This window comes from Castanea sativa, chromosome 4 (genome assembly GCF_040712315.1).
Source record: "Castanea sativa cultivar Marrone di Chiusa Pesio chromosome 4, ASM4071231v1".
Classification (NCBI taxonomy): domain Eukaryota; kingdom Viridiplantae; phylum Streptophyta; class Magnoliopsida; order Fagales; family Fagaceae; genus Castanea; species Castanea sativa.
Window position 1 is genome coordinate 45,385,032 of NC_134016.1, and position 72,089 is coordinate 45,457,120.

At 35.5% G+C, this 72,089-nt stretch overlaps 4 protein-coding genes and 2 pseudogenes across 4 annotated transcripts in view; 4 read left to right on the top strand and 2 right to left on the bottom strand.

Moving 5' to 3' along the window:
- The window catches only part of LOC142632179 (putative galactinol--sucrose galactosyltransferase 2), a 4,558-nt gene extending 2,309 nt beyond the window's left edge, over positions 1–2,249 (top strand). The window contains exons 8-14 of the mRNA XM_075806591.1: positions 1–393; positions 481–622; positions 868–935; positions 1,063–1,197; positions 1,300–1,526; positions 1,616–1,704; positions 1,790–2,249. The exon at positions 1–393 is cut by the window's left edge and continues 18 nt beyond it. Of these exons, the coding sequence (XP_075662706.1) occupies positions 1–393; positions 481–622; positions 868–935; positions 1,063–1,197; positions 1,300–1,526; positions 1,616–1,704; positions 1,790–2,071 (1,336 nt within the window). The 3' untranslated portion in view covers positions 2,072–2,249. The remainder of the gene's footprint in view (positions 394–480; positions 623–867; positions 936–1,062; positions 1,198–1,299; positions 1,527–1,615; positions 1,705–1,789) is intronic.
- Positions 2,250–6,575: 4,326 nt separating this feature from the next.
- On the top strand, positions 6,576–13,755 carry LOC142632044 (putative galactinol--sucrose galactosyltransferase 2; annotated as a pseudogene).
- A 1,784-nt stretch (positions 13,756–15,539) lies between these two features.
- Positions 15,540–19,934, top strand: LOC142631259 (28 kDa ribonucleoprotein, chloroplastic). The gene is made up of 4 exons (XM_075805388.1): positions 15,540–16,171; positions 16,285–16,386; positions 19,142–19,423; positions 19,611–19,934. The coding sequence occupies exons 1-4, from the start codon at positions 15,644–15,646 to the stop codon at positions 19,671–19,673; spliced, it is 975 nt and encodes a 324-aa protein (XP_075661503.1). The 5' UTR covers positions 15,540–15,643; the 3' UTR covers positions 19,674–19,934.
- A 658-nt stretch (positions 19,935–20,592) lies between these two features.
- Positions 20,593–24,386, bottom strand: LOC142631993 (protein-L-isoaspartate O-methyltransferase 1-like). Its single transcript, XM_075806406.1, has 4 exons — positions 24,047–24,386; positions 22,065–22,335; positions 21,339–21,503; positions 20,593–21,026 (listed from the first exon to the last, which is right to left on the bottom strand). Exons 1-4 carry the CDS (start codon positions 24,314–24,316, stop codon positions 20,776–20,778), a joined length of 957 nt encoding a protein of 318 aa, XP_075662521.1. The 5' UTR covers positions 24,317–24,386; the 3' UTR covers positions 20,593–20,775.
- A 25,097-nt stretch (positions 24,387–49,483) lies between these two features.
- On the top strand, positions 49,484–51,330 carry LOC142633002 (uncharacterized). The gene is made up of 3 exons (XM_075807297.1): positions 49,484–49,803; positions 50,028–50,367; positions 50,437–51,330. Exons 1-3 carry the CDS (start codon positions 49,484–49,486, stop codon positions 51,328–51,330), a joined length of 1,554 nt encoding a protein of 517 aa, XP_075663412.1.
- A 13,904-nt stretch (positions 51,331–65,234) lies between these two features.
- LOC142630408 (disease resistance protein RPP13-like) lies at positions 65,235–69,013 on the bottom strand (annotated as a pseudogene).
- Positions 69,014–72,089: the final 3,076 nt, after the last annotated feature.

The following is a 72,089-nucleotide window of genomic DNA, read 5'->3' on the forward strand; positions in this document are numbered from 1 at the left end:
TGCTTTAGCTGGTTATTGGGGTGGTGTGCTTCCATCATCGGAAACAATGAAGAAGTACAATCCAAAGATTGCCTATCCAATTCAGTCACCTGGTAACACAGGGAATCTTAGAGACATTGTCATCGACAGCTTAGAAAAATATGGAGTAGGGATTATAGAGCCCCAAAAAATCTTTGAGTTTTATAACGATCTCCACAGCTATCTTGCAAGCTGCAGTGTGGATGGAGTCAAGGTTGATGTTCAGAATTTGATAGAAACCTTAGGTACTGGGGTTGGTGGACGGGTGTCATTGACTAAATGCTATCAAGAAGCACTTGAGCAATCTATTGCAAGGAACTTCAAGGACAATAACCTGATTTGCTGCATGAGTCACAATTCAGACTCAATCTATAGGTTTGCCTGCTCTCTTGATTTCATACACATATAATCTTATGTTACAAAGTTGGAATGTAGTTTCTCATTGATTTTTTTTGCTTTCAGTTCAAAGAAGAGTGCAGTTGCAAGAGCATCAGAGGATTTCACGCCAAGAGAACCAACATTTCAGACTTTACATATTGCTTCTGTGGCTTTTAATAGTCTTCTTCTAGGGGAGATTGTGGTGCCAGATTGGGACATGTTCCAAGTAAGATTTGCTACACATATATAATTCCCTGCAGACCAAAGAGCTGCAGTAACTTGTTTTGATTGATAAAATTGCTGAATCATTTATTCTATAGTACTCATAACAAGACATTCAAAATTGACTTGACATACTGATAGATACTTGACCCACATAATTATCCAACATCTAGTGCATTTCTACAATGTAGTGGAAGCTTAAAACCATGTGGGTTGCAAAATCTAAAGTGTTTGTCTTTCTTTATTCAGAGCAAACATGATACAGCTGAATTTCATGCTGCAGCAAGAGCAATAGGTGGTTGTGCAGTATATGTAAGGTGAGACACAAAAGCATTGATTTTGATTAAATTTACATGTCTTTGAAAGAGAATGATATTTTATTCTTAGCTTTAATTCTCCAATGGTGATGAAGAAAATTCTTATGAGTATTCAATTTCAATACAGTGACAAGCCTGGCAAACAGGATTTCAAAATTCTCCGAAAGCTAGTATTGCCTGATGGGTCAGTTTTAAGAGCTAGATATGCAGGGCGGCCTAGTCGAGACTGTTTGTTTATAGACCCAGTTATGGACAGGAAGAGGTAAAGTAATTTCCTAAGTTCTTATTTTCTCAATCTGAGACTAAATTATTTTTTCAATTTAAAATCAGTCTCTTAATTACTATGCACATTGACTATTTGCAGCATGTTGAAAATATGGAACTTGAATAAGTTATCTGGGGTCATAGGTGTTTTTAATTGTCAAGGAGCCGGAAGTTGGCCACTTAAAGAAGTAGCTCAAGATATTTGTAATGCCACATCTACTTCTTCATCCATCTCATGTCATGTGAGTCCTCATGATGTTGAATTTCTTGAAGAGGTAGCTGATGAAAGTTGGAATGGAGATTGTGCAATATATGCCTTTAATTCAGGTTAACTTTCTAGTCCATGTTAATTTGACCAAACAAATTGCGTCCAAAATCAATTTCTCTAGAATAACATCAAGTCTATTATATTTCAGGATCTCTTACCAAATTGCCAAGGAAAGGTTCACTTGAAGTGTCCTTGAAAACTCTTACATGTGAACTTTATACCATCTCTCCAATCAGGGTAAGTAGTTTAACCAACATTTATTTCCTATGAATTTTCTTACTATTTAGGTCAATGCAAATCATGTCCTTTATTTTGTGAATAGGTTTTTGGTAATGATCTTCTCTTCGCTCCATTGGGACTGCTTGACATGTATAACTCAGGAGGGGCAGTAGAAGCTCTGAACTGCACCAAGGATCTTTCAAGTTGCACAATAAAAATCAAAGGGCGAGGCTGTGGCCTGTTTGGAGCCTATTCAAGCACCAAACCAAAATGTTGTATGGTAAATATGAAAAAAGAGGAATTCACTTACAATGTTGAAGATGGATTATTGACAGTTAAACTTCAAGGTGAATGCAAATTAAGAGACATTGAGTTTGTCTATTGAGGTGTCTATGTCTGAGGAATTTTGCAATGATTGAAGGACTTTGAAGGGTTGCAAGTGAAGAATATAATGTGCTTATCTGTTGTAAACAGATTTAGATAGAATGTATAATAATGTAAACAACTTGTTTACTTGAATAAAAACAATATTGATGTTAGCCAATTTGTTTTTCCCCAAAACAGGAATTGATCTGGATCTGTTTTTATAATTTGTGGGAGTTATGCTACAATCTCTAATAGATCAAGCATGGTAGGAAAATTTTTCTTCTTTATTGCTGGGCAAATGAGAAATATCATTAGTGCATAAGTAAGCCAAATGGTTAATATTCTTTTGTGTGTGATTGAACAATTTTTGAAAAATAATAATAACAACGATACATGCCGCAGTTTTTCAATTTGGTGAACTAAAAGAAAAGATATAAAAATATTTCTACCTTAAACGCTGACTAGTGACATTAAGATGATACCATTAGGATGTGCATCCAAATCAATTTGTACCTTAGCTACAAGGGAATTTTATTTTATGATACTAGGTTACCACTATAGATAAAAATTTTGCCATAGTCATTACAAATCTCATTTGAGTGTGATTGCACTAAAGCTTGTGGTATTCCATCTATAGATAGTCCAGCATAAGGAATTATTCTACTCTTCCAACTTGGCAGGAAGCCTTTCTTTTTTACCTTATCTTTTTGGACAATAATACCATTTCTATTTATCAATATTTAATTTTTAATTTTGGGATGGTAATAGGTTTTCTAGGTCACCTGAGATTGCGACCTTTTCACAACTTGGTTGGTCACAAGATGATTGTGGCTTTGCTGGTCGCAAGATAGTCGCAACTTACCTAGTCCGCACTTTGATCCCTGCATTTTGCCACGTGTTACTCGCGAGCAAAGCAGGTTGCCTGAGGTCGCGAGATAACTCTGAATACACGTTTCACAAAATGCAAAGAGGCTCAAGTACATTCTACCTCAAATACAATTAAGTCTCAGAAGATACATTAAAAGATCAAATAAAATATATACAAATTTGTCACTAAATAAAGAAAAAATAATAATAAAATTTTCACTCTCTAATCAAAGTTAACCCATGGAAATCATTTACTAGTAACTTCGATTATTTTCTAGCTACGTGTGCTACGATTAAGCAAAACATGAAGACTAAGATTAACATGTGGCTTCACAATTGCCAAAAATATTAGTTTCATCAAATTCTAAAAAATGTAGGTCTCCTATATCATATGTCATTAGGTGTTTAAAACAATAAGAAGCTCAAAACAAAAGCTGGATTATAAAATAAATAACTAAAGAAAAATCGAGATTGTTCCAGAAAATTAAAAAGTTATAAAGCATATGAAAAAGGCTTACATCACAGGCCTGAAAATACAAGACAAACTGAAAACAAATAATAAAGAAAAAATTCTACAAATCAAAGTTAAAGTATCTAGGGCATATCCACTCAAATTGTTGCTTTCAGTGAGAGAAGTAACTTCTTCCTAGAAAGTTGAAATTTTTGCTTAAGATTTGGACAAGGTCTTAAGAGCTTCATCAACACTGTTGCTTTGGAGCAAGAATTGTTGAACATAATCATGAGCCTTAATTGTGTTCTATCTCGCGACCTCAAATTGTTTTTGAAGATCTCTCAATTCTTGCTCTTTATGTTTTTCATTTTTAGATACTTCATCCAATTTAAAGTTAGCAAATTTAAGTCGAGACTTGTACTTATCGTAAGTTGCAAAGTAGCTTTTCTGCCTGCTCCGAGGTTGCCTTGGCCTAAAAGAGTTGGGAAACTATGGTATTAATGCTTTTCAAAAATCTATTGAGCATCATCCATTTGCTTACGTCATTTTATTGAATGTGAGGAAAAATCAAGGAACTTAAAACTTCAAAGTTTCGTTTGGTGTTTGTATTGGGAATGACTTGAGTAATTAGAATATACATGTATTTCTTTAGGCTCCCAAAAGACTTCTTCAATTGGTCAAAAGAGATACTTGAAGAAGCATTGGTTGGAGGAGATTTGACAGCCGCGTCTCGCTTTTTGATATTTGTAGACACATCCTCAACAAGGTGGTCATGATCAACTTGTTGGAGAATAGGAATCTCCTAAGTTTAAAAACAAGAGTAGTGAACCATGAAATGAAATATAGTTGTAAAAAGAAAGAAGAGAAAAGAGAATGGATGTTTATAGATACAAGGCTGGTGGCTGGTGTAAAGGTTGGAACAATTTTTTTTTGCATTTGAAACCTTGATAGCACCTAAGGACATAGAGGATTGCACTGCATCATAAGATCCTTTAGTTGGGGCAATAACAACAAGATCGGCATCAATACCATCTCGAATTATTAATGCCTCGCAAATCCTCATTATACCCATCCACACTTTTGGCCCCAGAACTGGCCAAGTTTGAGACTTCTCTTTCTTGGATTGACTTTTCTCTCTTTTCTTCTTCCTTTCTCTTTTCAAGACTAGGCTCTAATATTTTTGACTTCTCTTCTTTTTTTCTCAACTCTTCTTGTTTCTTTTTCTATTCCTCTTCTCTCTTCTTTTTCTCTGCATCTCTCTTTTTTCTTCAACTTCTCTACTTTTATTGTCATCTTCTCCCTTCTTGGCCTCATCTTCTTTTACTTCATTTCCTTTTCCTTGAGCTTCTTCATCACTTTCATTTCTTTTGGCAGTATTTTCCGTAGATTGATATTTAAATGCATCTCTCTATTCCACTACTTCTGATTATGGAACTTCTTCTTTTATACTCACTTAAGTTGCTATATTTTTATCATCTTCCTTAAATGTCTCTTCTCTATCAAAGATCCTTTATGCTCTCTTTTTCTTTTTTCTATTAGACTTCATTGGTTCAAAGGAAGTCTCAAAACCATCAGTTTGTTTTCTTCTAACTAGTTGAATAGCCTGAGTTAGTGTTTCTTGGGGCATCTAAATCTTCTGAATTACCACTATTCTCAAACTTAGATGGAATATGAGGTGTTGAGGATTTCTTGGCTGCTATCTTCCTTGGCAGATTTCTCTTCTTAGTTGCTGACTTCCTTTGAGGATTTCTTCTCTCTTCAAGTTGCTATGTCGAGCCTTCAATTTTGGATAACATAGGTTCTTGATCAGCTGGTTCTTCAATTACATTAGTTTCTTCTTCTTAATCAATTTATATGCTTTTGTCAAACACACCTTCATTTGCTTCTCTAGACTTTTTCAGCTCATGACTAGTTATCTTATCAAATACTACAATTTGCATGTTTTCTTCTCTTTTCCATTCTTTGCATACTGTCAGTTTTTCTACTCATGGCAGCTTAATGAATCTATTCTACAAGTAGCTTCACAGCTTCTTCCCCTATGTTCTTTTCTTCTTCAATTTCTTTCTTTTTCTAAACAATTTCTTTATTTATAACTTTAGTTCCTCTACACTTTCCTTCTTGTTTTATTAGAGTCTTTCCTCTGCCTTTTTCTTCATTTCTCAACTTGGTCCTTCAAACTAGTACTCTTATTAATTGGAAGAGTAGAGGTAACTGAGATGATTTCAACTTCATCAACATTACTTAATTTAGCAACCATTTTGATTGGTTCAGCCATAGCAAAGGCCATCTCAACTGGTTCTAAGTTTAAGAAATTTTGCCTTTTGGAAAGTTTTTATTTTTTATAGAGCCAAGTATTTGGCTCTGGTTTTCTTTGATGGATGATTCAAAAATAATGGTGGGCTTCTTTCTTTTTCTAAAGTAAGTTTTTTGCTGCAGCCTTTTTTCTTGGACTTGCTCTAACAAGAGTTGAAGAGACCTTAATAGCTTCTTCTTCTTATGATTCATCATAGTTAGACACTTGTAATAAAGATTTCTGCAATAATTTTCAGAGTTGAGGAATTTTAACATTGTTAAGAAAGTAAAAGGGATTAAAGATGCTACAGTTGACTTTATGAGAACAATGAGTTCAGACTATTCCATGAAAAGTTTCTCTGGATCATCATCAGGATCTAGAATAGCAACACCACCTAAACAAAATCAATCTAGAGGTCTAGTTTGATTGAAAGAAAAGAGGATTAATAAAGAAAGTAAGCTTACCAGAAAATTGATAAAGGAAGATTTTTGGACAATAGGAATTACGAGCTTTATTCAATCCCTTAGCATCATTGAATTAAGTGATTTAATTTGTATACCAAGTGGCAAAGTTGTCTGAATCATCATAAATTATTTTGTATGGAACAAATTTGAAATTTCACAACTTAGAATTACTAGACTGCATCATATTAGGCAATTATTTGGCAATAGAGGAGGCACGAGCTTGCCATGAATCATTATTAGTCCAAAAAGGATGGCAATGAATTGCTTGAACAAATCCAAGTTGTCTTAAATAAAAAGCAAAATATAATCTTCAAAATAATATATTAAGCGACAGATCACAAGAAGAACACATAGAACAAGGAAACTAGCTACGATTGAGGCAGAAGGATCTAATTAATTGAACTAATAGAATTCTTTTTGGCCATATATTCCTTTCAGAGAATGGCCTAAAAGATCGAGATTCCATTTTTTTAGAAATACAAGAGAAAGTATTAAGGGTAGGAATGTTACCTTGAAAATAACACCCCTCCATCCACATTTGTTCGTATGTGGCAAGCTCAGATAAGATTCAAGGTAAGGAAGCTAAACTTAGGAAATAAGTAGAGAGCCAAATTTGTATGGACCAAAGAAGGCCTCCTCATTCAAGGCTAGGCTGTTCAAAGAATCTGAACATGGCACAATACAACTCGCCAAGGAAAAAATGTGCTAACGCAACTTTATATCAGAAGCCAAACATTGAGTTATTGGGATAAAAGGTATCAAAAGCCTTTTAGAAATACTCCAAGTCAATAACTTACATATCTAGACAAGGTAAAGCGCAAGTTCTTCTTGAAAGTTGACTGGTCCACTCTCTTCGCTATCTCGGTGAAACAAGTCATCATACTCTATGCTTATTTTTTGTGAAAATTTGGTGTCTACATCTTGTTAGAGCATTTTTGGATGTCAATTTCTTCCATCAGGAGGGAGCCCAAGAAGAGCAAACACGTCCTCAATTGTTGGTGTCAAAATTTGGTGTCTACATCTTGTTAGAACATTTTTGGATGTCAATTTCTTCCATCAGGAGGGAGCCCAAGAAGAGCAAACACGTCCTCAATTGTTGGTGTCAAGAACCCTTCTAGGAAAATACAACCATTAATGGAAGGAGACCAGAATAGTAATACAACTGGAAGGAGTGCTACGGGAAGAGGACCCCAAATATCGAAGTAAGGATTACTTCCTTGATCCGAGCTTTTCCCATTTCTCCGAACATTTCTCCTACATGCAATAAACCCATTTTATCTAAGAAGTCTATACTAATTGCCTTTATTCAGTCACAAATTAGCATGTATTTTATTTTATTTTTAATGTATCTTTTCAGAACTTAATTTTATTTGGGGTAGATGTAATTGAGCCTCATCTGCTGTTTGGAAAGATGCATTCAGAGTCTACTCGTAACCTCAGGTGACCTACTCTGCCTGTGAGTGATACGTTGCAAAAATACTAAATTAGAGTGTTGACTAGGCAAGTTGCGACCAGCCAAGTCGCAACAAGGTCGCGAATTGCACAATCAATGTACTCTGTTTTCTTACCATTTTTTGGCCATTATAATGATGCCAACACACACCCAAACACCCTCAGCCTTATATATAGTTCCTTACAATCGAAAACTTCTTGTATCTGGTATTGACAAAAGAAAGTTAATGCTACTTATAATCTCCTTAATTCTCTCTGCCCATCTTGTGTCTAATCTGTTTACTTTGGGATTCTTCCTACGTTAAATATTAGGTGTAAATAATGGTAAGTTTGCAATTGAAAAAAAGAATGAGTAATGGAATCACCGGAATAATTTAAGGATATTTTTTAATTATAAAAATCAAGTAATTTAAAGATGGAGTAGTGCACATAATGTAGGAAGGTGTACGTCTATATTATTTACTATCTCTATTTTTTTTTTTTTTTTGCTTTTTGCTATTCAATATTCACATGAACATTTGTGTAGAAAGAGGAGATGCTTCGTTGACAATTATGTCACATTCTCTACCTAATGTTGTCAGATTCTTGATAAAATTACATTTTTTTATGTTATTAAATTTTTTTTTTTCCTGGTATAAATGATAGATTTACTTATATATACTTTCTCTTTAGGTCATTCAAGACATATAGAGAATAAATCATTTGTAAAGAATACTAGAAACAAAGGAAAACCACACATTACATTTAAAGAGGATCAAATATGAGACAGACCTTTCTTCATCAATCACGACGGAGCGGTGTTAACATAAGGAGGGTTGACGGGTAAAAGCTACAAGGACGCGTAGTGGACGGTTGTAGTATTTGGTCTCCGTCGGTATTGATTAGGCTTCATAGACTCCTAATCGGAATCAACTTGTGTCTCGCGATAAGTTTGATATGGTTTACTTGACCTCCACACATACGCCATAAGGAGAATTCTTGAGCTACACGTTCAGCCCTAATTGAGAAGATTCCTGTAAGGATAAGAACTCTAAGAGATACGTAAAATCCACGAATTACTCTCTTAGTAGGAAAGTACTTCTTCGCCAAGGTGCATATTTCGGCCCTACACTACTATAAATACCTCGAAACCCTCATAAACTAAGGTATGCATAATTAACTCGACTCTGGCACTCTAGGGTTGTGAAAAAGACTTTGACTTGACATTCGGAGGGTTTTTGGCCGGCATCACACTGGTGCTCTCTGTTAGATCCTCTCTTTTCTTTTTGCAGGTTTTTTTTCGATTTGGGAGTGCTTGCAACTTACTGGTGATTTTTTCGGTACCATCAACATTATTTACAAAATATCTCGCTTTATATAATAATTAAATGTAAAATGCATTATGTTTCCTTTATTTAAAAAAAAAAAACTCACAAAATTTAAAACATTTTCAAATGGCAAATATAAATAGCTTAATTTAGAAAAATGTAATATATTGTATCAACTATATTTTATTAAAAAAATAATCACATAATTTTAAGAAGGGTTTGGTACTAACAACACTTATAAGTCTCATACGCAATTTTCATTTTTCACTTAAAAAAAATTAGTGGTCAAATTTTTCCCACATCTTGCGTTTGAGACTAGCTATTAAGTAACACATAAACAACAAAGAAGTCTATTGCTTCTCAAGTATACACCTACTTACATTGGTCCAGAGGACATTGGCATAAGAATCACTTGACTGCCAAATGAGAGCTTCTTACAATTTTCTACATTCTAGTCTCGTATGTTACACCAGATAACAACTAGTGCACTAGATACCGCTCCAAAATGTCCTGCAAAACTTGATCTTTGAAATCTGAACATCCTGGCATAGGGAGTTGCTATAATTAGAAAGTGCACTAATCCAATGGAGGATTCCTGACAATCCCATGAAAGTTACATAGAGGCACTGCTGATTGACACATGTAACTTATGGGCCTTTAGTCAATGACATTTTTCTTATTAACATGTTATTGTTTCATGTCATTTTAGTGGAATACATTCTTTTCTTAAATGATATCCCCTTCTGGTTAGAGCAATGCTATGTACATTTTTTTTTATTAACACAATTATCACAACTTAGTGGAGAGTGATTGGAGCAGCATCACTTTTTTATAGACTCATTGGAGTCCATATTTAGTATGCAATATGTACTAACCGTGACACTCAATAATTGTGAAAATTTTTGCTGCGCTAGATTTTTTTTTTTTCCTATTCTATAAGAGCATATGTTTCTTTTGTGCCAATTTGTCATCTGATGCAGTGTGAACAACTGCAGGGGATTCAGGTTAAATTGTCTCTTCAGATTCAAAATCTGGTGGATGATCCCAAGTTTTGGAACGGCAGGCTGCGATGTTCCAATAGAAACTCAATTTCTTCTCCTGGAAGCAAGAGATGAGTCTAGCATCCATGATGAAAATTCTAAGACAACATCTGAGAACACCTTCTACATTTTGTTTTTACCTGTGTTGGATGGACTATTTCGGACAACTTTGCAAGGAACAAGTGCGAATGAGCTCGACTTTTGTGTTGAAAGCGGTTGGTTTAGATCTTTAGTAACCTTTTCCCCCCGCTTTAGATAGCACATCATTTTACTGCTTATATTCTTTTCATTTTTTTTTCATTTGCTTAAACTGTTCATTGCCTTATATAGGTGATCCTGATGTCCAAACTTCCCTAGTGACAGAAGCAATTTTTATAAATTCAGCAGACAACCCATTTAAGCTAATCAGGGATTCTATAAAGTATGCTTATATTAATATCCAATTTCTGTTAGTTTCAAGGGGCATGCGGTGATTCCTTATGCTTTTAAGTACTACTTATGGGTACACAGGATATTAGAGAAGCACAAAGGTACAGTCAGTCACATAGAGAACAAGAAGGTAAGGAAACCTGAAATCACCGTCTCCATGGCCAGTATTAACTAAACACTAATAGATTAATTGTTCTTTCAATTGTCAGCTCCCAGCACATTTGGACTGGTTTGGATGGAACACCTGGGATGCATTTTATACTAATGTCAGTGCAGAAGCAATTGAAGATGGGCTTAGAAGGTACTATGGAAACAAATGTGCTTTGTATAAAAAGTATCATCCATGCAGATTCACATACCAAATCTTTTCCCTTTTTTATGTAGCTTCTCAGAAGGAGGATGCCCGCCAAAGTGTCTGTTCATCGATGATGGATGGCAGAACACAGCATATGAAGATGATGAACAATTCACTGAAGACACAAAGTGAGAATTATATTTCATACGACTATTCATCTTTGATATTCTAGTGAGATTTTGCATCTAGTTGCTAATCATGTTATTTTATCCGTGTTTCTAGCTTCGTTTTCAGATTAGTAAATTTAGAGGAAAATGCAAAGTTCAAGGGAGAAAAACCATGTGTTAATCTCCATCATTTTGTCAAATCCGTCAAAGAAAAATATGGGTTAAAGTAAGGATCCTACTTTTAATCATTTGGATAGAGTATATCTGCAGCATGTACTAAAGAGAGTTAGTAAATATGCAGATTAGTGTATATATGGCATGCTTTAACCGGTTATTGGGGGGGGAGGGGGGGGGGGGGGCGATTAAAGCATTGGAAAGATACAGCCCCAAGTATGCTTATCCTGTTCAATCCCTGGGTAACCTAAGCCATATCATTTGTGTTACCATAGACCTGGTGCAGACGGGTGGAGTTGAATTTGTTCTTCCTTCAAAGATTTTCGATTTTTACAATGATGTACATGGCTACCTTTCGAGCTGTGGTATAGATGGAGTCAAGGTGGATGTTCAGAATATAGTGGAAACTGTTGGTGCTGGTTATGGGGGGACGCGTTGCATTGATAAGTCATTATCAAGAGGCTCTTGAAAAATCTGTTATGAGGAACTTCAAAAGCAATAACCTGATTTGCTCCATGAGCATGAGCAATGACTATCTATACAGGTTTGATTAATCTTTATTTCTAAATTAATATAGAAATCAGAACTAATTTTTGAATGAGAAAGTTGGCTATTTTCAGCTCAAAGAAGAGTGCAGCTGCTAGAGTATCTGAAGACTTTATGCCAAATGAGCCCACATTTCAGACCCTTCACATTGCTGCAGTAGCTTTTAACAGTCTGGTTTATGGAGAGATCGTTGTCCCAGATTGGGACATGTTTAATGTAAGATGAATCTTTTAATTTATTTTGAATTTTCTATGTGCTTACAACCAGTAATGAAGCCATTAGAGATCTTGGTTGCATTATTATGTTGAGGACCATCAATATCTTGGGTAGACTATGGCTAAGCTAAAACAACTTTTTTCACAATCTTCTAAGGTAGCAAGTTATGATCAAATCGCTTCACATGGACCAACCATTGACATCACATTTAGTATGCATTAATCACAACAGGCCATGTCAATAGTGAAATATTTGCATCCCTAGAGTTTCTGTTAGTATTTAGCTTGAAACTCTGTTCTCATCTGGACACCCTATAAATTGACTGATAAGAAGGAATAAAATTAGCATTATATTGTAATGTTCATTATCGTTTTAATGCTTCAACAGATAGCTCTAGTCCATAATAATACAAGGATATGTGTCTGTCTTTCTTTCATTTCAGAGTGAACACTACACAGCTGACTTCCACGGCTCAGCAAGAGCACTGGGTGGGTGTGCAGTATATGTAAGGTTAGCCAAGGAATTTACTGATTGAACTCTCCCTCTTTAGATGATATATAATAGTCATTTATTGAAGAAATACTGGTTGGTTTTTGAGGTTGTTTGTTTTTAACATATGCAGTGACAAGCCAGGCAGTCACAATTTCAATATCATCAGAAAGCTTGTATTGCCTGATGACTCTATCCTTAGAGCTAGATGTGCAGGCCGACCTACCCATGACTGTTTATTCAATGATCCGGTCACAGATGGGAAGAGGTGAGATAGTCAGTCACTCTTAAATAAAAGAATTTTGATATGAAATAATAGATAATAAAAATTCTCTTTTTTTTTACTGTTCACATATTGGCTCATTGCAGTCTACTCAAGATTTGGAACTTGAATAAATTATCAGGGATAATTGGTGTTTTCAATTGTCAAACAGCAGGGAAGTGGCCACCTGTACCAGGTTCTCAATATCTACCTCCCCCAGGATCTGCACCTTCACTTGAGTGCCATGTCAGCCCTGTGGAATTTCTAGAAAAGGTTGCAGATAAAAGTTGGAATGGAACCTGAGCAGTATATGCATTCCATTCAGGTCAAGTTCTATATCATGCAAGATGCCACCTTTGTTTCTGTATGTATTACTTTTTTGCTCAAGCCTGACTCATCAAGTTCATCATCATGCAGGATCTCTCTCTACAATGCCAAAGAAAGGAAGTTTTGAAGTTTGCTTGGGACTTCTGAAGAGTGAAATATTCACTATTTCTCCTATTAGGGTCAGCCATAATTCTAGCACTCTCCTTCATGTGTGGTCTAGAATCCGTAATAAATGGGGTCTAATATATAGAATTTTCAACTTTTTAAAAAGGAAGGTAAAGTAGAGAGAAGATTCAAACTCATGATCACATGCTCTAACACCATAATATATCACTGACTGACCCCAAAAACTAAAGCTGATCGAAAACTGTGAACTTAGTAATTTAATCAAAATTCTAACTATATATGTTTTGGGTCTTTTACATTACTTTAAAAGTGTGTTACTGCAACAGGTGTTGGGTCATGATATACAATTTGCTCCAATCAGATTGCTTGATATGTCCAACTCTGGAGGAGCAATTGAAGCTTTGGAATGCAATGAAGGTGAATCTGCATACATGGTGAAGGTCCAAGTACGAGGGTGTGGACGTTTTGGAGCCTATTCCAATACAAAACCTAGGTTTTGTACTGTAGACTCAAAAGAGAAACATTTCATGTACAATGCCCTTGCTAGCGATGGACTATTGATAATCAACCTGCAAGGTGAATGCAGTTTCGGAGATATTGAAATCGTTTATTGAGATTGTTGTGTTGCAATCTCTACTATCAACAAGTCTCAAGGGCGTTTAAGCTTGTGGTCAAAAGTATGCTGCTGAAGCCAGCATGAAATGACAGCTATGAGTTGTAACAAAATATAAATGGTGTGGTGTTAATCATGAATGTAAAAATATGAGTTGCTCTGTTTCTGTACTGCTACTATGTTTAGCCAATGCATAATATGCATTACCTCCTTTTTCCTCATTGTTGGTTGTGCAATGTTGCCATGACTCTTAATCCAAAAACAAAAGGTGCAAAGTAATCCAATTAGCTATGGAAAGTTCACTGGTTGCAAACTCGCAATATCTTCATCATCTTCACATGATCAACTCCAAAACTTTTTTTTTCATCAATGCAAAATGAACATCCGTAGAGATTTTGCTCAGAGAAATTGTTTATATAAGCAAGCTTTGAAGATCTAAATTGTCACCTCTTTCTTCATCATTTGGACTATCCGAGGGTGATTCTTGCTTTTCATCCCTCGACTGAAGATAATTATATCATATGGAGTCATGTTATGATCATGGCAGTAAGCACCAAAACAATCTTGACTCACTAGTTGCACCGTTTTCAATCAAGAAAATTCTTCTCAAATTGAACTCTTAACAATGGATCCACTGTAACAACATGGTCAAATTGAGATATCCAAAAATGTCATCTACTGCATCTTGCTTTTGAGATTTGGACAGATCTCAAATGAGTGTTTTCACAGGTGAACGGTCCACAAATATTTCAATTAGGAAAAACCATTCATAATCTAGTTCAAGATACAGTGTTCATTGCTACATACTTCACCAAATTGAAGTGATTATGGGATGAGGTCTCCGCTCTACAACCCATCCCTACACGTTCTTCTGGAGCATTGAAGGTATCATTAGCACTACTAGGACACCATGAAGCTTCTAATGGGGCTCAACAAATTGTATGCACATGGCCAAATTTTATTCATGGATCCCCTTCCCTCGATCAATCTAGCGTATGCATTGAGAAGAACATCAACGCACTATCCCTTTTTTTCATCCATTTCTTGTTCGTGTAATGTTGGCAGCCTCGGCCCTTGGGGCAAACTTCTTAACAAATCATGAAGCCCCCCATTCACAAGAAGGAACGACCTAAGTGCAATCATTGTGATTATGAATGACACATTATAGAATGGTGTTACAAGATTTTATGGGTGCCCAACTGGCTCCTAGAATGGCAAACCAAACTCCAAACCTATTGCTCACCGCGTCGCCTCTCACAAATTTATAGAAGGTTCCAACATCTTACCCTTTACATCTTGACCAATATCAGCAACTCCTCTCCATCTTGAGCACTATGGCTAATACACCATCCATGACAATTCATTATGGATTCTAGATAGTGAAGCATCAATCTCATGGTTAGATCTCCAATTTAATTCTCTGCCATCCTTTCCCTATACACAATTTTTCTAAAATTTACTGCGATAACAAGGCTTCAATTCACATAGCTTTGAACCCAATCTTCTTTGAACATACAAAAGATAAATTGTCATATAATACATGAAAAACAAAACGAGCTCATCCAAACTGCACTCTGCACTCACTCAATCAAATCCATTGAGGTTAACTGGCCCTTCATCAAGTATTGTGGTTTGGGAGCGTGTGCTCAGTTCAACATTGGAACACTTTTTTTCTTTAAAAGTTAATCTTTAGTTGTTTAAACGACACAACATCTTCTTATGGAAGCATGTCGTTGACATATAATCTCTTTGCCAATGCTGTCGGTTATTCAACTCAACGACAGCTTTTGTTGCTTTTTCTTAGTTTCTTTCTTCAACAACCTTCTAACCTCTTTGTTTGGTCTTGGGATAGTATAAGATACCCAACTACCCATCAAGTCAAGTTAGCCAAACAAGGTTTTGTCAACGACACATCTAAGCCCATAATCGTCAAAGCCCTTTTGGTTGGACTTGGACCCAAGTACAAAAATGAAAAATCTACAAGTTTTGTAGCACACTGAAACCTCTCTCTCACTCTCTCTCCACCACCCCTTATCCTCAACCCTCCTCTAAAACCCTTCTCCCTCTCTAGAAATGGCTTCCTCAGCTACAACAGTCTTCAGACCCATGTCAATGTCAGAGTCATCATCATGCTTAATCACTCTTCCCTCACTCTTCACCACCACCACAAAAAACCCATCTCGAATTCTCTCTGTACCATCCAAACCCATCAAACTCCACCTCTCATACTCCCACACTTCACTCTTGTCCCTCACAAACAAAACCCAGTTTTCCTCCATAGCCACCTTTGTAGCCCAGACCTCAGACTGGGCTCAACAAGAAGAAGACAACAACACCATCACCATTAACCAACAAGGAGAAGAAGAGCCCATCTGGGAAAACCAAGAGACCAATGTTTCAGGTTTTGAAGCTGAGGGAGAGGACTCAATTATTGAGGGTGGTGATAAAGATGGGGTTTTTGAGGAGAGAGATGAAGAGGAAGAGACTTCTGTGGAACCCCCAGAAGAAGCTAAGCTATTTGTTGGAAATTTGCCTTATGATGTTGATAGTCAGAAATTGGCTGAGCTTTTCGAGCAGGTTGGCACTGTGGAGGTAGCTGAGGTAAAGTTTATGGCTTTAAGGTTTTTGTGTTTTTTGGGTATTTTAATGGTTTTGAGAATTATGGAAGGGTACGATATTTGGGCGTGTTTATGGTTTTGTTTATGTGGTTGTAGGTTATTTACAACAGAGATACTGATCAGAGTCGTGGGTTCGGGTTTGTGACGATGAGTACTGTTGAAGAAGCTGAGGAGGCTGTTGAGAAGTTCAGCAGCTATGTAAGTTGCCTGCACTTCTTTTCTTTCTTTTCTGTGTTGAGTAATCCATTAGTATTTCATTTCATTAGTGTCTAAGTTTTTATGAAGCTATGGAATTGAAAAGAGACTAGAGAAATAAAGTAGGAAAATAAACAAATACACAATGATAAAGGGTTCCAAAATTAAGATTGGAAGAGAAAAAATACAAGGTTTGAAACCATAGGAGCAAGCAGTCATAATAGAGCAATGATGATAACTAGGGTGAGAATCTGATCTTTTGAGGGTGAAAGTGCTGAGTATCCTAAACTAGCTGAAAGTTATTTCTCATTGATGGAAACGGCCAGGTTGACAAGTTCAAAGAGAGAGAGAGAGAGAGAGAGAGAGAGAGAGAGAGAGAGAGAGAGAGAGAGAGAGAGAGGCAGTATACCTGATAATTATGTATTTTTTTCTGATTGGAAAGTTAACATTGGCACCCAATGGGTCTTCAATCCATGACCTCACCTTCCATCCCATTATTATTAGAGGGGGAAGGGCCAATTGAGCTGTAGCTCATTGGTATTTGATTTTATGTACCAGGAGAAAACAAAAGTGTTGGTGGCTATGAAAATATGTGCCGATTTCAGCAGCCAACATATGAAGTTTATAAGTGGCATTGTCCAGATGTTCACATGAGGTACAAGTATTATGATGTTAATTGGTGATTTGCAGATAGCAATAAAGTAGAAGCAGGGAGTGGTGTTTGTTGGTGATTAGTAGCATTTTGAAACCAATGCCTATAGCTGAACGACTCTTTTGTGATGCTCCTTCTAGTTTTAGGCTTTAGGTGGACATCGGTAACATCCTGTCAAATCATTATAAAAGGGATTGGTTATTTAGTCATTTCATTTGTTTGGAGTAACAGAACCTAAGATGATCTACATTGAGGTTAGTAGGCACAGCAATGCTGTCTGCCAGAATAGTGTGGAGTGTGGACAACCAAACAGAGGTTGGATCATTGTATAGATGTATGGAATACTAAGGTTGATTGATATGCCATTCCCCGCGTGGAAAACTCTTGATTCGGGCCTCTCCAAAAAAAAAAAAAAGAACAAATTTTTTTTACTCAAAAAAAGCAAAAGCACAGTTTAACTCTTATATAATCACTTTCTCATAAATTCATTTTAAACAAAAGAATTCAATAATCACGCAATTGTGTCAAAATTAGAACTTAAATTGTTAGCTCAAAATGATTTTCATCTATGACTTTTCTCCTTGTGGACTGAACCTTGTTATTGATCAAGTGCCCATTGAGAAATGGGCCTCAAGAGTCAAGACTAATATAGGTGGCTTTTGTACCTGTGATAGCATTTGTAACATCATTGTAATCTTGTCTGTAAGGCTGCAGCTTGAGACAAGCTTCAAGAAGAGATCTGATCTTTCCATTTATACATGCATCAGCATTTGAACTAAATTTGAGTCTTTCAGCCAACAAGCCCATTGAGCCCATCAATAGTTTTCTCCCTTTTACAACCTTCCCCCTTGCTCATCTGACCTATTTTTGATTATGTACTTCTACGGAAGTAATATCTATTCACTCTTATTGAGATGTTTAAATTGACATTTATCTAAAGATTGGCATAATGTTACTGAGTGTTCAAGTTGAAGGTGCACTTTTTGTCCTTAACAATGTGAATGAAATGTACACAGACTCTATTCTAGTATTTATATCATAAAGCTCTATCTTTGTAATCTAGTATGCGGTTATAAGAAGTAATATGCTAGAAGGGCATTCACCCATCCATTGTAGCAGTGGAATGGATTTGTATTAAGTTTTCTCCTTTTATTGGAGTGTGGTGTGTTTATTTGTTGGCTTGCAATCACTCAAATTTTACTAGCATGCATACAGATCAAGTATTTGTTAACATCCCAAAACCCTTCTTTGGTGCTCCTAATGTTTGTCTCATTTATTCTTGATTGCGACAATGGCTAGTGTTTTACCTTTTGGTTCTTGATGGCTACATTTTCTGTGGGAGAAAGTATGGTCATTTAAGAGTTGTGGAAGCTATTTCCCTGGAAAAAATATTATCAATCATATGGTGCACATGGATTTTACTTAGCTGAAATTTTTCCCTTCAGAATTGCTCTAATAAATTTATGACATAAATACCAGGTTATGCCTGCTTTTTAATATATTCATCTTTCTTTTGCTTTTGTTTTTTAAATTTGATCTTTGAGTAGCCATATGCTCTCATGGAATAAGAACTTTCAGTAGTCACATCAACTATGGTGTTCAAGAAGGAATCTGCATATTATTTACCAGAATTTCTTTCCTTTGTTTATATGATAAAATGGAACAACTTACCAACAAAAAAAAAAAAGATAATATGGAACCCTCAAAACGCATCTCTGTATATTTGAAGTCTACATCCCTAGGAAAGGGGGAATTCCTTCAGCACCGCTTTAGAAGAGGAAAGACAATCTTTCATTTTGTAGGAAAATGATACAGACACAGAAGCGTACAAAACCTTAAGCCAGCACCCACCACTTGACAGCTGTTGGATTGTGGGTTGTGCTTTTTTATATTGTAGTTACATTTTTTTACCAAAATTTGCTTATACTTTTTTATAAAGGACTTACCCTGAATTATGTGCTCTATCTAATCACATTGCTCTTCCCCAATTTTTTACTGTTCTTCCTTCACATATACACACGAAAACACATACTTCCTCCAATTAACATGTCTTAAGGAATGAGTTGAGTCATCTGAGGGTTTGTCTATTTCTCTCTCTTTGAATAGGATTTAGGTGGAAGGCCGTTGACTGTTAACAAGGCTGCTCCAAGAGGAGCTCGGCCTGAGCGCCCTCCTCGTGCATTTGAACCTGGCTTCAGAATTTATGTTGGTAACTTGCCATGGGATGTGGATAATGGTCGCCTGGAGCAGATTTTCAGTGAACATGGCAAGGTGGAACAAGCTCGGGTACTTTTCGACAGAGAGACTGGCCGTTCACGTGGTTTTGGCTTTGTAACAATGTCAAGTGAGACTGAAATGAATGATGCCATTGCTGCTCTTGATGGACAGGTATATGCCTTTTTCCTTTCTTAGAACAATTAATTCTGTTTCATCCAATATGGACTCCAAAACAAGAAGTTTTATTTCATCAAATTAGCATACACCATATGGTTCTTCAAGTTCTTCAAGAACTTGTTGTAAAGACTTGTGTCTGCCATCTAATGTATTATCTCATTTGGGTGTGTGGCTGATGCAGAGTTTGGATGGGAGGGCGATAAGAGTGAATGTTGCTGAAGAAAGACCAAGGCGTACCTTCTAACTTCAGCTAATATGAAGCCAAAGATCTGCATCTGCTGGTTCTGGTTCTGGACTCTTTTTCGATAGTGCAATTTTAATATGAAATTTTTGTCAGCTAGTTTTAATTAAGAATTTGGTGTTAATTTTGTTTTATATATTTTTTTGTTCAATTCGAAATGATATTAAAATCACTATTGACCCCATAATATTTTTGGGTAATTATCGTTTTTATCACCGTTTATTGTATTTTCCTAGAATGATATCATATTTTTCTTTTCTTTTCTTTTCTTTTCTTTTTTGGGCTCTTCACCTAGATGCAAAATGGTACTAGACTACCTAAGCTATTGGTAACCCACAAATGATAAAAGCTTGGAGATTGGCTACTAGATCTAGTGTTTATGCTGCCTGCCTCTGGACATGCTGAATTTTCTTTCAGGAAAGAATGGGTTCCCTTGACATTGACAAACTTTCTTATTCTAGACCATCAATGTGGCATACTCTCCACAACGAAATCATTTAGGCCTTTTCAGTTACACCCATGTAATTAGTGATCACTCTGAGATTTAACAGTAAACCCTCGCCAAGCAAATGGCCAGTTGATAAAGACTTAAGGTACATTCACATCATGGCATAAAAGAGAAATTACGGGTTTCAGAGACACTTAAGCATCTTATGTCACAAATTAAAGGAATGAGTATCAGATTGCAATTCAAATTAACCTCCTCTTCACTGAAAATTACGAACGATTTTAAGAGATTCACCTCGTCATTGGTGTTTGAGACAAATTGCTTACTATTCTGCACAAGATTGAATATTGCAATACTATTATTAATTGTCCAAGTATGAAAATGGCAATGGCAGCTGTGCTAAATGACAACTTCATCGCACAGATGAAAGAGATTTTGACGTGTACAAAAGAGTAAAGATCAAAGATATTATGATTGAATGAATTAACCAACAGGCTTAAGACTATTATTATATAATCACATATGAGTATTCATAAAAGATCTAAAAGCATAATTTATATACAAAAACCCTATAGAGCTTGTAGCACAACCCAACTTCGACTATAACTACAGACCTCCAAAGTCTAGATAATTCCAGGTATGAAATTTACACTGCCCTCAGGCATTGCGCAACTGAGCATCTCGACTAGTAAGAGGTACATAACGAACAGAAGTCTCAGTTCGGACACTCACAGAACCATCCAGGCTCTTTTCAACCACCTTCAAATCTTGGAATATGCTTCCAACAGGAATAACCATTCTTCCTCCAGGCTTCAACTGGTCAATAAGTGCCTGTGGGATTTCTGGTGCTGCTGCCCCAACATGAATAGCATCATAAGGTGCATGCTCTGGCCAACCTTGCCTTCCATCTGTCATTTGGATATCAAATCAACATTCAACAGGAATACATACCAAGCTGATTAATATTTCATGTTTTCACCACTAACACATTTTAAGTAAATCAGGAACCATGCAAAATAGAAGCATTTTGGCAAGCATCTTTCATTCAATGTCTCAAAATAAACAAATAGACCTAAGTCATTTAAAACATGGTCCATGCATGGGCATATTCTAATTGTATTATCACTTTATGGCATTCTTATGCCAACTAGATTCTTAGTATATTCTCTTCTTACATACATTATCTAAATCTCAAACTATGTGGGTTCTCCAATACATACCGCCAACATGCACTGCAAGGGAACCTTCTTTCAATAATGGAGCAGCTGCACTTTTCTGAATATTCTGGATTGACGAAGAAACCAACTCAGGAATATGTTCCACGCCAACTACACAACCCTGTGGTCCAACCATCAGTGCAAAACAAGCTGTCAAATACCCAGTTCCTGCACACACAAAATGATGGTAAAGGTTAAAAAAGGACAATATGAAATCTCCAAACTGCAGTTAATTTAAGAGGGCAAATGCATAAGATTACACAGTTGCCTCAGATAATGGCATAAAAAAATCACTTAAGAGATTTTTTTTAGATTATTAATAGGTTATCTAGATAATATATGATTATGGGAAACCATGATTATATAACAACTGAAATTATGAAGATATAAATTGGCACTTTGCTTTTCTTTACCTTTTTGTTCTGTAATTAAGGGAAAAGCAGGGGTGAGGGAGAAATGCAATCAGCTGCAGCTTCTACTTCTTATTCTTGAAGAAGAAGATGGAGTTAAAAGTAAAGACAGTAAAACTAACTTAACCACAAACTGTCTACATGTCACATCATGCAGGTAAACCAAGCATATTTTCACCTGTCCATTTTATTTCAGAGAATCCCAAAGTTCTCAAATGGTTGTGTGATATTACAACGAGAAAATTCCTCATGAGATGTAAGGAAAGGATAGCAAATCAATATTAGTACGAAAACACAAAAGATGGTGTAAGAAGAGCACCTGAACCAACATCCAAAGCATGCATGCCAGGCTGCAAATTCTCCTCCAACAATTGAAGGCAAGTGGCGTGCATATGAGGGGCAGAAATTGTAGCATTATATCCTATAGGCATGGGACTGTCATAATAAGGAGCATTCCCATCAGGTACAAACAAAGCCCTATCAACTTTCTCCATTACTTCAGCTACCTTCTTCGATCTGACCACACCATAAGTCTGCAAGTTCTCCACCATTGCTTTGTTCTTATTAATGCCACTTCCACTCCAGAATCGCTGAACATTAGCCCCAACCACAAAAAATAAAATAAAAAGTTCAGTTGAATAATTCCTTTCGAATCAAACTAAAAGAGAAAATTGAAGCCCATTTCTTAGAATGCACACAGAAACCAGACAGCAAAATAAATTATACCAAATGGAGCAAACTTTAAAAGCCTACTACATACAATAGCTGTAAATACCACTTCTATTAATACACAACTATTCAAGAGCAACTTTACCAATGCGGCACACACACACACATATTTGCATCAACCCCGGATGGCAAACTTGAACTCAATCTCATTGACATATATACCTTGTCAAGTTGCATAGCCTCCACAGCAGTGGCAGCTATGGGAAGAGTTTGTGTGTCCAAGGCTTTGGGACATGTATACAGTTGGATATCATCATTATAGAGGGTGCAATGAACCCCAATAAAAATGGTCAGTACAACATAATATGTCCACACTACTCGGTAGAAATGTCCCTGTAAATACACAAATCAGACAGTCCCAACAGAACCATATACACCAATCACCTCAAGGAACACTTCTTGTGCACCAATAAATGGAAAATACGAACCCCATATAAATAATAACCAGAAATACAGTTGAGAACCTGATGTATTCAGAAGGCACTAATTTTTGCAGAATACCCAAATGAATCAAATGCTAGCATGAATATGAAAAAAAAAAAAAAAAAGATGCACTTATTTAGTTTATTATACTCTTGGAATAATTTTTGCAGAAAAGAGCACCCAAAAAACAAGGCTTGAATGCGTTTTTGCCTCCAAAATTTGGTCCCAAGCTTGATTTTCATTCTCCAATTTAAAACATCGTTGTTTCCCAAAAGAATTCTTAAATATATCAATGGAATTGACAATATTAAATAATTTTGCGAAAAAATTGCAATTTTTTTTCAATTAGAAGATGAAGATTGTATTTCAAACAAGGGAAAACAACACCACAACAATGTGATAAATAAATTTCTTAATAACTTTTTCTGTTGCATTTTCAAAAATTGCCACATTAGTTTCCAAGGTCTATGTAGTAAAATTTGCATATCTCTAGCATCACTCAATCCGAAATGAAAATGATCAAACCACAGCCAATTTTACAATAAAAATCTTTAAAAATTTTAGGAAGCACAGACACTTCATTTAACGCGCCGTACCAGCATTGTACCATTTCATACTGTGCAGTTTCATATTATAATTTTTCAGAAATTTCTTGCGTCACTGTGCGTTGACCATATCGTACCCATATCATGTATCCCTGTCAGTGTCGGTACTTCTTAGAAAAACTTATATATCAATGAATGTGATTGATGTCATATCAACAACATAATAAATAATTTTTTCTTGTAATGCTTTGACCAATTGACCCTATATAGTAAAATTTGTAGAATCCCTAGCATCACTAAAATCCAAAAGAAAACTGCTAAAAAACTAAAACCTTTACCAATTTCACTACAAAAATCTTACACAAACTCAAAGTGTCAATGAATGCAATCAACACCATCCACAACACAATAAATTAACCTTCAATGTAAAATTTGCTACATTTCTGGCATTATTCAATCGCAAACGCTAAAACAACCACCAATTCTAATAAATTTCAATCAAAATGTTCGCGCAGGTTAAAAATTTTCTGATGCCTTTCTCAGAAACCAAACAATCCAATCAAACAAGAAAACTGTTCATAGAGAGAGAGAGAGAGGGGGGTACCTCCATGGGGAAGAAGCAAGAGTTGCCCGTGAGGAAATTAGGGTTTGGGGAGTGAGGAGAGAGAGAGCGATGAAGAGTTATGGTAGCGCGCGATAAGAACAGAGAAGGAGAGAGAGAGCGATAACTGTAACAGCGATTTTGGGATTGGGGAAGAAGGAGAAGAAGAGTGGTGAAGGTTAAGCGCTTTAGAGGAGAAGATGGGTGCGCACGATAGCGGCAACCATACGCTAACGATGCTTTTGCCTTTGGAGATTGAACAAATACGTTCATATTTTCTCTCTCCTCTTTCTCTCTCTCTCTCTCTCTCTTTCTAGCAATTTCCTAAATTCTAAATTCTCCCACATGGTTGCCACCTATGCCCACTCAAATACTCTCGACACGACATGTGTCATGCACTCTCTTTTTCGCAGTGAAATGTACTTATTATTTTACAACATTTTTTTTTTTTACAAACTATTGATGTGACAAATTTTTACTAGTTCTAATTTAGACTCATCAATAATTTTACTTTTTTTATTTACTAATAAATAATCACCCAACATATTAATAGTTTATTAGTATTTTCACGATGGATTTGGAGTTATTTTCTTATGTATAGTTTTAGTCACATAACTTTTTTAATGTTAATATATACTATTTTAAGAGGATTTTATTCTTTGAACTAGACTTTTATATAATTTAAAAATATCTTCAGTAACTTCTCTTAAAAATAGACACATAAATGTCGAATAAATAATCAATTTATCTATACTTTCTACAACACCTACAATTATTATGTTTTAAATTCAAAAAGATAACTTCTAAAGCTTTTGTTTCCTTCATGATCATCTTTTTATTTCCTAAAAATTAGCCCTTCCTCCAGTTTTTTTTTTTTAACTAAGATAACTCTTAAAATTCAGTTTTCTTTCCCTTCATGTTTATCTTATTTTTCCTACACAATATTTTCTCTATATCACTACACCACTTTCAAACATACATTCAAAAAAGAAATTACAATTATTGCTTAAATTTTTTTATTAAAAAAATAGTAGAGCTACTAAACACGCGCAATGTGTGTGCATAAAGGCTAGTACATATGTAGTCTTATAAATATATTTGTAACCAAACTTTGTGTCCATGATATTATAGATACCACAAAATTTAATATGTAGATTTTACAAAATAATGTGCCATGGTCACGGATTACCAAAAAACAAAAGGAAGTTGAAGTCTACCTACTAATCACATTAATTGTTACATCAATTTATAAGTTTTACCTTATAAAAAAAAATTATAAGTTTTACGTAGTAAAATTTGTAATACTTCTCTCCTTCTCTTCATAACAATGTTAGAAATACTATTTTTTTTTATAATTTAATAATTATAATGGGAGATTTTAACCCTAGACTATGAGGTGTTGATTGAGTTACTATCTCCTAGCCTTTTTATTACTTCTCTACTACTTGAATAGATGATAAGTTGTTATTAAAACAACACCACTTTTATGTTGGCCCATCTATTTTTATTATACGCCAATTACTAGTTCATTGCAACCACCCATCTTAAAGATTATCTTAAAGATTATCAAAAATATTTGCTTATCTATAGACTTTTTTCTTTTTAAGAATTGTTTATCTTTAGACTGATTGTGTGCTTCATGTTTCTACTTTTTTTTTGGGGGGGCCTCATGGGCTTTTGTTATTGTTGTGTTTGAATGGACTTTCCCTACCTAATAGTTTTTTAATACGTTGGAGGCCCATTAGGATTTGGGCTACATGTAGAGGTAGCATTTGGGACATTGGGTCTTAGGCTGCCCTTATGGATGGTAAGATTGATTCTAGTTCTTTCAACTTCATCAATTGAGCTGGTTTTAGTAGTCACATGTATAAAATAGATAAATAAATTTAATAAAAATGCCAATTAATTCTAGTATTCTATGGAGAAACAGGTGTACAACTAACACCATTCTAAAAGCAAAATGTGCGAGTCGAAATTAGACAAAGCACTTAATTAGGGTCATAATTAGTTTGTATTATGGGTTGATAATAATTCACAGTGAGATATTTGAATAAGAACCAGTGAATTCTACGTAAAAACCACGTAAAAATGTGTACTCTAAAAATTTAAGAATAGTGTTACAAGCTTTCTCTCAAGAACAAACCTTCTAAGGTGTTCTAACAGTTCTCCCTCTCTTTCTCAGTGATTTTTTTTTTCATCTTTGTCCTTTTGCCCTTATCCTCTCTTATATTTGCTCTATCTTCTTCTCTAGGGTGTGTTGTGCCTACACAGTTGGATAACTTTATGTCTCATCAGGCTCTTCCTTTCTCACATTCATGATAAATGGAGACTTTTGGGGCTTATTTCACTGTTCGTGTCAATCATTTAGCATTAAATGCAACTGTGCTAGGCAGGTTACTCTTATTAATCCGGAGATTACTGTAGAATCATCAGGAAGCTTTTCTCAGACAATCTCATACCTTCTAGAATTCTTCCTCAGGAGCTCAACAGGTGTTTTTCCTCTATTAATTCGACATGGATCTTGACCTCAAATGGAGTATTCGGTTAAAAATAATCATCAAATCTAAGGTGACGCCCACCATCTGGTCCGTGGTCCGAGGTTTGATTCTTTTAGGAAGGTTTACTCTTAAAGTGGGTCAGTCAGTATTGGGCTTATTTTTGCCCATGGCCTGATGTTATTTGGACCATATAAACCACGTTCCTGCACTAATCATTACCTTAAACTTTAAGAGACAATTCTACCTTAACGTGCAAGCCACTTAGACAAGGAAACTAACAAAGTGATTTTAACTTTAAGAGATGCAATATTGACAAGATAATGAAAATAACAAATCAATTGGCTCAACAAATAGTGAAGAAGAAAACAAAGTATTTTCATAATAAATTCCATCCAAACAAGACCTTAAAATGTTTGCCTAATCTAGGTGATATATTTGTAAATAATGTAAGGTATTGACTTCCTTCAACAGAAACCAAATTCAAAGAAAGACATAATAACCTTAACCTATTTGATCTCTTCTGCTGTGACATCTGCGATAAGATGCTCGCTTTGATTACATGAGATTTGAGAATTCAACAAAATAGAAATTCAAGAAAAAAGGATTGAGGACCTAGGAGTTGTTTATAGAAATTCACATCAAGTTTTTTCAGTTGTATTGGGCCGATATCAATGCTCTTTCCTTGTTCATTCTATAGGTACTTGACTAAAATTTTCAAAGTTCTAGTAATTACAACTTTGTGGGAAAAAAAGAGTTCTGGTCCTTAAGATTTAGCAACTAATTTTAGGCTTTTGGCTTCAAGAATGCTTCCTTAGCAGGGGCGGCTCTACACGAGGCTTGAAGAAAATTACTATTATAATATATAAAGTTTATAAAAATTATACTTTTTTGTCCTTAAAAAATTTGTGACCACCCTAAAATTTTCACAAATTTTTTTTAGGCCCAAGGCCCAACATAATTAAACTTTAGACAAAGTTTGACAGCAAACTTTATTGTAGATTAATGATACAACTCCACTCAATATTTTTTATTATATGTGAATTTTGACAAATGCACTATTGCATTACATTTTCTTCTTATATCCTCCATACTTGCAAAATTTCAAGAATATCAAAAATCAATGGCTATGTCATCAACCAAATGTTTAAATTTCGAGTTTTTGTAATATAAAATTATACATGAAACATAAGTTTATGGATCAAATAGTAAATAACATCCAATTGATATGAAATTTGACATGTATTTTAAGAATATAAAGAACATGAAATTTAATTGTTAGATTTCAAAATATGTGATCATGTTGATTTATTTAGTGAGAGTTATAACCTTAGACTACAACTAAGTTTGTAGCCAAAATTTGTCCTTAAACTTTGGTCCCCTTATCAATATATATATTAGGTCATTGCACAAAAAAAAAAAAAAAAAGAAGGCCCAAGACAAATTTTATTTAACTAAAATTTTAAAAGAGATATAACTTACAACATTGATAATGACACTATCATGCAACAATTTCAAAATAAGAAAATTCGCAAAAGAAAATTGTAAGACTTTATGTATTTGCATTTTTTTCAATCTGGTTTTTTTTTTATTATATATTTTTTAATTTAAATTTATTAAAGATCACTCTGAAAAAATTACCGGAGATGCCACTATTCCTTAGCATTACTAATGGGCACATGGTTTGTACAATAAATCTTTTTCCTTTGCAATAAGATTGAAGTTCCTTAGAAAGGATAGCAATTGGATTTTTATTGGTCCTAGCTCCAACTGCTACAACAAAAGTGGACTATGGTGACGAAACCGCATTTGTCACCTAAGCCCCGCCACATAATGTCCCGGTGACAAAAATTTTTTGTCACCAATAAAAATATGATAGGTGACGAAATATTTTAGACACCAATAAAAAATAATAGGTGACGAAACTTTTTTGTCACCTAATATTTTGCGTCACTAAACCTTACTTTTAGTGACGAAATAAATTCATCACCAATGATTTTTCATTTGTAATTTTTTTTATTTGACCATATAAGGTGACAAAATATTTCGTCACCAATTATATTGTATTTGTTTATTTTTTTCAATTTCAATAGATTAGGTGACGAAATAGTTCGTCATCAATTTTTGCGTATAGTCAGATATTGGTGATGAAAATTTTCATCACCAATTTATTTTTATTTATTAATGTTCTTTAGTGTTACTTGCCATTACATTAACTTATTACATTAACTTGTTCATTTCCAATTGCTTCCATAAACAAATCATCCATACAATTCCAACCACATCCATAAACAAATCATCCATTCATTTCCAACCACATACATAAAAAATCATACATACAATCTACAAAGGAAATAAAGAACCATTATACTTTTAAAACCATTGAACCGAGTTGTTCACAAAGTAATTACAACCATTTATATATAAATGATGTCTTCTTATACTTTACAAAAAGTGATTTGAGTTCAAGTAGCGCCACAAAAACTGTCTCTTTGCCACCAATCTCATATCTGCACAAGTATAAAGAAAAATACATCAATACCGTATCTACTGAAAGAAGCAACTACTTGTACAACTAATCACAAGATTGCCCAAAGTTCAGCTAAATTTGATACATTGATATTACTATCATGGATCCAATTTAAAAATAAAGTTTGATACAAGGAATATGTTTTCCAACATGTTAAAAGCTTCATTATCACCAGTGTGTCAAACACTAAGCTTATACTGAAACTCTACTAACTAAGTAATCTATTTATAGAGAAGAATTCAAATACGCCTTTAATGGCTACAGAGTTCATTCTTCCTTTAAGTTGCTCCAAAACAACAAAAGATTAGAGGAACTACCAATAACAACAAAAGATTTATAGTCTAGTCCATTTAGATTGCAAACCTATATCCCTGATAAGATGTACAACAACAAAAAAAAGAGCCATAACTATTAGTAAGACAATGCCTAAAATGTCCACAGAAAACCCAATTACATAATGTAACTAGTTATGCTATCTAAATCACATAAACGAATAAAACAAGAACTAACCGTACTGCACAAACCTGACCCAAACAACTAGAATCAAATAGAGATAGAAACAAGGAAATTAGTACCTCAATAGTCCAAATAAAGAAAACCTAGATAATATCCAAAAGTACCTAAATCATTTGCAACCAAAAAATATTTGTAAGATCTCAAAATCCCACAAATATCCAAGACAGTGAGAGGTTAATAAACATTGCTTATTAGGCAAGAAAATAAAACAAGGTGTGTTCTAGTTAGTAGATGAGCTCCCCCCTACTGCCATAAATGTCATTGAAACCCTTGCTCCTCAAAAATGGTATGATGCTAACTATCTGAGTATTTTGCAAGTCTATCTTCTCCTCCTGCCTTATGTTTGCATCCATGAGCTCACCTATCTTCTCCCCTTGCCTTAAGTTTACATCCTCAACCTCAAGCTCATCTATCTTCTCTCCATGCCTTAACTTTGCATCCTAGAGCTCATCTATCTTCTCCTCCTGCCTTGAGTTTACATCCTTGAGCTCATCTATTTGACTCTCGAGTTGTTGAATATACTGAGTTGAGGAAGATGAGGCAGAAGTCCTAAGAGATGAGGAAGGCCTCATGCCAAGTCCCTTTACATAGCCAAATCTTGGCTTAAGAACCATCATAGATATCTCCTCTTCGGTCAAAGGCTTTGCATCAGGAGTGCCTAACATTCCCAAACTTCTCTTTATTAACTCTTTTCAAGACAGCTTTGGTTGCATTTAATTTTGAGTAAAGTTGAAACATATGGGAGAACCAGCATATCGCAATAACAAATTAAAATTATGCACTCTAATTTTTGAAAACATAAATTTGAAAAAAAAAAACAATAACTATCAATAACAATAACAAAAACAATAACAATATCAATAACAATAACAATATTAGAGCTTCATGCTCAAGAAGAATTCAAAATTAAGAATGATTATTTCTAAATAATAAATACATCAATAATTCTTTCTCAATTGAAGCAAATATATTACAATAGACTAACTAATTATAACCCATCATATGGTGGTTTCAATACTTTGTTTACTAGTATAACAACTTGTGCTAACATAGAGTAGGTGCACTAAACAATTACTTAGTCTCTTATTTATAGAAATTAAATTAGCTTACCCAAGGATGTTTTCCCATAATAACCCACTCCTCCAATTTTATTGTCACTTCCATAGTATTGTCTCTCACATCTATGCACTTTTTTGCAAGATTAGTAAGTTTATTTTGTTGCTCTATATAATCTCATTAACAATAATCCTAAAAAATGCTTTCTAAAACACATTTATATTTTCAACTCTATAAAATCTTGTGGTTTTCAAACCTTTCAGTGATTCTAGATTCTAACTAAAAGCCTTTTCATCTTAAACTTGTCAATATTGCGGTTTTCAAACCTTTCAGTCATTCCATCTCTAGACAAATCTATTAGTATAGCCTTTTCTATCAGTGTTATGTTACTTGTCAGTACTGCGGTTTTCAAACCTTTCAGTGATTCTAGTTTCTAGATAAACCTATCAATATTGCATTTTCTATAGGAGTTATGTTCTTTATTTTATTTTTTTATATCTTTATCATGCAATTAAACTTTCAAGTTTAATTTTTCCCTTACAAGAAAATTGTAACATATTAAATCATGAGCAGTTCTAATTTTCAAAAACCAACAACCCTCATCAAGATCATATTGCATTTTCTACAATTTTATTTTCTTCTTCTTCTTCCCCTCTTATTATTCAACTTCAATTTTTTTCCCCTTTTAAGAAAACTATGACATGTGAAATTATGTGTAGCTCTAATTTTTTAAAACCTTCATTTGGAAATAATAATAATAATAATAATAATAATAATAATAATAATAATAATAATAATAATAATAATAACAAAAAGAAAAAAATAATAAATATTATTAAAAACAAAAACAACAATATAAAAATAATAAATAATAACAAGGATCACAATAACAATAACAATAATAAAAATAGAATCTAATGCTCAAGAACATTTGAAACATTTTTCAAATGATTTGGAAATGATTCAATAATAAGTAGGGAAAATAGCACTTTTTCATGAAATATTTAGTAAAATAGTACTGTTCGTGAAATATGTAGCAGACTACCACTCTTTTGGAACTCGATTTTTTGAAAATCGAGTTCTACATATAACTTGAATTTAAAGAGATTGAGTTCCATGAGTTTTTGCCACAATGGCACCCGGTGATGTGGCTTTTCACAATAAAAAAAATGCCACATTGAACTTGATTTTGTGAAAATTGATTTGTGTAAGGTGGAACTCAATTTTCAAAAAATCGAGTTTTGTGTAAATTTGTTTTAAAAAAATATAATGGAACTCGATTTTCAAACAATCAAGTTATGTGTAAATTTAAAATATATATATGGTGAAAAACGCCTATAAGGCATTTTATCAAACACCTTACGTGCACACATACCATCTGTATATGAAATAATGCATGAACATGTGAAAAATCTACCTTTTCTACATGTTGAACTATTTGACAATGACCAACATTCAAAGAACTTCATCAAAGATATAAAAAAATGGATAAAAAAATTGACAAGAAATTATGTTCCTATAGAGTAAACTCCAACCAAGAACTCAAATTTCCAATAACGAACACTAAAGTTGTGGGTGCCCGAGGACCAAGGATGAAGTTGAAGAGTTGCAGTATTGGTGTGGGGATGCCACGGGCTCGAGGAGAGGAAGGGATGAGTCAAAGGACTCTGAGGCGCTCCTAGTGGGAAGAAGGATTTGAAGAAAGAGAATCAGTGATCATAGGGAAAGTTTCCAGTTTGGAGTAACTTGTTGCCTTTGCATTAAATGGTGGGTAACAGCTTTATCAGCTACACTGATGAGGAAGTGACCTGAACAGTGTAAGTCACAGCTAAGCAGACTCCTTCTATCACATTCTTCAAATGCAAAAAGAGACAAGTGTCATGAGGGGAGATTTGTTAGGTAAAGATGAAAGGTTGATATGTGAGAGAGGAAGGAGCATATAAGAAAAAGAGGGTTTACAGAGAAAAGGGGGCAGACACAAGTATCAAGATATAAAAAAGAAACAAGAAAAACACTGAGGGAAGAGAGTGAACAGTAACATTTCTTGTATAACAGTGGCCTCCTCGAGCCAACTTGTATAGAGAAATGAGCTCATCCATTTAATTACATCTTCTTTTTCTTCCTTATTTTCATCCTTGAGCAGAACCTCCCTCTTGTTGTTTGTTTCCCTCTCTTTTACAAATTCATTGTTTTGAATCATGATTGAACTGATCTAACCACTATTCTAAGTGGGCCTGGCCACCAGTTTTTCTGGTTCTTACAAAAGTGTTAACACCCTATTTTGCAACCTACATTTAACCTCACGTAGAGGGTAAAAGGGTAATTTCACCTTGGAGATAAGCATCTTAATTGTGGCCATTAGATCCTTAATTTCATTTCATCAAAATAATCTTGATATTGTAACGATCAAATCGTCTGGTCATAAGCCTTAATCGGACCATCAAATTGAAAGTTATCATCAAATTAAATTTTAATGGCCGAGATGCACTATCACAAATTGAGTCCGACTATATGTGATTATGAACAATTGATTCCAATTGGTTATAATTATAATCAACTTGAGATTAATGATGTGTCATAATTTGATTGGCTAGGACTACATCTTATGGTAAGCTTGCACACACTTAATAAATTAGATAGTCAAACATTAATTATTCAATGAGTAATTTGTGTAATTATATTTTTAATTATGGTAAATTTGGAACTAAGTAAGTCTGAAAAGGAAATAATTGGAGCCTATTAATGTTAATTGGGAAACTAATTTGGGACCTATGAATGTTAATTATGTTGAAATTATTTTTTAACAAATGACATTTGCTCACCATTTCATTGATATCTCTCAAACTGTATTGAATCTGTAAGTGAGGTTAATTTTTCCAGAAACTAGACATCTAGGGCTTCAATTTGAGCACAAGAAAGAGATAAATAAAATCAAAATTGAATAAGATATGATTTTTTGAATTTGGCTCTACAGGCTTTTACAATAGCTACGGGAAAAACCGAATTTTGCTTGCTCATCACTCCCACCAATCTCTACATTTGATGCACCAGCTTTCCCCAAAGTTTGAAATAGGGTCTAGGTTCATGATTTTTTTTTATCATTTTTCAACCCTCATTAAATGACCTTCCATTCATATTTTTTCCACTACAACTATATAAACCCTTCCCCCCACCCCCCCTCTCATCCATTCCAAGACACAAAAAAAAACTCCTCTCTTCTCCTCTCTTGATTTCTAGTAAAAAAGAGTAGTCATGTCTTGGTCTTCCTGAGACTTAAGGTATTAAGTGAGACTCACTCTCCATTTCCTAGTTCTTCTTTTCTACTCTATCCTTAGGACCTCTATCAAGAGTCCCCTCCTCCACCGTATGGATCTTGCATGCAGATATAATTCATTTCCCTAACTTGTTTTTTATTTTTTATTTTTTATTTTATTATGATGAGATTATGATTAGAGCATACTAGTGTTTATTTAAATTCCTTGAATATGTTTGAATGTTCTTAAATGTTCATATGTGTTCATCACATGTTCTTGGTTGTTCATCACATTTTCATGCATAACACTAGCTTTGATCTTAAATCCTCATAAAAAAAATATGAAAAACATATTTGTTTCATAATTCTCTCAAATCCTTGAATCTAGGATAACACCATCCACACACATTCACTAGAATTTATTTTTCAATTCAAATGCAATGCTTAATAAATTAAATTAGGATTTATCACATGCACACACATTAAATCCAACATGCAAATTGATTGATAACATATTGGAATGATATTATATGATATGAATTTTGGCCACCATAGTCTAAAAGACCTTTTTCTCCGGGCAAAATGAGTGTCTAACATCTTCTCATCTTATAACATAGCCTCCAAATTTAGATCAAAGGTTGATAAATCAATGTTTATCCATGTAATTTTCAATTTCTAGATTGTAACTAGGAAACAAAGCCATGTATTTTATCTTAGATTGTATCTAGGAGCAAAGCAACGTATTTTCTTATGATCAATGTAAATTCATTTGCAAATCAATAAAACGAGAAATTTTTCAATTTTGATTTTCTTATTTATTCCAATAATTAAGTAAATGGTGACTCCATTGTAAAACTATTAATCTAAAGGGAAATTATAATCAGTCAAACCTCCATTTTGAGAAGCAATAACATGACTCCACCCATTCACGTGAGTTTGGCCCAACACCAAAAAATGGGTCAAGGGCACAGTCTCTCATATAAAGATTGTGTTGATTTTAGACCCCTAGAAAATACGGTTTGTTTAACCTTATTTGAAGCCAAGTTATTACTTAGTTCAATTAAACAAATCTGTATTAAACAAATATCAATCATATCACAAATAGTGGAAAAGTAAAGAACACACGCGATATGATAACTTAGGAAAACCAATGAAGCAAACCAGTTTCAAGGTAAAAAACCTAGGGAGGATTTAACCTAAACAATCCACAAGGCATCAATTCACTAATAGAATGGAAGTTTTTACAATAGACTTAACCTTAAATCTACTATTACCTCATGTAGTACTTACTCACGTGACCACATGCAACTCCGAATCCACGGACTCTTCTATTATGAATCTGTTGCACACAAACACGCCAATTTGTGACTTTAAGAGCTCCACTCAAAGATTTAGTTCATCAACTGTGATTGATTTGTGATGGCAACAACTTCTACAACATCGGATCTTGAGTTTCTTCAAAAAATATTGCTAGTTGAAAATTTGAGAGAGCTTTGGGTATAGAAACCCTAGATCTACAATAGGAGGCACAAGAAGCCCTTATCTCTCTTTAAAAAAAAGTGCTTTAAGGTTTCCTTTAAATACTAGGAGAATTAGATCTGAAACCCTAATCACTTAATGGGCTGATAGGCTTTAATTAAATTCTGCAGATCCGCATCTCAATTGGTCGAACCTTCTTCTTGATCGATCAAGCCTAGCAACTTTCGAATTCCCTAAACCTGCAGCTTCCTTGTTCTTGTATTCTGACTTGCAACACCTTGAGCATTGTCTAATATATTCTATATACTCTAAGATCTAGACCTAGATAATTTTGTGTTCACGGTTTGCTAATTGTTCTAAACTTTTAGAACCTAACAGATTGTAATCAATGTAAATTTTTAGAAAGTACCTTGGATAAAGTTGAGTAATGAAATGCGAATGATTGTGGTTGAGCATTGCTGAACTATGAAAATAGAGGGTTTGGGAGAATGGTAGTCAAGAGAATGAGAATGATGGTTTAAAAAAACAAAATTTGTCAACTACTCTTTAAAACCAACTTAAATGGTTATGGCGGGTAGTCTAGTAGCAAGACACTCGCCACACACCCGTTATACCATCTGATCAAAGACATTACTCAACCAACTTAAGTGGTTCTGGCAAGTAGTCCAATTGTGAGACACCTACCATATCATCTGATCGATGACATTACTTAACCAACTTAAGAAAGCATTCAATATTCTTAAAATTGAGTTCTACATTACACAGGACTCGATTTTCCTAAAATTAAGTTCTAAGTGGAATTTTTATTTGAGAAAAGCCAGGAACCGAGTGCCATGGCTATAAAATCGAGTTTTATGTAGTACTTGATTTTTCAAAAATCGAGTTCCAAAAGAGTGGTATTCTACTACATATTTCATGAACAATGCATTTAGCGAAAAAGTGCTATTTTGCCACTTTGCCCATAATAAATATGCCATATGTTATTCAGTGGCTTCTCAAGTAATCTCTCAATTAGAAAAAAGAATCACAACCAATCTCTCCCCCACCAATTCACATTTGCAAGATCCATCCTTAGATTCAAATTAAATGTAATTCTAATTTAATGATATAAAATTGACAAAGAATCTTTATATATATATATATATATATATAAAGGTTTATATTCATAAGAAAATCAAGATAAAAGAGAAAAACTTTTGGAAAATTTTTCCAATTTTTTTTTTAAATTTAATGAAAATAATATGATTTTTGTAAATTCTCAAATGAATGTGTAATTTTATTGAAAATGCTTTAAAAATTACAATGACTAATTAGTATATTTACTTTTTTCTTGTGATTTTAATAATCATAGACTGTATGGTGTGAAAACCTGCATGAATATGAGCATATGAGATTGTTAATACCTTTTTGTTTAGTGAAGAGATGGTTAATACCATTACTGTGTAAACCAAAGTTAAGACTTGCCAATGAAATCATTAGCAACTTCGTAACATGCCTTTCACATTTTAGCACCTGGTAGCGGCACGTGTCAACCATATCAATTGGTATAGGTGGAAGTAAGAATTCTCTTGGTAAATAATACTATAAATCATTCCCTTTTTTGTCTTTTGGATTTGTTGGTAGACTTTGCCATTCTAAAGGAGTAAGATGATTCTTGAGCTGATGTGCAAACACCCTTTCCTCTCCAAAAACTTCAAAGTTGAAATCTAAAGAGTGATTCCTCTTGTCACTGCAGAAACTATAAGTTCAAATTTTGTCTAACGTTAGGGATACAACTATTTTCTTTTTTATTTTTTTCTATAATTCAATAATTACTATGGGTGGATTTGAACCCAAGACTACAAGGTGTTGATTGAGCTACTAGGAGTCCGTTTGGGATCTATTTATTTTGCTAAAAGTACTATAGATAAAAGTAAAAGTTAGTTGAAATAGTGCAGTGAGTCCCATGAATAGTATCAAAAAATGTAGTAAGACTCATAAATAGTAGCAAAAAAAGTTAAATAGTAAAATAAATTGACAAAAATAATTTTTGCCAAAGGCACACTAGCTCCTAACCTTTTCAAAACTTTTCTATTACTTTGTATAGGTGATAAGTTGTTATTAGAAAGACATTACTTTTATGTTGGGCCATCGATTTTTATCATACACCAACGACATCATTGCAACCAGCTATCTTAAATATTATCAAAAACATTTGTTCATCAACAGACTCTTTTTTTCCCTAATGAGATTGCTGTGCTTGTGTAAATCTGGTCGTTGCCTCACATGCTTATGTTATTGTTGTGTTCGAATAGACTTTCTTTGCCTAATACTTTTTTAATAAATTGGAGGCCCATAAGGATTTTAGCTACATGTAGAGGAGCTAGGGTAACATTTCGGCCGTAGGGTCTTGGGCAGCTCTTGTTATTGTATAGAAAAAAATATTGATTCTAGTTCTTTCAGCTTCATCAATTGAGCTAGTTAGTAGTTACACTAATAATTTTTTTTATAGTAAAAGTGCCAATTAATTCTAGTATTCTATGGAGAAACAGGTGTACAATTACCAACATTCTAAAAGCTAATCATTACCTTAAAGAAACAATTTTGCCTTAACGTGTGAGCCAAATGAGACACGGAAACTAACAAAGTGACTTTTAAGAGATGCAATATTGACAAGATACTAAAAATAACAATCAATTGGCTCAACAAATCGTGAAGAAGAAAACCAGGCATTTTCATAATAATTCCATTCAAACAAGGCCTCAATTTGTTAGCTAGGATCTAGGAGATAAATATAAGGGTAACAAATAGACTAAGGGAATTAGTTTTTAAAAAATTTTAGAATTTTTTTATGAAAAAATAAAGTAATTGATTTTTTTTACAATAATTTTATATATCTAATAAAAGTAGTATCAAAACTTTTCTAAAATAATTCATTAACAAATACCCTAAGGGTACCCGGGAGCAAGGGATTGACTTCTTCAAGAACCAAATTTAAAGGAAGACATAATAGCCTTGACCACATCTCCTAAAACAGTGACCAAGAGACTTAAAGAATTTAGTTGTAAACTCAATACCCATTAGGCCCTAGATATGTATCCTTTTAACTCATAAAAGCACCTTGTTTGTTTGGTTGATGGTTGAGGCCGTTGGTCATGTTTGTTTTTATTTTTAGTGACTCTAGGATAGTGAGTCACTTGCATTTTGCTAGCAATTGGCAAACCAGGTTCTTGGATAGTGAACCTGTTGTTACTCGTTTCCTGAATAATACCTATGGGACTTTGGACATACGAATCCCACGCAACTCTGCGGAGTTGCATCCCTCCCCATATATGTGTGCGTGGGTTAGGCTCGAGCTGTATGTCGAAACAAAATGTTGTTCCTCTTATTCTTTTGATTCCGTTAGCGAAGCTCACAAATCAAAAGAGGGGTATCTGTAGAAATCACATTTTGTACCATTTACGACTTAGGCTCCTGTTGCCCAATGATGGTAGTACTCTAAAGCCCTAGGGCCAAATCAAATTAAAATTGACTTAAGGTAAGTGTTTGTGGAAAATATAACTTATTTTTAGAAGAATAAAACTATTTTGGGAAAAGAAAGGCTGCTGGAAACCCTAAAGTGTGCACACACATACGTACTTATGTGTACGCACACTGAAGCTATGCGTACGCATGCTTATGGCATGCGCACGCATACACGAGCATGTGTAGGCATGCTAGGGTTCCAAAAACTAAGTAAAGAAAGCTTTTTGCACTTAATTCTAGTTTAGAATGAATCCCACATTGTCTAGGAAGCCGCCCCAAATCTTTATTTTTTTTTTACTATATAAAGCCATAAAAGGCACTTTCAAAGGAGGACAAAAACAGTGACAATACACACAAGATCCATTAGAAAATAGTGAATCAAAGAAGGAGTTTTCACAAAACATCCTTGAATCAAATTTTACTTGATTGAGACATTTTCTGGTCTTGATCTTTGAGTTCTGAAGTTTACTAACCCATTTTTGATTAGGTTGTGAATAAATTGACTAGAGAGAACCGTCAAAATCAAGCTCTAAAGAGTTCTAGTGTTGAGGTAAAGGTTCTAACTTTGGCTCTTCATTTTTCTTTGTCTTTGTTGTTGGTATATATGTTTTAATGTTTTAACATGTTTGTGTAGTCTAGGTTTACTTCGTATTTATGTTAGAAGCACGCTAGGTTGTTAGTTTTCTTGTTTTCTTTGTGTTTTCTATTCTATGTTTCTAGGTTAGGGTTTCAGGTGTGCATGCGCGCACGTGCTTCATGCACGCGTACACATACTCGAAGTGTGCGTACGCATACAGTTGCGATGTGCACGTATACCCTATGTATGCACACACATACTCTTGTCTAGAAACCCTAATTCGTTCATGTTTGTTCTTTCTTTGTTTTATTTACATGCTTGGCCTCAGTTTAACCTAGTTTTCATATCCTTAAGCCTTTGTCTCTCTTTTTTGTTTTTTTTTTTTTTTGATTTATCTCTTTTGATGTTTATTGGGTTTTAGTTTGTTTGAATACCATGAACATGCATATGAATATGAACATACATTGATGCATAGGTGCTGGGATGTAGTGAGGTAAGTCATGCATAATCACATGGGCATGCATTTGATTTGGATGATAGGCATGATATGGTTGATGAACATGAATATGCTTGGTTGAATACCATGTGTTCGATGCTTAGATGTTTGGTCCAAATATGTTTTATGATGTTTTCGCCTTTGATAATATATGCTTAATGCCATGATAAATGAATGCTAGGCTTAGGGATGATTATACCATGTTGTTTGCTTTAGATGCATGTTAGGATGTGTGTGAGTTAGAATAACATGTTAACTATGTCTTTAATGAGATTAAAACTTGGAACACAATGAGTGGAGGCCAGCCCACGAGTCGGGTGGGGTTGAGTGCCTAACATCTACCTATCCTAATACCTAAACTCTGGACGTGTACTTTGGTAAAGATCATTCCTTCTACACACAAAAAAAAAAAAAAATGATATATTTATGGTTCCTAAACCTAAATTAGGTGGAGACTCCATTTACACCCTCCGCCATGGTCCACCCTAGGGTAAGGCATGCTTCCCATGAAGAGGAAAATTGTCGCGGGCGCTTGCGCCCACACCACCCTTTTCCTAACATAGCCAAACTTCTCTTTATTAGTTCTTTTCAACATTGCTTTAATAGCCTTTAACTTTGAGTAGAGTTGAAACATATGGGAGAACCTACACATCACAATGATAACTTAAATTATGCACTTAAATTTATGAAATCCTAATTTTGGGAGAAAAAAAAAACCAACAATAACAGTAACATTAACAATATCAATATCAATATCAATATCAATAACAATAATAGATCTTCATGCTCAGGAATGATTAAACATTAATTATGATTATATCTAAATACAAAAAACATAAATAATTTGGTGTCAATTGATGCAAGTATATTACAATGGACTAACTAATTATCACCCATCATCTGGTGTTTTCAATACTTTGTTCCTCATGTTATGTATCCAACACTTGTACTAGTGTAAGAGCATCCGCAGTGGAAATGCCAAATGGGAAATGTAAGAATTATTTAGCATTAGAGCCAATAAAGCACCCAGCATTAGAACTTGTTAACATTTGGAATTGTAAAAAATTTTACAATTGTGCTACAGTAGTATCTTATTAATAAGATGCTACTGTAGCACAATCGTATTTCCAAAAATTGTTTTTTAATTGTCTCTCTCAATATTTTTATAAAAAAACTCCATCCAACTTTCTCTCTCCTCTCTCTCTCATTATTTCTTTTCTTTTCTCTATCTTCCTTCTCTCTCTCATTCTACTCTCCTCTCTTTAGACTTAACCCCATAGCCACCATACCATGGCCTGACCCAATGTCACCGGCCATGGCAAGCCACCACCCACTCATTATTTCTCTTCTCTCTCTTGTTGTATATTAGTGTGGTAGCGTGGAGATCAGCGTTTGGGGTTTGGAGTTTGGCGCAAAGATTGATGTTTATGTGTGGTGTGGAGATCAGCGTTGGGTGTGGTGATCAGCGTTGGGCGTAGAGATCGGCGTTGGACGTGGGATGTGGAGATCGCCGTTAGGCATGGAGATCGTGGGATGTGGAGATTGGCGTTGGGCCTTAGGTGTGGAGATAGGCGCAGAGATCGGTTTATGGGTTTTGTTCATTTATGGTGCGAGTTGTTCATTTATGGGTCTGATTTTGCTAGGTTTTTGTTGGTCATTTGTGGGTTTTGTTTTGGCAGTGGTGGGTGATGGGCAGTGAAGTAAGAGTGGTTTGTTTGAGTTTTGTAGCCTTTTTGGACGGTGGAGGTGGTGGTGGTTTCAGTGGAAGAGAGACAAAGGAAGAGAGTTAAAAATTAGAGAGAGGAGAGAGATGGGAGAGAATAGATATGGTTTTGGGATATATTATTTTATTGGGTAGATATATTATTTTAAAGAGTAGAATAAGAAAATAAAAGTTGGAATGTTGGGTATGTTGTAAAATGATATGGTATAAATAATAAAATAGTTTTTTGAGATGGTAAAATAGAATAAGATGACATTAACCAATGCTAATGCTCTAACAACTAGTGCTAACATAGAGTAGGTGCACTAAACAATTTCTTAGTCTCTTCTTTATAGGAATTAGCTTAGCCAAAGATGTTTTTCCATGATAACCCATATCATCCAGTTTTACTGTCACTTATGTCATTGCCTCTCGCATTTTAGCACTTTTTTGCAAGATTAGTATGTTTCTTTAGTTACTGTATATTATCTCATAGCCAGTTGGCTTCCAAGTCTTTCAAATAAAACATTCTCATGAATCTTTGCATTTCCAGATTCTCTAAAAGAAAGTGATATACATCCTACCGGTCAATATTGTATATTTTACAGGTGTTACATATGTCCTTTATCTTTATATTTATCTTGCAACTAAAATTTCAAGTTCAATTTTTCTTTTTAAGAAAATTGTAACATATAAAATTACGTGCAACTCTAATTTTCAAAACCTAACAAGCCTCATCAAGATCATTATTGCATTTCTACAGGTTTTTTGTTCTTTCTCTTCTTTTTTCTCTCTTATGACTCAACTTCAATTTTTTTTCCTTTAAGAAAATTGTGCCATATGAAATTATGTGCAACTCTAATTTTTTTGAAATCTACATTTGGAAATAATAATAATCATAGTAATTAATATTATTATTAAAATTATTAAAAAATTATTATTATTATTATTATTACTAACAAAAACAACAATATTGAAATAATAAAAATAACAATAAAAATAATAATAAAAATAAAAATAATAGATCTTTATGCAAAAGGAAAATTAATAATTTGGAATTGTTCCGAGAAAAAAATTTGACATGCTATTCAGTGGCTTCTCAAGTAGTCTCTCAATTAGAAAAGGAATCAGAATCAATACCTCCCCCACAAATTCACAATTGCAAGATCCAACCCTAGATTTGAAATTAAATGTAATACTAATTTAACATTTTGAAATTGACAAAGAATCTTAATAAAAATCAAGATAAAAGAGAAAAACTTCTTGAAAATTTTCTCAAAAAAAAATTGATTTAATTTAATGAAAATAGTATGGTTTTTGTAAATTATCAAGGGAATGCATAATTTTTTTAAAAATAATTTAAAAATTAAAATCACTAATTAGGAGATTTTATTTCTCCTTGTGGTTATTACTTATTATAATCGTAGACTCTGTGAAAATCTACATAAATATGAGCAGATGAGATTGTTAATACCTTTTTGTTTAATGAAGAGATGGTTACTACCACAGCTGTGTAAACCCAAGTTGTGACTTGCCGGTGGGATCATTAGATACTTTGTGACATGCCTTTCTCATTTTAGCACCTAGAAATGGCACATGTACCAACCTTGTCAGTTGGTATAGGTAGAAGTAAGAATTCCTTTGGTAAGTAATACTATAAATCATTCACTTTTTTGCCTTTTTGATATGTTGGTAGAATTTGCCATTCTAAAGGAGTAAGATAATTCTTGAGCTGGTTTGCAAACACTCTTTCCTCTCTTAAAATTTCAAAGTTGAAATCTAAAGAGTGATTCCGGTAACTTAAAATTCTAGGTTCGTCACTGCCAGTCAGTGTAGAAACTGTAAGTACAAATTTTTTCTACTAAGCAATTTTCAAGACACTGCGATGCTGTATTGTGGTATTTGTTATGCTAAAGTCGATGTTGGATAAGTATTTTAAAAAAGGGAGAGGAAAAAAATTTGAGAGAGAGATTTGCAATAATTCTGCATGAAACATATGGGAACAAAGAATATTGCAGTAGCTCATAGATGTTATATGATTATGGGAAACCATGATTATATAACAATTGAAATTATTAACATAAACATTGGCACTTAGCTTTTCTTTCTCCTTTTGTGCCGTAATTATGGAAAAAGGAAGGGCGAGGGAGAAATGTAACCAGCTGCTTCTTCTTCTTCTTAATCGACTCAAATACTTTACACGTGTCATGTACTCTCTTTTCCTTGATAAGAGATTTAGAGTTATTTTTTTTCTAATTCACTATGTGGGAATTGAAAAAATCATCCATATGTAGTTTTAGTCACATAACTTTTTTAATACTCCTACATATGTGTAGTCTTATAAATTGACACGTAATAAGTTGAAGAAATAGCTTCAAACCGTTTTGTAGCCAAACTTTGTTTGTGATGTTACTGATTACCAAATTTTTAATATGTAGATTTTACAAAATGATGTGTCACAATCATGATTACCTAAAAAACAAGTCAAACATTCATTTATTAGGTAGTTTAAACATGCATACCAATCACATTAGTTGTCAATTTGTAAGTTTTATGTCTCTTCTCTTCAAAGTAATGTTAGGAATATGAATATTTTCATTTTTTTTTTTTATAATTTAATAATTACTATGGGAACACCATGTATCCTTAATACGATGGTCACTCTATAAGTATAAAAGCCTGTGGGGTGTGGGAGGATAAGGACCGGGATTCAAGTCTCCAAGAGAGATTAGGCTAGAGTAAAATTTTTATCTTAAATAATAATAATTTACCATGGATGAATTTAAACTCTAGACTACAAGGTGTTGATTGAGCTACTAGCTCCTAACCTTTTCACAACTTTTCCACTACATTGTATAGGTGATAATTTGTAATTAGAAAGACATCACTTTTTACACCAACGACATCATTGCAACTGGCTTTCTTAAAGATTATCAAAAACATTTGTTCATCAATAGAATCTTTTTTTCCCTAATGAGATTGCTGGGCTTGTGTAAATCTGGTCATTGCCTCACGGGTTATTGTTATTGTTGTGTTTGAATGGACTTTCTCTGCCTAATACTTTTTTAATACATTGGAGGCCCATGAGGATTTGGGCTACATGTAGAGGACCTAGAGGTAACATTTTGGCCATTGGGTCTTGGGCTGCTCTTGTGTAGATAATAAGTTGATTCTAGTTCTTTCAACTTCATCAATTGAGCTGGTTAGTGGTTACACTTATAAATAAATAAAAATTAATAAAAGTGCCAATTAATTCTAGTATTCTATGGAGAAACAGATGTACAATTACCCACATTCTAAAAGCTAATCATTACCTTAAAGAGACAATTCTACCTTAACGTATGAGCCAAATGAGACATGGAAACTAACAAAGTAACTTTTATAAGAGATGCAATATTGACAAGAGACTGAAAATAACAAATCAATTGGCTTAACAAATCGTGAAGAAAGAAAACCCAGCATTTTCATAATAATTCCATCTAAACAAGGCTTCAATCTCTTAGCCAGGATCTAGGTGATATATATTAGGGGAATGTTAACAAATGGCTTGAGGGTTTTAAAAAAAAAAAAATTAGAAATTTTTTATGAAAAAAGAAAAAATTAATTGATTTTTCTGACAATTTTTTATATTTCTAATAAAAACAATATCAAAATTTTCTTAAAATAGTTCATTAACAAATGCTTAAGGGCATCTGTTAACTGAAACAAAAAATTGGCTTCCTTCAACAGGATCCAAATTTAAAGAAAAACATAATAGCATTGACCATATCTCCTTGAAAAATGGATCAAGAGATTTAAAGAATTTAGTTATAAACCCAATACCCATTAGGAAATAGAGATTTATCCCCTTCATAGAAATAGAACCTATTTGACCTCTCCTACCGTGACTTTTGAGATAAGGTGTTCTCTTTGCTTACATGAGATTTGAGAATTCAACAAAATAGAAACTCTTAATAGCATAAGGATCAAGAAACAAAGATTGAGGACCTAGGAGTTGCTTATGGAAATTGACAACAAATTTTTTCAATTGCGTTGGGCCAATATCAACGCTCTTCCCTTGTTCATTCATCAGGTACTTGACTAAAATGTTCAAAGTTCTAGTAGTTACTAGTTACAACTTTGTGGGAAACAAAGAGTTCTAGTACTTAAGATTTAGTCAACTAATTTTAGACTTTTGCTTCAAAAATGCTTCCTTGGCATTATTAACGGACGTATGGTTGTGCAAGAACTTTTTTTCCTTTACAATAAGGTTGAAGTTCCATAGAAAAGATAGCAATTGGCTTTTTACCGTTTCTAGCTCCATCCTAGTCCTCTCCACCATTTGCCTAACATTGCTAAACTTCTCTCTATTCATTTCAACACTATTTTGATAGCCTTTAACTTTGAGTAGAGTTGAAACATATGGGAGAACCTGCACATCACAATGACAACTTAAATTATGAACCATAATTTATGAAAACCTAAATTTTGTTGGGGGGAGGGGGGGGGGGGGACAATAACCAACAATAACAATAACAATAACAATAACAATAACAATAATAGAGCTTCACGCTCAAGAATAATTAAACATTAATAATGATTATATCTAAATAATAAATATTGAAATAATTCAGTCTCAATTAGTGCAACTATATTACAATGAACTAACAAATTATCACCCATCATCCAGTGGTTTCAATACTTTGTTTATCATGATATGTGTCCAACACTTGTATTAGTATGACAACTGGTGCTATCAGAGTAGGTGTACTAAACAATTGCTTACTCTCTTCTTTATAGAAAATAGTTTAGCCAATGATGTTTTTCCATGATAATCCATCCATCCAATTATATTGCCACTTATGTCATATTGCCTTTCACATTTAAGCACTTTTTTGCAAAATTAGCAAGTTTCTTTAGTTGCTCTATATTATCTCGTTGACTGTAATCTATTGACAGTAATTCAACAAGGCATTTATCGCCGATTCTTTCAAAAAAAATATTAATGAAAGCCCATGCCTTTTGTAACTTTAACCCATAACATTTTTAGGTTTTCTAAAAGAAAATAATATATATCCTATCAGTCAATATTGCAATTTTTTCTTTTAAGAAAATTGTAACATATTTAAACAAGATTTAAGAATTGAACAAAATAGAAATTCAAGAAATAAGGATTGAGGACCTCGGAGTTACTTATAGACATTCACATTAAGTTTTTTCAATTGTATGGGACGATATCAATGCTCTTCCCTTCCTCATTCTTTAGGTACTAGAATTTTTTTTTTTTTTTTTAAAGTTCTAGTAGTTACAACTTTGTGGGTAAAAAAGAGTTATGGTTCTTAAGATTTAGCCAACTAATTTTAGACTTTTGCAATTTTACTTAAAAAATGCTTTCTTAGCATTACTAATGGACACATAGTAGTACAAAAACCCTTTTTTTCCTTTGCAATAAGATTGAAGTTCTCTAGAAATGATAACAATTGGTTTGGCCCTCTCCACCTTTGCCTAACACTGTCAAACTTCTCTTCATTAATCCTGTAGAGGTGAAACATGGGATAACCTGCACATTACAATAACAAATTAATATCATGTAGCTCTAATTAATAAAAACTTATATTTGGAAGAAAAAAAAAACAACTAACAACAACAATAACAATAATAATAATAATAGTAACAATAACAATAACAATAAAAATAATAGAACTTTATGCTCAGAATTTTTTTTTTTTAAAACAATATTCAATAAGAATTAAACATTAATAATGATTATATCTAAATAATAGATACATCAACAATTTGGTCTCAATTGATGAAAGCATATTACAATGGACTACATATTATCACCTATCATCCAATGATTTCAATACTTTTGTTTCTCATGCTTGTGTATGCAGCACTTGTACTAGTATAATAACTAGAGCCAACAGAGAGTAGGTGCACTAAAAAAAGTATTTAGTGTCTTTTTTATAGAAAATTAGAAATTAGTTTACCCAGTTATATCTTCTTTATAGAAATTAAAAGGTCTATCCTTACCTCTCACACTTCTGCACTTTTGTGAAAGATTAATAACTGTCTTTAATTGCTTTATTTCATCTTAATAACAATTAATCTCAAGAAGGTAGGGGTATGCAATCCTCTCTGAATACACAAAGAGTACTCTTGAATATCTATCATCTTCAAACCTATTAAAAGAAAGTGTTATCCTGCCAGTCAATATTGCGTTTTCAACAGGTGTTACGTAATTTTTTTTTTTTAACCTTTATCTTGCAACTAAACTTTCAAGTTCAATTTTTTATTCTTTCTATAAAAAAAAAGTTCAATTTTTTATTTTAAAAAAAATTATGACATAATAAATTACGTGCAGCTCTAATTTTCAAAAAATGACAAGCCTCATCAAGATCATTATTGCATTTTCTACGAGTTTTAAGTTTTCCTTCTTCTTCTTTTGTCTTTCTTATGACTTAGCTTCAACCTTTTCTTTTAAAAAATTTGTGACATATGAAATTATGTGTAGCTCTAATTTTTAAAAACCTACATTTAAAAATAATAATAATAACTAGCCCCATCACATGTGCTTTGCGTGTGCGATGAAGCTTTTTTTTAAAAAAATTTTGAGTGTAGTGTCATAATTTTTCATTCATAACCAAATTTTCTATAACATCTTTCATATAGTTCATGTATCATAGAAGATTATAGAGTTACCGATTCACAATATACGTAGTTGAGAAAGCACAATACACAATATAATTAAATTTATAAAGTAGGATATAAATTTTGGTAAAAGGCTTACCAATTTTGAAAGGAAAACGCTTAACCATTGAGCAGAATTTAGTATATGAAATAGTAAATATGGAAGCAGATAATGTTGGTTAGAAATAGAATGAAATAATATAAAAAAAAAAATTGAAGGAATATTTTGAGTTTGGATTTTTTTGAATTCTAATGTTATTAGAATTTTTTCTCATACATTCCACAACATTGGAAAAGGGAGAGAGGAACAAATGAAAGGAAAAGTTTTTTTTTTTTTTTTTTTAGGAAGTTGTAATTGGTTTCTGCTTGGTTGGTTGGTTTGTTTTGTTTTTTGTTTTTGTTTTTTTTTTTTTTAATTTTATGGAAGTATTATTTTTTTAATATAACGTAAGAAAGGGAATAGGATAGTGTTTTTTTTTTTTAATCGTAACTGTGAGGACCCGAAGACCTGAGGACTTAAGATGAACGACCGAGGATCAGTTGTGAAGTATAAGAAATAAAAGAGGATGGAAGTCAAGGGCCCGAGGATCTGAGAAGGCAGAAGTAGGATTACCTGGGGAAGTATAAAGGGTAAATCAGTGATGCATTAGAGAAATATTGAAAATATCTGGATTGCAAGTAGTTGACTGTGAATACCACGTTGAATGCTCTGCACCAAGCTTTCTAGCCGCATTGAATAGAGAACACCAACTTTATCTGTTACATTAATGTGGAGGTGACCTGAACAATATAAGGCACAGCACCAGAACTTCTTTCCATTACCGACTATAGGTAAATGGACACATGTCAGCAAATGAGGTTAGTAAGGTGAGAGATGAAGGGTTGAGATAGCAAGGGTAAGGAGTATATATAGGAGAGGTAGAAACGAAGAAGGGAGGGCCAATGCTAGAGAAAAAGAGTCTTAAAGAGTGTATTGTGAATTTTGGTAATTGGATCAGAGTGCCAATATCTTTATTATTTTGTTCCCTCTTTATAAATTTATTGCTTTGGGCCTTGAATTATTAAGTCTTCCTTTGGCTCTTGAGCTTGTGTTTGATTTTTGGTCCTTACAATTGGCGCCGTCTGTGAGAACAATAAAGCGTGACGTTCTGGTTTGAAGATAAATGGCGGAGGCAAGTCAGGGAAGGGAAGAATCAGTGGGTTCACAAAGGGAGAACCAGACTAGAAGCATGCAACACAAAAACGGTAGGCAACACACCCCAAGTGTGGTGGTGGAATTGTATCATAGTGATCGAGCAAGTGGGCGACGATTAGATACTGAGGGTCAGGTCTCTCGTGATGATGAGTTGCAACAAATGCAATTAGAGATAGACTATCTGCACAAAAGGCTGAAGTGGAGGAAACGTGATAGTCGGAGCCCATCTTACTCGTCCAGTGATAGCTCCGAGGAAAGACGAGGGGGGGATGATCATCAGGCATCTAAGTCCCTTCCTAGTGAGTCCCGTTTCATTACTTCTTCTGGGGGCAAGGCAAAGAAAGGGGGGGGGGGGGAGAACGAGTTGGGGAATGGTCATATCAAGGTACGGGAAATGATGCTATGAGTAAGGCTTTGAGGCAAATCTCTAAATCCCCATTCGTGACACGAATAAACAAGGCAAAGCTCCCCCATAGATTTTCTCAACCTGTATTTACCATTTATAATGGCAGGACTGATCCCGTGAAACACGTTAGCCATTTTAATCAGAAGATGACAGTTCACTCGAATAATGAAGCGTTGATGTGTAAAGTCTTTCCTTCTAGTCTTGGGCTAGTGGCTATGCGATGGTTTGATACTTTGGAGGAAGGATCCTTAAGGTCCTTTGAAGAGCTGACAAGGGCATTTGGGGCTTGGTTCATAACATGTAGTAGGGTCCCTAAGCCTTTGAATGCATTACTATCTATGGCAATAAGGGAAGGAGAAACGCTCAAAACTTATTCAGATCGGTACTGGGAAACCTATAATGAAATTGATGGAGATGTTGAAGATGTGGCTATAAGGACTTTTAAGGTAGGTCTCCCTACTGAGCACGGCCTGAGAAAGTCCTTGATAATGTAAGCGATTGTAAATATGCATCAGCTTATGGACTGTATAGACAAGTATAAACGGGTTGAGGATGATCAAATTCAAACCAAAGGGAAAGCCAAACTAATTCCGGAGAAGAGGGATCTTCGGGGGATGGGGTATCAAGGCAATCATCCCAGGCGAGATTTTCCAAGTCATCCATTGCCAGTCGGGACCCCTTTGGTTAATTCACTATTCAAGGAACCCATACACCAAATATTGGAGAAAATACGGCATGAAACTTATTTTAGATTACCTAATAAAATAAGTGGAGATGCCTCCTTAAGAAACCAAAGTCTTCATTGTCATTATCACCAGGACAAGGGACATACCACGGAAGAATGTAGGACGTTGCATGATCATTTGAACCAATTGGCCAGGGCGAGAAAGCTCAATCATTTCTTATCTCGACCGGAAGGACAATTTGGGCACCAAGGGACGAAAATGTATTACGGAAATACTCCCCGACCAGCTTTAGGCACCATTAATGTCATTTTGGCACAACCAAGAAGAGGAGCCGAAGAGCCTTCTCGGGTCATGTCCGTGCATGGTGGTTTTGGGAATGAGGCCGTGAAAGGGGGTAATCAACTAGCTAAAAGGATGAGGTTCTCGGCAACTCCCGTATTGGGTTTTTCTGAGGAAGATAAGGAAGGAACATGCCAACCACATGATGATGCTTTGGTAGTAACTATTAGGATTGGTGGATATGACGTGAAACGAGTCTTGGTAGATGACGGAAGTGGAGCGAAAATTATGTATGATTCACCGTTGGTAGGCTTTGATGGGAAGCCGATGATTTCGCAGGGGATGATTAGGTTGCCCATGCAGGTTGAGGACGAGGAGGTCTATGTTAACTTCATAGTAGTCAGGGCATATTCACCGTACATGGCTATATTGGCTAGGCCATAGCTTCATGCAATGGGGGCAGTTTCATCAACTTTGCACGTAAAGGTGAAGTATCCCATCCGAGGAAGGGTGGGAATGTTACACGGTAGTCAGTAAGTAGTCAGGCAATGTGTGATGTCCGCAATTGTTAGAACAGGTGAAAACTCAGAAATGGGGGCAACTCAGAAAACTTTATAGCAATTAAAGAAATTTGCCTGGGGGGTAGGTATTGATTTGAATGAAGATTCCGCTGAGGAGCTTGATAGGGTATTTATAAGGGAGGATAATGAGAGATATTTCCAAGTGGGATCCCTGTTGCCTGCGTTGGAAAAGGTGGAATTAGTTAAGTTCTTGAAGGCTAATATTGATGTTTTTGCCTGGACGACATATGATGTTCCGGGGATTAACCCAAAGTTCATTTTCCATCATCTGAATGTTAGTCCCGAGGCAGTGCCCCATAAACAGCCTCCTCGGCATGCGTCTCAGGAGCATGCCAAGGCTGTGAAAGAAGAGGTCAATAAGTTAAAGCAAGCTAGGGAAATTAAGGAGATTTTTTTATCTTGAATGGCTTGCTAACACTGTTGTGGTTAAAAAGAAGAACGGGAAGTGGAGAGTTTGTGTCGATTTCACTAATTTGAACAGGGTATGCCTAAAAGACCCTTTCCGCATTCCGAGAATTGATCAACTGGTGGATGCAACTGTTGGGCATCCTCAGATGAGTTTTCTATATGCTTTTCAGGGTTATCATCAAATACCTTTGTCATTGGTTGATCAGGAGAAAACGGCTTTTCGTGCTCCTAATGGCAATTATTATTATCGAGTAATACCTTTTGATCTCAAGAATGCAGGATCCACTTACCAAAGAATGGTAACAAGAATGTTTGAATTGCAGTTGAGGCGTAACATGGAAGCGTATATTGATGATATGGTAGTTAAAAGCAAGAAGGTAGGAGACCATTTGATGGACTTGAAAGAAACCTTCTTAGTCCTTAGGAGGTATAAATTGCGCTTGAATGCTTCCAAGTGCTCTTTTGGAGTAAGTTCAGGAAAGTTTTTTAGGTATATGATAACGCATCGGGGAATTAAAGTTAATCCCGACCAGATTAGGGCTATCATGGTTTGCATCCTCCTTGGAATCCTAAGGAGGTGCAGAGGCTGACTGGTATGGCAGCGGCGTTAAATCGGTTTATTTCACGATCTGCAGATAGGTGTCGACCTTTTTATCATCTTCTGCATAAATGGAGAAACTTTCAGTGGACTGATGAATGTGACTTGGCTTTTGAGGATTTAAAGCAATATTTGGCGAATCCGCCAATATTATCAAGACCGGAGAAGGAAGAGGTGTTGTATGCCTATTTGGTAGTCCCGGATTATGCTGTAAGTCTTGTCCTGGTACGGAATGACGATGGAATTCAAAAGCTGGTGTATTATATTAGTAAATCTTTGCAAGAGGCAGAAAAATAGTATTTACCCTTGGAAAAGGCTATACTAGCCATTGTGCATGCAACAAGAAAACTTCCCCATTACTTTCAAGCCCACACGGTGGTTATACTTACCCAATTGCCTTTATAGGCTCTCATGAGGAAGTCAGATTACACTGGTCAGGTGGCAAAGTGGGGAACGAGGCTTGGAGCCTATGATGTTAAGTATATGCCCCGGACAGCTATCAAAGGACAGGTTCTCGCCGATTTCGTGGCAGAATTTACAGAGGGAGGCGTTAAGCAAGAAGATGTCGTGCTTACCGTGATGTCTATTGGGCCCGATAACGTTCTCCTTTGGGAAGTTTATATGGATGGAGCATCTAACCGAAAGGGGGCAGGGATTGGGTGTTGATCACCCCTGAGAATTTAATCATGGAAAAGTCATTACGGCTGGAATTTGTAGCCACTAACAATGAGGCCGAGTATGAAGCTCTTTTGGCAGGTGCTCAAATGGTTAGGCACTTGGGAGGAGAAATGGTAGAATTCTATTGTGATTCTAGGTTAATTGTTGGACAAGTTAATGGAGAATTTGAGGCTAGAGATGAGAGAATGAAGAAATATCTCAACAGAGTCAAAGGGGTGTTAGGCATGTTTAAAAATTTTAAAGTGAGACAAATTCCAAGAGGGCAGAATGCCCATGCTGATTAATTGGTCATGCTAGCCACATCCTTGGGATCGAAGCTTCTGCGGACGGTGATGGTGGAGGATTTGATGAGTTCCAGTCTCGCTGGCGTCCCGGCAGTTGGGATTCATAGCATTCATGTGGGGCCGAGTTGGATGGATCCGATTATGGCCTTTTTAAAACATGGTTTATTACCCGAGGACAGAGTGGAAGTAGAAAAGGTACGAAGAAGTGCTCCCCGTTATTGGCTTTCCGAGGAACAGAAGTTGTACAAACGTTCTTACTCGGGACCATACCTGCTCTGCGTACATCCTGAAGCTGTTGAGCCCATATTGGAAGAATTGCATAAGGGAATATGTGAAAGTCACGCCGGGGGGAGGTCGTTAGCTCACAGGGCCATAACTCAGGATTATTAGTAGCCAAATATGTAGAAAGCTTCCCAAGAGTACGTAAAGAAGTGTGATCAGTGTCAAAAGTTTGCACCAAATATTCATCAACTAAGGGGAGTCTTAAATCCATTATCTAGTCCATGGCCGTTTGCTAAATGGGGCTTGGATATCGTCGGACCTTTTCCTCGGGCGATTGGTAATAGAAGGTGGCTCCTCGTCTGCACAGACTACTTTACTAAGTGGGTAGAAGCCGAACCACTAGCTAACATCAGGGACGCAGATGCTAAGAGGTTCATTTGGAAGAATATTGTTACTCGCTTTGGAGTCCCGCATACTCTAATCTCCAATAATGGACTTCAATTTGACAGCAAGGCTTTTCGAAGGTATTGTGGGGATTTGGGAATAAGGAATGGGTACTCAATACCGGCTTACCCTCAGGGAAATGGTCAAGCTGAAGCCACAAACAAGGTCATCTTGGCTGGGTTAAAGAAGAGGTTAGATGATGCTAAAGGAAGATGGGTAGAGGAGTTGCCTCATGTATTGTGGACTTATCGCACTACTCCCTGAAGATCAACTGGCGAGACACCCTTTTCAATGACATACAGAATGGAGGCAGTAATCCCTCTAGAGTCAGGCTTCCCCACCTTGAGATCTGAGCAGTATAATGTTGAGGGCAATCAGTGTATGCTACGCGATAGTTTAGATACTATTGAGGAAAAAAGAGAAGTAGCTAGCGTGAAGATGGGCAGTTATCAACAGAAGCTCAAACAAACATATGATAAATGAGTGAAGCCGAGGCCCTTAGTGCCAAGGGGTTTGGTTTTGAGAAAAGTGGTAGGAACAGCAAAGAATCCTGCTTAGGGTAAGCTAGGACCCAACTGGGAAGGACCATATAGAATCACGTCTGTAGCAGGTGTTGGGGCTTATCGTTTGGAGGATTTAGATGGGAAAACGGTCCTTTGCCCCTGGAATGTAAACAATTTACGACGTTATTATTATTAAATAAAGGGCCTTCTTTTGTATAAGTTGCAGGCTTATTTTGTTTTATTAGTCTATGTTTCTTTATTGGCATAATTATTATGGCTATAGATACTTTTTAAGTGTTAAGCTAACCTTAGCCTTGTTCGGCTCCTCGGGCCACAAGTCTAAGAGAAATTAACCCGATGATAAGGCGTTTTAAGTGTTAAGCTGACCTTAACCTTGTTCGGCTCCTTGGGCCACAAGTCTAAGAGAAATTAACACGACAACAAAATACTTTAAGTGTTAAACTAAACCTAAGTCTTATTCGGCTCCTCGGGCCACAAATGTAGGGAAGTTAACACATTGAAGCTTCGTGCTAAATGTTAAACTAAGCCTAAGTCTTCTTTGGCTCCTCGGGCCACAAGCATAGGAAAACTAATTCATTGATTCTTCTTTAAGCTAAGCTTAGTTTAAACGTTGAGTTTAACTGCGTAAAATGAGCTTAATGTGAGTGTTTTAGCTTAACAGTTAGATCCTTTAAGTGTGAAAAGTGCACGTGAATCGGAAACATCATCGATTTGTTTTCTCACTGATAAAATTAAAAACTAAAAGCAACATACATGAAAAAAAAAAAAAAAAAAAAAGCATAAAATGCAAAAGAGTAATAACAAAAGTCTCGTTGGCCAAGCCTTTAACGGCAAGTGACAAAATGTTGATAAAATCCTAAGGCTAACATTTTAAGCTATGGATTGTTTTTCCTTAGGATCCTTTTTTTCTATGTCTTTATCCTTTCTCTTCTTTTTAGATTGCACAATTTCGATCACATCTTTTTCTTCTGCAGCAGTTCCCGTTTCGGTGGTTGGCAGTGCATCTCCCTCTTTTTCTTTTCCTTTAGCTGCAGTGGAGGAAGGTTGATGGTCTGGAGAAACATTGGATGTAGGGGGAACAGAGCTAAGATCAGCTGGAGGCTTGGGATGCGGGGGTGCTACGTGCAAGGCCGAGGGATAATATACTTGTTCCAGGGATCGAAGTTCAGAATCAGTGGATACCCCTGCGGCATCCAAAGCCTGACCCCACACTTCCAAGCAAAAAGCCTATGCAACGTCCCTGAGCTAGGCAGTCAGACTTTCTGCGGTCTTCTTCATCCCAACATCATAAGTTGTCTGTTCCACATCAGCTTTCTCTTGGTCTTTGGCCTCAAGTTGCTTTTTTGTTTGCTTTAATTCAACTATAGTCAAAGCTAATCTATTTTGAGCTTTCTTTTGGACTTCTAGGGCATCATTAGCCTGTTTCTCATAACTTTGAAGTGCAGACTCGGCATTCTTGTAGGCTTTTTCCACTTCGAATAGTTGAGCAAGAGTATCTTTCAATTTCTACTTGGCATCCGTTTGAGCCTTTATAGCTGCTTCCATATTGCTTTCAGCTTTTCTGGCCAAGTCCAGGGAATGATCTACCCATTCTTTAGCCATAAAAGAGGCTTGGACGGCCTATCACGTAAACATAGAAAAAGGGTGATGAAATGTAGGTTTGGTAGTAATCATAAAAATATGAAGCCAATGAAATTATGTTTGGACAGAGTAGTACTGTAATACCTTAGCTAAATCTTACTTTAATGATAAAAAGATTTCTCTTTTTCGGAACGACCTCAGTTTAGCCATATCCTCGGGTAAGCAAAGTGCTTTTTCCAGGCATTCAGCCACTAAGCTTGAGCTGCCTTTCTTCGGGTCCCTCAAGTTGGCATCATCAAGCACTGGATTGCCCGAGCTCAAGGTGAAGGTGGGACGCCATACTAAAACTTTTCTTGGTGGGTCTCCACTTTTCTCTTTAGAGGTCCCAGTGTGTGGGGGCTTCTTTGATTGACCTTTGCTCACCCGAGGTTCTTTGGTAGGAGGGTCGGTTTCTTCTTCCTCAATTTCAATGGGGTTTTTACTCCCCTGACCTCTTTTTCTTTTTCTTTCCACGCCTTCAACAGGCACGGTGTGGCTGGTCACAAGAGTAGCTGGCTAGGTGGGTACGGATATGGCTAATGAAGAGTCTCCAGCGTGGGTTTTCAGCAGAGCGAGAAGATCGGGTTCTTTCTCTTGATAGCCCATGTTGTTTGAAGGTTGGAGGGTGGAAGTACTAGGAGCGTCCTCGCGGTAAAAGACTTCAAAGTCTTTTTCAGTTACTTCGAGATGATGGGGTTCGGAGTTTGCTTCCTTTTCTTCGTCCTCGGGAGCAATAGGGGGTACTTGGGAGTAAAGGAGTTGGGCTGCCAAGTGTGCCAGAAGCTGCGCATCTTGGATCCCTTCTAGAGGAGGTGAAGGCAACAGAAAGCCGGGCACTGCTACGTCAATACGAGCTAAGCGAAGATCTTTAGCTCTGATAATGTTTTTTGGACTCTGAAACCATTTGGTAGAAGGTTTGTAGCCATGGATAATGTGGGCTGCTCTAAGCTGCCCATCCCTATGCAGGAATATTTCTGATCGGAGGATTCTGTTCAGATCCTGAAAGTTGACCGAAGGCTTGTTGGGAGCAGTGTGGTAGTCGTCTTCCATAAGGAAAAAATGCTATTAGGAAGATTAAAAATATGGAAGTACAAGGTAAAGAAAGATAATTAATGATCCCGAGTATAATTTTGGTCATCGGGAACCCTACCTGGCACCCCATCTTGGGTAGGGTAGTGTAATCCATCGTACCAATTCCCCAAGACGATGAAGTAATCCTCGTCCATGTCTTTGCTTGAGTCAGGCAAGCAGGAGATTAGCCTAACAGCTGGAACCCTACACTTCATGTAATATTTGGTTTTCTCTCCTTTTTAGCAGTTATACACCCAATTTACATCATGCCAGGTTAGGTTAGTCCCCATTTTACGATTAATGGCATCTATGCATCCTAAAATCCTAAGGACATTGGGGGAGCATTGGGCCGGGGTTAATCTGTAGTTTAAAAGGAAATCCCGAGTTACCCTACCCATGGGGATTTCCATCCCACCTTCAATAAAGGCGATCATGGGAATTACAACTAACTCGGGAGGCCGGGGTAAGACTAGCCACTCTCCTTCCTCACAATGTTGAATGTCAACATCGTCGGGAATTTTGTATTGGGCCTTAAAATTTGCCTTTGCCTCATCAGTTTTTACTAACTTAGCGTATCTACCCATTAATTTTTTTTATAAAAAGTAAAAAATGAAAATAAAATGAACAATGAAAAAGAATCAATAAGAAAGCTGACACACCTCTGAATGAATGCTTAAAACCGCTCCTCGGGAGGTTCCTTTCCTTCAAAATGCCAAAAATGAGCCATCACCAGCCTCAAGTCTTGTTTATATAGGAGTAAAAGAGCGCAGTAATTTTCCCGCTCATAAATAAAAGAAAAATCAGGGTCGTACAATGTTGATTGAGCCGTAGAACGTGTGAAGACAGGGAGCCGCCTGACACCATAAATGACTGATCGTGGACTCCGAGGCGTCAGGAGTGTGTCACAAGAAGTGAAAAGACGTTTGTACGTGTGAAAGCAAAGGGCACGTGGGGGAGTTATTTGTGGAATTAAAACTTGGCTATTAATTCAGGATCAACAGCCTAAGTATTAGGAGGCTATTGTGAGGACCCGAAGACCCGAGGACTTAAGATGAACGACCGAGGATCAGTTGTGAAGTATAAGAAATAAAAGAGGATGGAAGTCAAGGGCCCGAGGTAGGGATGGCAATGGGGCGGGCGGGGCCAAAGGATGGGATCTTCACCCCCGCCCCGTATAGATTTTTCTTGCCCCATCCCCACCTCGCCCCGCATGACGGGGAAAATTTCTTACCCCATCCCTGCCCTTTAAGGCCCCACGAAGACCCGCGAAGCCCTGCCCTACACCGTAAAACTTTATATCTTGTTAATTTTCCCTATAATTATTACCATTTTTTCAAATAAAATGACATGTTTCAATATTAAAAATATACTTAAAATTATAAATAAATTTATCCTATCAAATCAAACTAATTTTTAGCAAAAACTAAATAATATTATCTAAATGTTTAACAAGACAATGTCACAACAAAAATCTCAGAGTATGACACAAAAATCTCATATTATGCTAATGATAAAAAGTAAGTTGAGAAAGACATATGAATCATGAATGAAAAGACAAAAAAAAGAGTTAAAATTGGTACCTTATTTCCAATTTTGCTTGAGAGAAAAGAGAGGTAGAACCACGTTAGGTAGAATAAAATAAGCTGATGATATTTTTGTTTAAATATTAGGATTTTAGAGTATGAAAAAATTACAACTTAATCCTTATTAAAGCAGGGTGGGGCGGGGGGGGGCAGGATGGGTCTAAAAAGTGTAAACCCATCCTCGCCCGCCCCGTGGTGTGGGTCTAAAATCTCGCCCCATCCCCACCTCATCACCTTTGCGGGGCGGGGAAAACCCGCAAGGGACGAAGCGGGGAGGGGCGGGGAAAAATTGCCATCCCTAGCCCGAGGATCCGAGAAGGCAGAAGTAGGATTACCTGGGGAAGTATAAAGGGTAAATCGGTGATGCATTAGAGAGATATTGAAAATATCTGGATTGCGGGTAGGTAACTGTGAACGCCACATTGAATGCTCTGCACCAAGCGTTCTGGCTGCATTGAATATAGAACACCAGCTTTATCTGTTGCATTAATGTGGAGGTGACTTAAACAGTACAAGGCACAGCACTAGAACTCCTTTCCATTACCGACTATAGGTAAATGGACAAATGTCAGCAAATGAGACTAATAAGGTGAGAGATGAAGGGTTGAGATAGCAAGGGTAAGGAGTATATATAGGAGAGGTAGAAATGAAGAAGGGAAGGCCAATGCTGGAGAAAAAGAGTCTTAAAGAGTGTATTGTGAATTTTGGTAATTGGATCAGAGCGCCAATATCTTTATTGCTTCATTCTCTCTCTATAAATTTATTGTTTTGGGCCTTGAATTATTAGCTCTTCCTTTGGCTGTTAGGCTTGTGTTTGATTTTTGGTCCTTACAGTAACCATGGGCAGTTTTATTTTTATAAGAACCGTGTGGGTAGCCTTTCTTTTCTTTTTCTTTTTTTGGTTAGAAATGTGGGATAGTAGGGCTGGGAAGTGGGAAGTATGAGGGTAGCGGGAAGATTTTTTTTTTTAATTTACCATTTTAACCTTCTTTTTTTTTTAACGAATAAGAATAAGTTAATTAAATTAAGGGTATTTTTAGAAGTCAAAAAGACAATAACTAACTTTCAGATTCCTCTTAATATATAGAGGATTAGAGATAATAATTATATTATCATCATCATCATCATTATTATTATTATTATTAACAAAAAAAAATATAAAAATAAGAAAATAAAACAACAATCACAACAAAAATAATAATAACAATTTATTGTTGTAGCGAAATGTCTTAGTCACAATCCAAAGGGGTTGGTCTAGTACTTCACTTTAGTGACACCCAAAATTTCATAAAATTCATAAGCTCTAGGTTCTTAGTTCAAAATATTGGAACCACTCATAAAGGATTCTTTTTTTTTTTTGTAATTATCAAGCATATGGGATGGAGACAAAGACTACACACCCGAGAATAATATGAATTTGATTCTCAAGGAACTATGAGGGAAACAAAGAGAGATATTCTAGTTGCCAAATAATTTGGGTTCACTTAATATTTTGAGGACATCCTTGGGTCTATGAAAATTCGTATTCCAAAAAAATATATAAAGCCCAAAGTAAATTGTTTTAGCCCTTAAAACTGACAAAAGTCTGCCCAAAGTTTGTTAATTATGCCCGTGAATAACTTTCACTCTTGTAATTTGTCTCATGTTAAACGTTCAGGCAATTCAAGTGCCCATTTTTTTGGCTAGACAATGAAACGTACCAGAAGATATAGCTCCTCTTGTAACGCGTGATGCTGTGTAATTTTTTTCAGTTCTATTCAATAAAGTAGGCCTACCGATCCTGGATTCTCAAACAAAAAAACAAAAAAAGTTGTTGTTCCGGAGTTCAACCCAAAGAGTCTGCAATTCGTGAGGGTAGATCAGTAGACCAATGCTATCAGCCCCAAGGCCCACTGCAGTGAACTAGAAGGTCACAAGACCACTTGATAAAATTGTCCGACTTGGGCCAACAAAAATAGCACTAGCCAACCAAGGCCCAATGCTGGGTTTTTTTTTGGTCAATGACCCAAAATAAATTAAAAAAAAAAAAAGGTAAATTACAAATTACACCTTAAAGTTTGGAGTACTTGACTTTTACACCCTGAAATTTTAGAATTTAGATTTTACCTCCTTAAAGTTTGGGGGCGTTTAAATTTTACACCCTAACATTTCAAAATTTGAATTTTACCCAATAAATTTTAGGGGTGTTTGAATTTTACACCCTAAAGTTTTAAAATTTGAGAATGCAAAATCCAAACACCCACAAACTTTAGAGGTAAAATTCAAATTTTAAAACGTTAATACGTAAAATCTAAATACTCTCAAATTTTAGGGAGTAAATTCTAAATTCTAAAACTTTAAAGTGTATAATCTAAACACCCTCTTTAGGGGTATAATTTGCTGCTTAACCAAAAATGAAAATCCTTCATAAAGTTGGGTTAGGACCTGTCATTTTGGGATTAATTTGGGTTTAAGGATCAAGCCTAATCTTGATACATTAAGTTTAGGTTTTACTACCATCACAGCTACAGGAAAAAATAAAATCCTATCAAAATTAGGCCTAGACAGCTTCATTTAAGTTGTATTGAGTACTAGCATCAGACTAGTCAAACCCAAGTTTAGCCAAAAATATTACTAAAATCATTCAAAAACCACTTGCATTAGGCTCTTCAATGGTTTGTCAAAAAAAGTAAACAATGAACAGTGTCTCAAATGGGTGCGTAGCATCTAGGGCCCAGCCCACGTCATCTGTTGGGGTCTAGTTAAATTACTATTGGGCCGGTGCAATCCTCGAACTGTTATCCATTCGGGGTCCAGACGTCCAGTTCTTTACTTTTCTACATTCCTTGATCATGAAAAAAAAAAAATGCCTTCTTTAAATTTCTTTTTTTCTTTTTCAAAAAAAAAAAATGAAAGGGGATTATAAAACTATTAGACCAAAAAAAAAAAATTATTTCAGTTCCATTTTGTTACAAATGGAAATCAAAGTAAATATCCACATGGCTTCATATGAGAGCCAAAATTTCAAAATTGCCCTTGTTAACTTAATTTCTACAAAGTTTGATCTACTGCAAAACGAATTCAAAAAAAATAATAATAATAATAATAATTCACTTGATCACTAATTTCCATCATGTCAAACCCAAACTCATCTTCCGAAACCCTTTGACTAAGTTTGACAAAAAATCTTACCGTCCGTTTGTGCCAAAATCAATTCCAATTGAAAGACCATAAAACTTCCTTTAAAATGACTGCTTATAGGCTTAAATTAGACTTAAGATGAGCAAGATGTCGCAGAAGCATTGAGAAACTAGCTAAAACACCTAGCCATTTTCGAAAAAGTGACATAAAGCTTGTTATGGCTTAATCATGAATGAATCATAAACCAAAGAGATTTAATTGGTACGAATGAAGTGTCGTTGGAAAGTTCTAGCAATAGACTTTGTTTTGGCATGCTTAGAGCACTAAAATTTCCCATGGGTGAAGAGGAATAACAACAAACAGCAAAATGAGATTTTTGAACAAAAAATTGTGTTTTGTATGATTTTTCAACTAACTAAACATGTTTTTCACTTTGAAAACACAATAAATCGTTTTTTTTTTTTCAAACATTACCTTAATTTCATTCCTTTTTTTCATTACTTAAATACATTTCATTCGTCTATAATTTATTTTATCCCTTCCAAAACATTCCTTTTATTATGAAAATTTCACCAAAACTTCTATAATGCCCGTAATATTTTAGTAAGAACAAAGTTTAGTTACAAAATTTGTTGTAAGCTTAAACTACAACTTTACTCAATATTTTCTTGTTGGAGGTGAATTTTGAGAATGTCACCATTTTATTACATCTTCTTCTTATATCCTCCATACTTGCAAAATTTCTAAAAAATTAAAGATCAATAATTATGTCATCAATATATTGTTTAAATTGCTAATTTTTTAGTTTAAAATTATATATAAAATATAAGCTTATAAATTATATGGTATATAATATCCAATTGACACAAAATTTGACATGTGTATTAAGAGTATAAAGAACATATAATTCAATAGTTAGATTTTCAAAATATATAGTAATGTTTATTTTATTGAGTAAGATTGTAGTTTTAGGTTACAATCAATTTTCTAGCTAAATTTTATTCTTTTAGTAAAATACCATATAGACATTCAATGTTTTTCCCCCCTAATCAGCTATACAAATAGCATTCTTATTGTTTTATCTTGTGTTGTGTCTTTCTCATGCTATTTAGAGCTTTAGAGCATTAGTATCTAAGCGTGTAAAACTCCCAAATTGCTATTTTAGTCACCAAAACAACAAAAAAAGACAAGCTACATCTAGGTTGTTATACTTAAAAAAAATATTGACACTTGCTACAATAAACTCTTACGAGCATTCACATCAAAGGTGTTAAAAAATTTAGCTTTAGCATCTCAAAAAATTACTTTATTTATATTATCACCCCACTTTACAATACACCCTACACCAAATCTTCTATTTTTATGTACAACTCATTAAAATAATATAAACAACCCATTAAGTAATATAAACAATCTAACAAATTAATAAAAATCATTAAAAAAAAAGAGTTACTACAGTGAACTCTTATTTATATAAGTCCACTATAGCTTAATATTATTATTTTTTTTTTGATATAACACTTTTGATGTAGCATAACTTTTATGGTTTGAGGTGTTAAAATGGCTTTTGAGTAGTTTTACCATCTCTATTGTAAATGCTCTTATAAAACTGACTGTAACGACTTCTACTTTTATATTCTCTCTCTCCTTGCTAAATCTGTTGGGATTTAAGGGTTTTGTTTGCAGTTTTTTGGGTTTGAATCGATGTTATTTTTAGGATTGGATTGATGGGTTTTATGCTAGCTGTGTTCGTGATGGGTGTTGCTAGGTTGTTTCGGACGAAGAGAGAGAAAGAGTTAGAGAGGAAGAGAGAGAAAAGAATAAATAAATTAGTAGCGTTGGCTAAGATGTGAAAAACTAAGAAATGAGACGTTTGAGCATTAGCATTAGGGGTTTTAAAACCCCCAAAATGCTATTTTATACCATCAACCAACAAAAATTGAACATTATTCGGAGTGGTAGTTTTAAAATATTTTATTACTCTACTACATTACCATCTTCTTTTTAACACCGTAGCAAGATGGTATTTTTTTTAAAAAAAATATTTTTTATTGGGTTTTAGGTTTTATTTGGGTATTGGATTATATTATTTTATTATGTAGATAAATTATTTTAATATGTTGTATGATAAAATAAAAGTTTGTTGTTAGATGTATTATAAAATGGTATGGTATTAATAGATAAAATAACTTTTGAGATGGTAAAATGAGATATTTTTTAGAAACAGGATGCTAATGCAAGTGAATTGTAAAATAGTATGCTAAATAGATAATAAAATAGTTTTTTAGAGGGAAAAAGAAGGATTTTTTAGAACCTAGATGTAAATGTTGGCTGTATTGTTTTTTTTAATTGATAATTACACTTCAGCATCAACTAGTAGTCAAAGCACACAAATGTACTACATAATTACAGTTACATTGCCTTGGAGACCAAATTTAGCTTACAGGTCCGCCACACCTAGAATTAGCACGCACAGGCAATGGCAGTCGTGAAAATTTTATCAGTGTTAATGAAGATTTTATCTTTGTTAAGTTACTTGGAATTCTTTTTAAGGTTATCAACATAGCTCAATTATCACAATGTATCTATATACTCGTTAGACAAATTATTTATCCAAGAGCAGATAGAGAGAAGTCTTCTGAGTTAGAATTGTACATTTTCACGCTTGGTTCCCACATCCAAAATGATTTGTTAGACATTGAACATAACAACAAACGAAAACAGATTGTTAAGCATAGGAAAAAAAAGACTTAAGAAAATAGTGCAATAATAAGTAATAAATATCCATAAAAATGGCATTGTGGCATCGACACTTTTGACTGATTACAACCACAAGCAGAGTACGCCGTAAAACAGATGACAAATTCACGGATACCCTGAATTGCCTTTCCATGATATGTTTGAAGAATTATAATCATCTTTAAAGATAGAACTAATGCCTAGATATTATGTTCAATGTTTTTTTTTTTTTTTTCCAGAACCAAAGGTTGTCACGAAAAGCGTACTAAGTTTGGAATAACAATTTAAAAATTTGCACTTGAGGGGCAGATTGTTGATTATGCAAATGTAAATGCCAGCAAGAGTATTGTGGCTTAGTAATACTGTTAAGTCTTTAGGGAGAATCTGAATTCAAATCCCCCTCCACCAATTATTGTTCAAAAAAAAAAAGGTAGTACAAATCTTATATGGAGGGAAAGTTTTCTGAGAAACTAATATAATATAATTGGAGGCATATATATAAGACTTTAAGTTTTCAATTATGTGGTGTCCAATATCTTAACTGATTGGTTCCTCCTAACCAAATGGATTTATCACTAGAAGCATAACAAATTATTGAAAAGGTACTAGAATAAGGGAATTAGGAAAAAAAAAGTACATATCATACCAGCAAAACCTGAACCAATGGACAAAACAGAGGAGCACTGGCCCTTGGGCATCAGCCTGCCACCAAAACATAGCAGAGCAGATGAAACCATCAACTTTTTCTCACATAGTTGGGTCCAGAGGTGGATAGAAGCTTACATCCATCCCTCGTCTGCAACTGTTGAAGCACATCTGCCAATGTCGAACATGGACGTGAAACTTTCACATCCTGCAAGCCAGTTAAGAACCATACTGGGGGCCGACAAACAAACAGGCAACGATCAATGACCAAACGTTGAAGGCTTGGCATTGCACCTTTCGCCATAGTCCATTGTAAAACATGGATACGCGCCATTTTAAGGACTTCAAGTTTACTAAAACTGCTTTCATTCAAATTGAGTCTGATGTCCCTGTAGTAGACAGGATCGTCCCTTGCTGTTACTGCTTTGAGTATTCGAAGGTTGGTAAGGCAACCCAACACTCTCATGATGGCTTCTGATAAGTCTGCGTCTACCAAGGTTATCTTTGTGAGTGACAATTGAAATGAGGATGGACTTGAAAGCTTGAAATGTTTATAAATCTTCAAAGTTTGCAGCTCATGCAAGGGATGTAGGCATGACAAAAGCTCTGAATCCACTGCTTTTAACGAAAACAACCCTAATTTTCTTACATTAGGAAATCTAGCCTTAGCAAAGAGACTCTCACTATCTTGATCTATAGCTATACCAGTAAGGACTTGAAGATTGGGTAAAGCAGCTTGATTTCCAGTTCTAGGAAGAGATGTTGGCCCATCCATGTACAAATGTCTTAATTTTTGTAACTTCCATATCCCCTTTGGCAAGCATTGTATTGTAGATTTTCCCCCTTCTTTTGCTGAGTCAAAATTTCTCATGTCCAGTGTCTCTAGATTCCAAAGGTTGCATATTGATTCTGGAATAACATGAAGCTTATCAGATCGAATGCTCAAGTACCTTAAAAGGGTCATATTTTCAATACTTTTTGGGATTAAGCAACAGCCCATATTTCTAAGGTCTACCACCCGAACCAACTTGTTACTTTCCCATAGTTTATCAATAGAACTCTTGTGCTCAGCAACCCCCCCAAAGCCTATTAAAGAACGAAAATTTGAACGCTCACAATGGTTGGAAGAATTGTATACACGGTTGGCATGGTGGATGGAAATCCTACGGGATTTGCTCATGGGTGAAAGGTTAACATCTGAACGAACCTCAAGAAATTTCTCTTCAGTGCTCTCCGATATACAGAGGTCTCGTAGAAGATCATGGATACGACATGTTTTGACTCCTCCATCTAGCCTTTTCGTTGCCACTTGAATCAAGCTCCGATCAATGAGTTCCTCCAAGTAGTCCTCAGCAACATCCTCTTTTTTTCTCATCCCAGTTTGCTGTATGAATCCCTCAGCTATCCAAAGTTGGATCAATTGCCTCATAGGTATCTCAAAGTCTTCTGGGTAGATACCAAAATATAAAAAGCATGGTTTCAACTCTAAGGGTAAGTGGTTGTAGCTTAGAGCCAATATGTCTCTGCAAGATGATCTATCCTGAGCCAGATACCAATTGACATGGCCAGTCAATTTTGACCATGTTCGATGAGTTTTCTCCTTTTTCGCCAAAAGACCCCCCAATACCACTATAGCAAGTGGTAAACCATGGCAACTTTCCACAAGTTGTTCCCCTAGAATTTCAAGTTCTTGAGGACATGTACCTCCCCGGAACGCCTTCTTACAGAATAGTTCCCAACTTTCATCTTTTTCAAGTAATGGGAGTTCATATGGGACACTACTTAAATGTAATGCTACATCTTTTATTCTGCTAGTGATCAATAGTCTACTTCGATTCAGATCATTAGGAAAGGCAGTACTTACCTCATCCCATAGTTCAGTTTTCCAGACGTCGTCCATGACAAGTAGGTACTTCTTGCCTTTCAAGCATTTGAACAACACAGTTTTCAATTCATCATCATCCATATCTTCCCATCCTTCTCCATTCTTTTTGTAAGTATCTTTCACGAAATCTGACAATGAACTTTTCAATTGACGGTCTTGTATGTGTTCCAAGAATCCAAATAATTCCTCTCTAAATTCTTCATCATTATTTTCCTCAATACCTTTCAAGTTTTCGACTAGTGTCCCTTTCAGCATATCTTTATTCGCACTATACTTAGCTTTCAAACCATGGAGTAATTCCTCTTTCAATTCAGCTTTTAAGATAAATTTTTTCAGCTTTGGCTTTGGAGCCACGCCCTTCAAAATTTCAAGCAACAGGTCTCTGACTTTATATTCTTGAGAGACATAAACCCATCCACGGAAATCAAAGTAGCTCTTGACATCATTGTTGTTGTAGATCTTCCTAGCAAGAGTGGTCTTACCTAAGCCACCCATGCCTATGATTGATACAACATTAAGTTGCAAACTCCCTTCAGTAAGTTGCTTCATCAATGCCTGTGTATCATGACCAAAGCCCACCACGTGATCTTCCTCAACATATCTCCTGCGCCTGTGAAGTATCTCCGCTGCTTCTGTAGTTGCTCCAGATGATTCAACTATTTCTATGCCGAACTTGCTCATATTGTTGTTAATTCCGTTCATGACATTCTTGATTCTCTCTATCTCGTTTGCAACCTCGCGAAGAGCGCTTCTTCTGTCATAGGAATGGATTGCCTGCCCCAGAAAGTTTCTTTTCCTGTGGTTTGTCTCCGTCACGAGGAATGTATTAATAACATCCTCAGCCTCGTAGGCTACGTCCCTGATTTGACTGACCAGCTCCTTCACCAAGTTGTCATGTCGTTTCCCTGCAGTCTTTTGGAGGAAGATGTTGATCAGAGACAGATCGTTCTTAAGTAACCTGACTTGATCCTCTACTCCATATAGTAATTTTGCTTCTTGGGTGAGCAACTGAGTCAAATTCTCCAATAGGAACGTCACAACATTGTCTGCCATATTTACTTATTTCCCCTCCCTTGTGGATAAACACTGAAAACTTCTATAAGACTAACTAGCCACACCACCAACCACAACAACAATAATCACCACCACCACCACGCCATTACCATGCCATACTCAACAACAACCACCAAAACCCAATAACATTAAATCAAAAACCACCGCAAATCACAACTCAACCACCAAAGAACCACTGCCACACAGTTAAAATCGCACCCAACAACCACAAAAATCCACAACACCCAAACCCATCAACCACCACGTCTGAAGCAAGCCACGAGCGACAAACACTGTGACCAAACCGCAAACCAAGAACTAAACCATGAAGCAAGCCACAAAGCAAACCCCGATCGGAACCACTAACCACTGCCACCCTAACCTAAATTGGGAAGAAAACCCAACAAAAATTAACCCATGAATCCCGTGAATTTAGAACAAACACCATGATCCACTCCCAACAAACCCTATCAACCAAAAACCCAAAAATCTAAGACCAGCGACAAAAGCCAAATGGGTTCACGATGAGCTCACGCCACCGTGCCGCCGCCTTGGACCTGATCTGATCAGGCCGATGGGTTCACGATGAGCCGATGGTTTTCAGGTGAATGTGCTCTGCGATTTGGGAGTGAGCTGATAATGGGTGTTGTCTTGTTTTGAGTTTGGCTGAAACGGTGTGGCATCATTAAGCTTGAGTTTTGAGTTTATTTATTTACGAGAGCTCCTGACGGTAAGTCAAGACGTGAATTATATCTTATTCAATCATAAATATTTTATTAGTTAATTTGACAAAAACATAAATAAATAAATAATAATTTATCACTTAATTGCAAAAATTAACTATGTGTGAATTGCCAAGGTGTAAAATTAAATTTGTTTAAAATGTAAAATTTAAATAATTTTAAATTTTAGAGGTATACTCTGTAATTTGTCCTTTTAATGAGTGGTGCCCTACAAAGTAAGAGATTAGATTCTAACGAGTGATGTGTTTAAGTAACAAAAATAGTATTTTGGCATCCTAATAAAGTAAAATTTTTTTTGCATACCAGATTTTAATGCTCTTATTGATAGAATATCGCAGTGTAGAGTTGTATATATCTGGTGCTTTCTTTTGCATACCAGATTTTTTTGCATACCAAATTTTTATTGCAAACCAGATTTTAATGCTCTTATTGCAAGCCAGATTTTAATGCTTTTATTTCATGAAACTACGTAAAAATGTGTAGAAAGTAGACGGCGAGACCGCGAGAGTAAAAAATAAAAGTAAAAAGCCAGATTGTGCAGAATAGCATAAGGCCAAAATTTTGCTCAACCAGTCTGAGTTCACCCAAATCTATGTACGCATTCATTGTGCATAATGCATTGTTGGCTTGTTACTATGGTAACCATGGGCACTTTAGCTATGCATTTTAATATATATATATTTTTTTTATGTAAGGTCACAATTTGCATCTAAACTCAAAAATGAATAAGGGATCGGCCCAATATGCCTAATACAATGAAATTTATAGAGAGTGAGCTTAAAATCTAAGTTTTAGTAAGATTAGACAATAGAGAATGATAAGTTAGATTACCACATTTCATGCAACGAACTGTTTACGTAACAGAATTTGTCCTCGGACTCAGGCCGAGGATGAATTGTGTTATCTTTCTTTCTGTCTTACAAAAATAGATTACCAGTATCAATCTTAATGTTTACAATCTTTTTCCCCTCTTTCTTCCGATCCTTTTCTTCAATGTCTCCGTTTACCTTTTATATCAACCTCCTTCTTCTCTCCATCCTCCACGTATGGATCAAATTATTAAGTTAGATATTTGTCCCATCCCACTCTCCCTGAAGTCTTTGGAGGCAGCTATAAGGCTGAACTCTGATGCTCAAGCATCATTTCCCCATTAATGCAGCCATAGAAGTAGTTGCAGAGTATTCAATGTAGTGGTAGCAGCCTTTTCTTAGATATTTCTCAGTCCTTCTTCCTATCTCCTACCTCCACCATGCCTACCTTTACATTTACGATCTTCTAGAATACTGTCTTTAGACGTCAGACAATCCTTTTCAATCTCGACTTTATGTAACTGAGGACACGCCTGTCCTTAGACTTCTTTCTTTAGATAACCCTGACCAGATATGACTCCTTCCCCTATCAGTATTGCCTCATGGGTGGACATTCCTATATCCTCGAACCAATCAGTGTCCTCGGATTGGGCCTTTAGCCCAACAAACAATCTTAGGCCAACCCAACATGAACTCTTGGGCCCAACGACCCCACAATAGCCCCTCAAGATTCTTATTCCTACTTCGGGAGGAAAAGAGGATCTCGACACATGTCACCGTTAATCTCCATTCACCATACCTCTTCCCTGACAGTGATGACGTCCCTTGAATTGCCTACTGCACATCCCTAATGTTTCGGAATGTGGAGCGTCCCTTAATTAAACTCTAACGGCTCCCTGTCCCCCACGTTTAGCGACACAATGCACATCCAACGGTGGAGGATTGCACTAGAACATAAGCGAAAAATTTCCCGCTTCATAACTCTCACTGATATAAATATCAACAATTCAAACCTTCGTATACACTACAACACTCATACAACGTATCTGCCAACCTTTGCGATCTACACGTGCCCTCACACTTTCCAAGAATTAGGCCGAGCTGGTTTTTTCGTTCTAAAGTAAGTCTTCCCGAACTTCCTTATTCATTATCGTTATTGTGTTTCTTTTTCCTCAGTTCACCTACTTTTTAACTCTTCAACCATACCCATAACCCACTCGTACAAATGGGTAGATTTGCATCCCTAGTAGATTCCGATGAAAAGATAGAACAATTTAAGACTAAGTATAGAATTCCACCGGGGTGTCTGTTACATATTGTACGGAAGGGGAGTGGCATGAAAAAAAACAAACGGGAGTGGTAGTAATCTCGATGATAGCTTTCATAGAAGGAGGGATGAAAATTCCAATGGGGACGGTCACTAGGGACTACCTTAGGGCCTTTAGATTAGCTCCAACGCAATGCGCTCCAAATATGTTTAGGATTTTGAGTTCCATAAATGCCTTAAATGAAAGGATGGATCTAGGGCTCACCCATCACGACGTAAACTGGATCTACAACCTCCACCATCTAAAGGGGCAGGGTTATTACCTAAAATCTAGGTTTCCCGAAGTTAGATTGATCCAATGTCTTCCTGAATCCAATAAGGGTATGAAAAAAGACTTCCTAATCATATCAGGGGATTGGCATGACGGCGTCCCCTGTCCGACAAAGGAAGGGACACCAGGTAAAACTCTAGGTTTAGATAAAATGCTCGCAACTATATTACTTAAAAGTAGACATAAAAATGTTTGCTTGATCTAACCATTTTCTTTTGACCATTTTGCAGACCCACACGCAACTATTCGCCACCGTGAACTTGTCAACAAGGACAAATTGGACGAAATATTAAGGACCGAGGTGTTTGTGCACTCAAATAACCAACTTCGAGTAGCTCATTTGATCCTCGGCTACGATCCTAACTCCAAAGCTTTCAAGGTGTCGAAGTGCGTGATCAAAGCGAAGGACCCACGCTTACATCGGATAAGTGTCGTTGTCGAGGGTTTCCTTCTACCAGCGGATACCCCCATCCCTTAAGGCACCCTTGTCACACAACCAATACCGAACGGCATTCCTCTAATTCCTCTTCCAACACAACACACAGCTGGTGAAGCAACCTCCTCCCAACCCAGCGTAAAGGAAGAAGAAGAAATTGTG

Bases quoted from the DNA above. Each gene is read 5' to 3' on its own strand.
- LOC142633002 (XM_075807297.1), top strand. From the start codon at position 49,484: ATGGCGGAGGCAAGTCAGGGAAGGGAAGAATCAGTGGGTTCACAAAGG. The intron at 49,804-50,027 runs GTCCCTTCCTAG...TTATAATGGCAG, and splicing joins GATGATCATCAGGCATCTAA to GACTGATCCCGTGAAACACG. The intron at 50,368-50,436 runs GTAGGTCTCCCT...AATATGCATCAG, and splicing joins TGGCTATAAGGACTTTTAAG to CTTATGGACTGTATAGACAA.
- LOC142631259 (XM_075805388.1), top strand. From the start codon at position 15,644: ATGGCTTCCTCAGCTACAACAGTCTTCAGACCCATGTCAATGTCAGAG. The intron at 16,172-16,284 runs GTAAAGTTTATG...ATGTGGTTGTAG, and splicing joins GCACTGTGGAGGTAGCTGAG to GTTATTTACAACAGAGATAC. The intron at 19,424-19,610 runs GTATATGCCTTT...TGGCTGATGCAG, and splicing joins TTGCTGCTCTTGATGGACAG to AGTTTGGATGGGAGGGCGAT.
- LOC142631993 (XM_075806406.1), bottom strand. From the start codon at position 24,316: ATGAACGTATTTGTTCAATCTCCAAAGGCAAAAGCATCGTTAGCGTAT. The intron at 22,336-24,046 runs GTACCCCCCTCT...GCTAATGTTCAG, and splicing joins CTTGCTTCTTCCCCATGGAG to CGATTCTGGAGTGGAAGTGG. The intron at 21,027-21,338 runs GTATGTATTGGA...TCCAAATGACAG, and splicing joins CCTTGCAGTGCATGTTGGCG to ATGGAAGGCAAGGTTGGCCA.